This window comes from Thalia democratica, chromosome 5 (assembly GCF_965202585.1).
Source record: "Thalia democratica chromosome 5, ktThaDemo2.hap1.1, whole genome shotgun sequence".
Lineage (NCBI taxonomy): Eukaryota > Metazoa > Chordata > Thaliacea > Salpida > Salpidae > Thalia > Thalia democratica.
The window spans coordinates 42,395,406-42,460,731 of NC_139169.1; the positions used below are offsets into that span (position 1 = coordinate 42,395,406).

The 65,326-nt window shown below is 25.6% G+C and overlaps 1 protein-coding gene across 2 annotated transcripts; it reads right to left on the minus strand.

Annotated features, from left to right (window-relative positions):
• Window positions 1–24,817: 24,817 nt before the first annotated feature.
• LOC145835601 (protein N-lysine methyltransferase METTL21A-like) lies at window positions 24,818–27,009 on the minus strand. Of its 2 annotated transcripts, XM_082943270.1 has the most exons (3): window positions 26,928–27,009; window positions 26,612–26,817; window positions 24,818–26,361 (listed from the first exon to the last, which is right to left on the minus strand). In XM_082943270.1, the coding sequence occupies exons 2-3, from the start codon at window positions 26,801–26,803 to the stop codon at window positions 25,858–25,860; spliced, it is 696 nt and encodes a 231-aa protein (XP_082799396.1). In that variant the 5' UTR covers window positions 26,804–26,817; window positions 26,928–27,009; the 3' UTR covers window positions 24,818–25,857. The 2 variants fall into 2 exon arrangements, with proteins under 2 accessions (XP_082799396.1, XP_082799395.1); XM_082943269.1 differs by lacking the exon at window positions 26,928–27,009 and having other exon boundaries at window positions 26,612–26,851.
• Between the last annotated feature and the right edge of the window lie 38,317 nt (window positions 27,010–65,326).

Below are 65,326 nucleotides of genomic sequence, written 5' to 3' on the forward strand. Positions count from 1 at the left end.
CTTTATATATTCTCAGACTAAAAAAGTTCTATAAAACAAAACAAAAGTAATAAACAGAATTGGTTTCATACAAAAATAAATCTTCTAATAAGGGTAAAATTGTTTAAACAAACCTGAAAACGCAGTATCTTGACTATTCTAGCCGCTGTTATTAGATTGCTGCACTGTTTTTAGTAAGTTATATTATTTAAACAATAGTTGCAACAAATAAAAATGCTTTTATTGTTCAAATTATCAATACAACTTTATTCAAATATATTTGATATAGTTAACAATGTTTAACTATGTAATATTTTAGTTGTTGAAAGCTTTACAAGCAAAAAAATACATGATTAACTTTACAGATACAAACTACAAACGAATTATCAAAAGAGCTCAAAATAATAAAAATTTGTATTAATTTGATTTAAGTTAATTTGCTTTATATTAATTTTTATTTTTACTTGGCAAAATGTCCCCAATAGGTATCCTTGAAATTTCAAAAACATTATTACACAAAACCAAACTGAAACTTTTAAGCTGCTATACAAGTAATTGGTTTAAGACCTACAAAAAACTTACCTAACCTTAATATAATGATGTTGACTGTGATATTTAAGATAAATAAAGCAAAATAGTTTCTGACAATCATTCGTACTTTTGAACATTTTAATACCGTTGCCATCATCTGTTTTCGCAACAACTTCTGAATAAACATCTTCAAAAGGAATTAAAAACTGTTTTTCTAAACGGTCAGAATCCTGCAACAAGTTTTTATTAGATGATAGAAAACTTCAACTTTTAATTAGTGACCTACCGGATCCGTAGATCGAAATTTGTTTGCATTAGATTCAAGCCAGATCTTAATTTAAAAAAGATTCAGACCTTAATTTTTAGGATACGGTAGATCACTTTTTTTAAATATTTTTTAATAACAAATGTTATATAAGTTCAAATTGATAAATTTAAGCACTTTATTCTACTGGGATAATGCAAGTCATACAAAAATAAAGAAGCTACTATGACATTTAACTGCACAGATTCAAAGTAGAAACATACTTCAAAAATATTTTTTTACAATATCAAACTTAAAAGGAATATAAAATATATTAAAATTTTATGTACCTAAAAAACATTATGATAAATACTAAAAAGTTATATACTGTTTGTTATACTTAATTTAAGAAAAACAAAATACTGAGCTTACTTTTTGTACGAAAACAGCTAAACCACTTTGAGTGATTTGGTAGCATAAGTTGTTGTTCAATACAGAATAAAACTCGTGCTTTTGAAGCTTCGCCGAGCTTAGTTGCTTCTTCGCTTGAAACCCGTGCATCATCGGTTGACACTTCAACTTGTTAGTTTTTCTGTCTATGACGTCACAGGTATCAAATTTGGCCTCCATCAGATTTTTCATGCATACTTCTCGAGAAGAGTCATCTTTTTTAAGGGAAAGTTTACGGAAACTCTTGCGCAAGCTGCTTTTGCGAAACATGATAATTCTAACTATAAAGCTTAACAAGTTATTATAAATCAAATTTTTTTACAAGAATCATTCTTTATTCATGAGACCTATTTCGAACAAAATATTAATATTAAACATGCTACATTATTTAACTGATTATAAGCTTAAAAGCGTTTATAGATTAAAATGTATCAATTCACTTTTCTAAAAAAAGTTTATGTTTATACTTTTTCTTTAAGATTTATACTATATAAAAACTATAAATTAACTTTATCAAGTACTTTTTACTGTTTTACATCATTATAATGTCATAAAACTCTTGCTAGTTTATGTACTAATACTAGATTATAAAATTCAATAACAAAACAATAAGCTATTTAAATAATAGAAAATATTTATCTGATAGAAGCAAGTTTAAAAATAACTTAGAAATACTGCAAACGCTTTATAGCTGAAATACAACATTGCGAAACTATTTTTATTCATATGACTTTCATCATCAAAATTGTTTTAGAAACAAAAACAAGGGTTTAAAGTTCTTTAACTAAGATAACAAGCAAACAAAAACAAATAGGCAAAAACCAACTGCACACTTAATTTCTTTTTGTTAAGTTATATGAAAGTTAAAGTTAAATTAATTGAAAACTACAGATTTTCTTTTGTTGAAAAGCTCTGAATAATAATTAACTATACAGGTAAAAGTTTCGTTTTAAAATTTATCAATTAACTAAAAAAACATATTGGTATTAAGATAACATCTACAACTAATCACACAAGACTTATTTAAACATATTTAAACTCGTAAGTTTCTTATACTACAATTCTTATGTGTACAAAAAAACTTAATTTACTGAAGTTATGATCACAATAGTATTTAAAAAAAATAAAAATAAAGTTTTTTTTTTTGCTTAACGCACAGTAAAGTTTAAAAAAGTTCCAACTGCACAAGTAAAAAATACTTTTTAGTTAGTGTTTAAAATTTAAATATATGTTGAACGTTTGTATCTTTTAATAGTATTTTTGGCTATAAAATGTACACAAAAGTTTTGGATAAACATACCAAAAAAGAATATTTAAAAATAAGTTGGAAACAATTTATTAGAAATTAAAAGTTTTAGAGTAGTCACTTAAAATATAGTAAAACGGTCATTTCAGTGTTGTTGTTGTTATTATTATTGTCTAGTGAACAAATTTAATATTGTATAAATTGTAGAAAAAATAAAGAAAACTTAAACTTTTGTTATGAAAAATAATTAGTAAAGTAACTAAAAGGAAACACAGGTCTATTTGAATAGTATATGCTTATTAACAATATATTTACGCAAAAGGAAGGATATGAGTCTGTTGTATGTTAATGATATTTTTAATTTTGACTGTTTCTCATTTGAAAATTTTAGTATAAATAGTCTCAAACTTTTAGTTGCTTAATATTTAGCGATTTTAAATCTTTAAGTTATTTAGTTTTGAAAAGTAGAGTTGTCACTTTCACTCTAAGTAATTGCACATGATCATAATATAAAAAAGTATGAATATTTATAATATTTGTAAACGTAAATTTTGTAAAAATTAAAAAGTAACTACAAAGTAGTAAAAGGTATTTAATTTTTAGTAATAGTATTGAGTATTAACTGTTGAACCTTGAAGCATATAAGATATTTATGATATAATATCCTTAAATTATTTAACTAACGACGTTTCTTTGTCTATTTAGAATAAAAAAACATAAAAAATTTAAAGAGGCTAATATTGGAAATTTATATAACTCCGTAGAAGAGCCTTCATAATTCATATATATGTTTTTTTTTACCATTTAAAACAGTTAAAATTTAAGATTTCGTAATTAATTTGTTTATAAAAAGTCTTTAAAAGATTTCTATATCAAATTTAAACTTTTTGTTTATTGAGTTTTTATGTTTTTTTTACAATGATCTTAAATAAAAACAAATCACTACAATAGTTAATAAATCTTCATACTTCAGTATCTAAAAGGTAGAAGTAATAAGACTTAATACTAAACTTAAAGCAGCTAGGTAAAAATACTTATATTATCAGTTTTCCGGATATATTGGAAATGCTCTTAATAAAACATTAATTTACATATAGTTTATGGCTAAAAAACAAAAACTATTAAATAAAATTTACCATTTCGAATTATTTTTAATATTAATTATTGATATATATATATATATATATATATATCTATATATATATATATATAATGTATGTTTCAAAATTATATTAATTTCATTAGTGTAAAAACTTTGATATGACATACAAATGATCTTAGCTAAGTTTTTATTTATTAATTTTTTATTTTACTTATGAGTTTTTTTTTAACTTACTCATGAAGTTAAGGATTTTAGCCTATTTTTTACCATGTTTTTAATTTAAATATCTTGCAGTTAATTGTTTAGCTTGCATTTTTTAGAATTGAATTAAAACTTAACAGCCCTACAGTGCGAATAATTATTATATATTTAAAGTCCGTTAATTAAATATTAATAACTACTGATACAATAAAGTAAAATGTTATTTTTTTGATGGTAATTGTGTTAAATAGGAAAAGTACAATGAAAGCATTAAAATTTTATTAGCTATTTTACTTTACTTATTTATTTGTTTAAATTTGTTATGTTTTGTATTTTTCACATATATATAAAATCTACAAGTTAACTTAGTGTTTTTAAAAGTAATTTACGAATAGAATGTAATCTTAACTTGAAATACTATTTACTGACGTTTTTAATTATAATAAGCTTTTAAAATCAGATGTATTAAAGTAGTACTCTTTTGGATTTTATCAAAAATTTTAAAAAATGAGTTCTCGCAATAGAAGAGGTGGTAGGAATACACCAAATCGGCCAGATTGTGGACCAACTAACCGACCAACTTATCCAATAATTAGACCAGGTATACCAGGTTGCGGACCGACTAACCCACCACCTCGACCAGTTATACCAGAATGTGAACCAACTAACCCACCAATTAGACCAGTTATACCAGAATGTGAACCGAATAATCCACCAATTAGACCAGTTATACCAGAATTTGAACCAACTAATCTACCGATTAGACCAGTTGTACCAGAATGTGAACCAATTAACCCACCAATTAGACCAATTATACCAGATTGTGGACCAACTAACCCACCAATTAGACCAGTTATACCAGATTGTGGACCAACTAACCCACCAATTAGACCAGTTATACCAGATTGTGAGCCAACTAATCCACCAATTAGACCAGTTGTACCAGAATGTGAACCAACTAATCCACCAATTAGACCAGTTATACCAGAATGTGAACCAACTAATCTACCAATTAGACCAGTAATACCAGAATGTGAACCAACTAATCCACCAATTAGACCAGTTATACCAGAATGTGAACCAACTAATCCACTAACTAGACCAGTAATACCAGAATTTGAACCAACTAATCCACCAATTAGACCAATTATACCAGATTGTGGACCAACTAACCCACCAATTAGACCATTTGTACCAGAATGTGAGCCAAATAGCTCATCAAATAAGCCAGAAAAACTGTCAATAGCTCCTCCATTTTGTGGTCAAGTAGTTGCTCCTTGCAATCCAAACATCGCGATCGCAGTTGGAAGCTCTTCTGTTGACCCATGTGTTACAATTAGTTGCGGACCAGCTAGCAACAAAAACAATCTTATTTGCAATACAAGCCCATGCATTGAAATAAACTTTGCTGAATGCCAACCACAATATGTTATTACTCCTTACAACTATGACAACTGTAACTCGAAATTTTCAGTTTCAGTAAACGGAAAAACGCATGAGCTAGATGGGTTTAGCGGCCAGAGAAAAGAAACAATAATGACTAATGATTTAAAAGACAAACCGGAGTTTATTGCATGCGATATCTATGGTCCAATTAAGCCTGAAAATGAGCCAGAAGTTATTGAATGCGATTTTGGTACTTCGGACGATAAAGATAGCAACGATAAACCACCTGCTCCAGAGGTTATTGCTAGCGATTTTGGTACAACTAATCCAGAAAACAATGGCATAAAAAGAAATGAATTGAGCGAAACGAAAGTGTTTAACAACCGGTTGTGTACTACACCTCAGATAAAAATATCTGGAATCACGGATTGTAATGTTGCCATTGCTATCAGTGGTGCTTTTTCCTCATTTAACTGCAATGATTTTTCACCAAACATTTCTCAAAGAAAGTTGAAGTAAAACGAAATTAAGTAACTTATCGCCCATTTTTATTTGTACCAGAATGTGTTACGAAAAAGTTTTAAATTATGGTTATAAAGAACTTAACACACTTTTAAAAATATTGTTTCACAAGTTAAATATTTGTTTTTAAATGTCATGAAAATAGTTTGAAATACTTTTATTTTAATTTTCACAATCTCAGATAACGCAGGTTTCATCATTTGTCTCAATCAATTTGTTATGTAAAACTATGTAAACTAAAAATAGTTTTTTGCCTAATTGTAATATTTACAAAAGTTTATCTAAAAACAATTACTTGTATAGACTTATTTTTAAAACACTACTATTGTTTGCAATTTTTTAAGAACAAATTATTTTACTCAGATATTTTAATAAAACAAAACTTAAAAAACAATTTCTATCATATAAAACTTTTATAATGACTTAATCGTAAATTTTATTTTTAAATTTGAAAGAAGCTATAGATTTAGTGTTGTTTTAGATGGAAAGTTTCTGTGAGTTACAAACTATAAAATTACTTGGGTCTGGATCTAAATAAATCAGAACGAGTAAAAAATAAACTAATTATGCACATAAAATAAACAAGCAAACTAGGTTAACAAAATTTAAGACTTTATAATAAAAACACTTAGAAAAGTTTATGATAGTTAAATGAAAGTAAATAAATTATTATTGCAAACAAATAATGTAGAGGAATTTTCCCTTTCTATCACAAAAAATTTATGCTTAAAGCAAATTTCTAGATAAAAAGTAATTTACTTAAAGTTAAGAGTCTAAGACAAACTAGTTTATTTACGTGTGTAAAAAACTTCTTTTCAGAGTTCAAAATAAATAAGTTCTTTAATAAAGTTTATAAAATATTTTTTTTTCAGTATTTATGAGAAATAAATACTTAAATATCAAATCCTTTACAATATTCAAACGTTAGTAACTGTATAGATTTAACTGTTTTAATAAATAAGAGTAACTAAAAGAAATGTATATGTATATTTATATTTATTCAATTAAAGTTTTTATAAAGTGAGTAAAATGTATTGTTAAATTAGTAAGTACCAAGAAATGAGATATTATGAGTGACAACAACTATTACGAGACGAAAATAAAAATAAATTAAATTATACAGTTTGTTCAGCCTAAATAAGTTATATTGTATTTGCTTTAAACTTTTTTTGTCTTAAGAATGATAACAGCACCTAAACAGGTAATAATAAAAATAAATAATTTTCAAAACGGTATATTATAAACAATCGAACCAACGAATATATAAAGATAGTTTGTTGCCATCAAAAATTAGCCAAAAATTTCTCAAACTTACAAAGTTAAAAATAATCAAAAAACACAAAAACTTTACATGAAGATTTTTTTTTGATAAGGTAGACAAAGTTTTATTAACTAAACCTACTTTAATTAAAAACTCTTTTTTTACTTGTTTTTTTTACAGAAATTTTATATTACTTTATGCTAATTAGACTTAACATAATATGTTTTTTACTCAATCAGTAGTATGAAACCAAAAACATGTCTAAAAGTTAACTGAAAATTATTCTAATTATTTTTTCAAAGCAACTAGGTAGCTTTGAATTTTATATTAAGTGTTTTCAAAAACAATTAATTAAAGTGCTATATTGTATTAAAATACTTGTTTTGTATGTTTATTACTTTATCTAAAATGATACAATTGTTTATTATCAGATGAAACTAATCGGATGTGTTATACAATTGAAAAAGCATATCATTACTACAACTATGTTTGTCTGTCAAATTCTATTTATTCTTACTTAATGTACAAAAACAATAAATTCCTTTACGTAATAATTTATTTTAATTTAGACAATTTCTATGTGTCATAACACTTAAAGGTGATTAGAATATATTTATAAAGTATCTTAAATTAAAAACAATAAGTATGAAATACTAATTGCTGATTTTTTCTAGTCAGAAAGTAAACGTAATAAAGTTTGTTTGGTTTTAAAACTTTTTTCTTAAAAAGTTATGATGTTAAGTTCGTAAAACAAATAAAAAACTGAAGACGTGTTTTTTATACTCGAATTTCATTGATCAATGCTAAGTCAAAAGTTTTAAAGTTTTTAAAGAAGTAAAGTTACACATAATTTTATTAATTTCAAAGGAATTCTATAACATAATAATTTTTATTATTGTTCAACAAAAGCAAAACACAATTGAAATAAAAATAAAACCAATAAAACCTTTATGACCAAAAATACAATTTATAAAAAAAAAAGTAAACAATTTTAAAAAGTTTTTCTCATATACGAAAGTTGCTTGTTATAGATAATGTGGAAAACTTAGTAATTTATATAAATGAACAAAAAGGTTGTACTAGAAAAGTATAACTTGATCACGGTAAAAAGCTGTTTACTTTTATGTCATAATTATAAAAGTTAAATATTAAATAGGTTGTGCACTGCAATTATTGTTGGTATTGGTGTGCGGCATGTAGTTGTGAATATACTTTTAATTGCTTTTAAGTGTGCTTAAAAACTATTTAAACTTAACATTCGTTTAATCGTTAAAGATCAGAATGTTTAATACTAATATGTCGTTTAACTTTGCAGCTTTAGATGAATTTTATCTTTAGTTAATTTTTAAACTAATTTAAACAAATCTATGTTATTACTTATTGAATATCTGTGTTAACGTTTTGTTTCATATAACTAAACAGAAAGTTAAAGTTAACAAACGACTGATTTACAATAAAAAAATTTAATTTTTTTTTAATTGCTTTTTTTATGTCTTTATGTTTTTTTTTGCCTATGTGTTTAATTTTTGTTTCTGACCAAAATTTAACCAAAAGATTTAATCTGAACCTTTAATTTAAAGCAGTTCAGATTTCGTTTAACTGCTAAACTCTTTAAAAACGATAATGTTAACGAGAATATATAAAACTTTATAATAGTATGACGAAATTCAAAGTTAATTTACTTTTAAAGCTGTATCTTATTTAGTTGTTATACTAGTAACTAGTCGGAGTGATTTGAAAATTATATATTAGAGTCTAACAATTTAGTCAAAATATTTTGTTAAATTTAGTTTAGTCATTAAAAAGTCTAAGTACTTCCCAAAAGCAAGTTGTTTATACTTATTCTTAAAATCAAAAGTTTTTGAATTTTTTTTTTAAGTAAAGTTAGTTTAATGTTAAAATTGAATAATTGTTAAAATAAAAAATTATTGAAGTATCTTTAGAAAAAAAAAAAGCTAGTTTAACTTTTTAGAACTAAAAAAAAAGATTATCAACTAAAATGTTCTCAAAAGTCTCATCATTTTCAAGATTGAGCAGGAAGCTAACAAACTATTCACCGCGGATCTACCAGCAAACCAGAAACGAAGCTACCTTGGTGGGCGAGATCAGCAAGGAAGAACCCCGGCTGACGCAGTACAAAAAGTCCAAGTTCGTCAAGGCGCGCCACCCCGACCCGTACCAGATCGAGGTGAACATGACGGCGGAGGCGAAGGAGAGGAGCAAGAGGACGGCCGTCGTCGAAGTCAACCTGCCCGGCTTCAGCTCCTGGACGCTCTTCTGCGACGAAAACAAGCCGGTTGGCGACGACACCGCGCCCCCGCCCCTCGCCTACCTGTCCGCCGGCGTCGGCCTCTGCCTCATGACCCACCTCAGCGACATCCTCAACGCGAGGAAGATCGACGTGAAGTCGCTTAAGCTGGAGCAGAGGATCCTGTTCAGCACCAACCTGGGCCACATGCGCGACCACGGGTGCGAGACGAGGGGGAAGTGCGACGTGGTGGAGTCGCACGTCATCGTGGAAAGTCCCGAAAGCGAGAGCAGGATAAGGGGGTTGCTGGAGGAGGCGGAGGGCGCGTGCATGGCGCACTGGGCGTTCAGGAACCCGGTTCCGTGGTCCACGAGGTTGGTACACAACGGGAAGGAGACCGCGAACCGGTCATCGACCGAATAGGTTTTTAATTTTGAATTTTTTTGTTTTTTTGTGATGATTAGTTAAATTTTTTTTTTAGTGAAAAATCGTTTTTATAAACATATGACCTTAAGTTTTTAAAAGTACAAAAGTAAAAGAATATTTGTTTTTTATTTCGAAAAAAATAATTATTGATGTTTTGTAATAAATGTACTTTTTGGGATGGTAATGATTAAAACAAAAATAATAAAACTGACTTGCTTTATAAGACTTATATAAAACAGATACTATCAGTTAAGCAATATATCATGTATCACTTAAGTGTGTTTCTTAAAATGGTTGTGTGTTGTGTTTGTTTAAGCTATACGCAGCTACAACTTTTCTTTTATCTGTTACAATTAAAGTCTTTAAGAGAATTTCATTCTAAAAAAATTCGTTAATAAAACACTTTAAATACTTATAACCCGTACATTAAAATTTTAATGTTTTATTTAATAAACACCATTTTGATCACTGCTCAAAAGTATAAGGCTTTGGCAAAGAAAAATTGTTAATTGTTTGTATTTACAGTTTTCGTAAAAACACTTTATGAAAAACTATTTAAAAACATATGTTAGAAAAATGACTAGTATAACAAAAGTGTATAAAAAAGGCAAACAAACAACTTGCTACTTATATTTATATTACATAAAATCTTGGATCTAATATACTCAACCTTTTTTCTTATAAATAATTCAAAATCACCACATCTAAATTAGCAAATACAGTTTTAGGAACGGCAGTGTTTGCTAAATTCTAACTTATACTTATATTTATTTATGTTTTTATTTTAAGCAAACATTTAAAGTTTTTTGTAGTATAAACCCATTTCTGTTTGCTAATAAGATAAATTGTTTTATTACCCTCAACTTAAGATGATTTTAATATAAACCGTATGTACTTAAGGTGAGATATAAGTAACAAAATTGTGTTTATTAAACTTCTCTAAACTTTATCTTATTTATTAATCTAAATTACAAGCTAGTTTCTAGCTAGTTTCAAGTTGTTTTGTTGTTAAAGTCAATTATATTTTTATTAAAGTTTTTATGTTCTGATTCATCGATGCAGGATTTTTTTTCTTTTTATGCATCATTAGTGTTTTATCTTGTTTATAAATGAGATTGATTACATACTATCATTAATTACAAAAGTGAGGGTTAGTCTTTAATATTTTAAAATTAACTCATTCAATGTTAGTAACTTGAAACAAGTGTAGTAACCTGCCACCTAGGTACGAACTGCTGGTATGGTACGCACCTTTCAGCCGAAAACGCTGTGTTCAATATGTTTTTTTACATTGAAAGTAAAAAAAAAATCTAAAATTGGTAATACAAAAATATTATATTTAAAAATAAGCTATTTCGTATTCATTTTAAATAAATTAAAGCTAAATAAACCAGATAATTTTTTTATAAAAAATTGTATATAAAACTCAATATTTAAAACAAGTAGATTAATATTAACTTATTTAACGAAAATAACGAATAATGCAATTTAACTTTGCATACCCCATGATTAAAACATCGAAATTAAAAATACTTAAAAATTCATAAAAACTTTAAATTAATCAAAATAATGAACAGTGCAATTAATATTTACATACCAAATGATTGCAACATTAATGTAATCAGTGTATAAAAAGGGATACTAAGGAAAATAAAGAATGCTGCCATCGACACTTACATACTTCATAGTTGAAATATAAATTATAAAAGCAAAGTTTATGAAAATAAAGAACATTTCAACAGAAATTTATTTAGAACTAGATGCTTTTGAAAACATGTCTGTTAGTGGAGCTTGTCGTTTGGATTTAGCAGACATTTTTTGTTGATCGCTAATTTTTTTCCAAATGTTTAGAAAGTTTTTAAAAGCTTCTGTAGCTTTACCTATAACTTACTTATAATGCATATTAAAGTTACCTATGGATGTTACCTTGTCTTCTGCCGAAGACAGCTCTTCTTATAGAATTGCTGACTTTGTGTAAATTTTATTAAGACTCAAACTAGTCTGTAAGCTTAAGCTATCTTAAATTATATTGATTGGATCATCCTCATCTGACGTAATGTTCTCTTCATCATTTAATAACGCTCATTTTTGCACGAGAGTAGAAATTAAATCAAATAAAAGTAAATAAAAACATAAAAACAAACAAGAAAAGAAGAAGTAAAAAGATAAATTTATGAAAAAAAATCGACTGTGGGTATGGGTTAGAGGTAATAGTGTTAGAAAAAAAATCAACAAAAATTAAAGTAAAAAGAAAATCAACCTAGGCAAAAATGTTTTTTGAGAAAAATTGACCCTTTGTGCAAAAGTGACCCCTTGAGCAAAATTGACGAGTTGCAAAAGTTTCTTCGTGCAAAAATGTCCCTTCGTGCAAAAGCGTCTTCCTGCATATTTGGCATATAGTGCAAAAGTGTCCCTTCGTGCATATTAGACTCCTACCCCAATGTACTTCTTAGATTGAAACAACTACTATACTCTCTTATATTAAATAAAATGTTTTATATGCAGTTGAACTTGAAAAATAGCAAGTTTTAAGCTTCGTTTGAATAACTAAGTATAAAAGTTATGTAACTACAATTACTGTACTTTATGTCTACTAGAATTTCGTATAATTAATCAAAAATCTTTACAACATGCGTAGGCCTTACACATATACTAGTCTTACAATAAGTTTTATGTTTTATAACTGATACTAAAACAACGTGACGGCAAAAAAGCAGACTTAAAAACTTCAAAACCATTTTATAAAAGTACTATTAAGTAGGATTTTTTCTTTTAAGTGCTAAATAAAGTTTTTTATTTTTAGGAAAGAGTTCTTTATTAAAAACAAAGCCTCTGTGGTTTATAAATGCAATTTTTTTTTGATAAGCGTATAAAGGATAGGAAGTCTACATGAAAATTTTTATAAAAGAAACTAAAGATCCAAACGTTCGGTAAAACTAATTAAAATTTATTTAAAAAAAATACAATTCGATAGGTTAAAAACTATAAACTCGTAACTTTAGAGTTATATATTTTTTTTGTATTAAGTTTTTTTAATATTCATGTACTTTTTGAGGTATTAAAAGAAGAAATAGTATTTAAAAGTCTTATCTAAATATTTCAAAGTTTGGTTGTAAATATGTTTCAGTATCACTACAAAAAGAAACTTTTAGAACTATGTGAATAAAAACAAAGGTTGTATTGGAATTATTTATTAACAATAAAGTTGGTATCTCTAATTCTGGAACTCTTAATTTGTAAAAAGTTATACATATTTGTTTTGAAAATGGTTTGTGCAAAATAAACGGAGTTTAAATACATGAAAATTACAGTTTTTTCATCAAATTACTGTTTGTAAACAAGATAGCACAAGCTGTTATATCTTATGTTACTTATCAAGTATAAAAGAATAAACAAGCATAGTACAGAAGTATTTTCACCATACGATGTACTTGCACAGTAATTTTTTACCTAATGCTTTTTCAATAAGTAATACATTTAACAACGCTTTAAACTAAATAAACTAAATCTATTTATAGTCGTAAGTTATAACTTCTTAGACTAGAATCGAAAGTAATAAGTTTACAGTAAATACATACTAGCAAGATATTAAATACAAAGATTCTAAATACTTATACTTATGTAAATGAGGTTGGACTTTTTGGTCATTATTTTTCAAACTTGACAATTTCATTATGTATTTACTGCATATTAAACAAAACAAGTGAGGTTTCTCAAAATAAACTAGACAAAGTTTTTAATAATTTAGTTTAAATGTACACATTTTATAAAGCTTAGTTAAATTTTTGACGGATGTGTTGGTAAAAAATGAAGAAGCTTTAATAAATTACATAAATAAATCAGGTTTATTGAGCTAAACTTTATTATAAGAAAAAATTATTTGAAATTGAACAAGAACAAAATGTAGAAAATTTTAACATAAACATTGAAAATGAAACTAAAGCAAATAAAAGTAACAAAAATAAGAAAGAGGTCAACAAAATACACTCTATTTAAATTTCTTTAGTATCTTTGTAACATCTCCGAGGAGCTTCAAATTAGCATTCCCTTTAGGGAGGTTTACTGGAGTAATTTTCAAAAGTTTTTGCTTTCCCTCTTCATCTTTGCTAACATCAATTACATCGCGATTCGGAATGATCATGGGTTTTTGCTTGCCCTCTTCATCTTTGCTAACATCAATTACATTGCGATTCGGAATGATCAAGGGTTTTTGCTTGCCCTCTTCATCTTTGCTAACATCAAATACATCGCGATTCGGAATAATCAAGGGTTTTAATTGCCCTCTTCATCTTTGCTAATATCAATTACATCGCGATTCGGAATGATCAAGGGTTTTTGCTTGCCCTCTTCATCTTAGCTAATATCAATTACATCGCGATTCGGAATAATCAAGGGTTTTTGCTTGCCCTTTTCATCTTTGCTAACATCAATAACATCGCGATTAGGAATAATCAAGGGTTTTTGCTTGCCCTCTTCATCTTTGCTAATATCAATTACATCGCGATTCGGAATGATCAAGGGTTTTTGCTTGCCCTCTTCATCTTTGCTAATATCAATAACATCGCGATTCGGAATAATCAAGGGTTTTTGCTTGTCTACTACATCCGCCGACTTAGTTCGTTTTTCCTCAGGATCTTCAAAACTTGTTATTTTGTAGTAAAACTTTAAGAAAATTCAGACTGCAGAAATTATTTTATTATTTTTATTATTATTTTTATTTTAAATTTAATTCATTCGAAAACTGGTAGCCAGCATTTACAAATATATTTTACTTAAGTAGTGTTTTATTGCTTTAAAAATATTTTCTAAATAATGATTCTTTAGTCTTAAACTTAGTTTTACAAAATGTTATGAAACAACAAACATAGTACATTTCTTTTTTTAAAGTTTGAACTTTAAAGTATATAAAATAATTTTATCTTTTTAAACCTTTTGATCTAGTTTGTTACATGACCATACTTTATTAAAGCTAATCTTAAAAGTATAGAAAATGCATTACTCTTTTTCAGGAGTATTGTTTTCTAAAACTCAAAATTTTGCTACTTTTTAGAATCAAATCAAAGTGTTACTGCATTTAGCTGGTTACATTAAGCACTTATCATAACTTTTGAGATATTTATTGAAGAAGTCTGCAACTTCTATATGCAGTTCTAATCAATAAAACTTAACATTACAAATTTGTCTTTTTATTATTAACTTAACGAATTCCTAACTTACAATTATCATTAGTAAAAGCTTCAATGTCTAACTAAAATTTGCTTGACTTTAAGAAGTTTTATTGCAGTTTTTACTATTGAACTTTTTTTAAGCTTATTAAAAACTGATATTAGTTTATATATTAATGAATGTTATAAAATTACGTCAAGTTTGCAGCCTTGATATCTTTTTAAACTTACTATATAAAAATAAATATATATGTACGTAATTTTAACGCTTAAAAGCCAATAGAATGTATAACAAAACTTACCGAGTCACGGTTTATAAAAATAAACTTCTAATCCAAGGTTTCCCAAACTCATTTACTAAATCGCCCCCTTTTCAGAAATTTGAAAAATAATCGCCCCCCAACCCTACGATTTTACAAATTAGTTTTTCTCCTGAGTACAAACTTTTGAGCCAAAAAAGTTGTGTTTGAAATGTAATTTAGTCTAGTGTTTCTTATGCAAGCATTTTTGTGGCTGTTTTCAAAGTAGTTTACAGGGCTTGAGAAAATAAGTTACAGTTGTTTTCTTATACGCCCAGTAAAGTGTATTAAAATACTTGATTATTAAAAAGCCTTATGTAATCTGTAATCAATCCTATTTAAATATGAATTGTTTTTAAACTAATTAAACTTTTAGGGTAGTGGTGGACAACTTTTGTAACCAGCAATTCATATTTACTTAAAAATCTTTTCTAGTTTCAACTCGTTAAAAAAATGTTATTGCGGGCTGAATAATTTAATAAAATAACATATAAGAAAATCAAAAAATTCGATCAAAATTGTAATAAAATGATTTAGTATTATTGTGATCTAGGAAATACTATAATGATCTGAAAACCAAGTTGAAAGTGTATTTCAAAATATTAAGTATCAAAAAAATTTTTTTTTTGCACAAGTAGTTTTCAAGTTATTTAGGGGTACGAAATTTGACTTGATCTTAACCGTACGTTACCGATCTGAAATCTTAACTGAAACTTGAAATTTTCATAATCTCTCATATAAAGAATTTCGGACATTTAAAAGTTAATACTAAGTAACTTAATTAAGCCGTTAGTTATAAGCCTATAATAATTTACCAGAAGTAGTGAAAAACCAAAAGCTAGTGTTGAACTATTATAATAAACAACACATTCTAATTGTTAATATATTAAAATTTAAGATAAAACAAAAAACAGTTTTATTAACAGTTTAAAATTCCTTAATATATTGATTTTTTAACAATAATAAATCAAGTTAGAAAATAAAATTGAGTTTAAGAATCTTTTAAATGAAAAATTTGAAGTCATTTCAAATAGAGACTTCAAATCTATACTCTATTAAAACCAAAAAAAAATTTTTGAAATAAAAATTTAATGATTATCAAGATTTTTTTATTTGTACAGATTAAACAAGTGGTAACAAAAATATGTCAAATAAATTTCTTTCAAACAAATACTTTTATCACTACGCTATAAAACCTTTTAGTGTAATATAAAACGACAAATATAAACTACAAAATTAACCAGGTCAAAATAAAACTATTAACAGATTTAAAACATATGCCGTTTAATAAATACAGTAGACTTCCGCTTGAAATCGAACTTTGAACAAAATAAAAAAGTGCAAACTCAAAAATTATAACATTTTTATTTACAAAATGATAAAATTAAATATGTTATATGCAATAGCGTTATGAATAAACATGAAATCAACTAAAACCTAAAAAGAACATTCATTAAAAAAAAAATCTATATAAGATATCAAATATTATGTATTTTTTGTTTTATCAATACTTAGTTAGTAAAAGACTTTATTTAAATTAAATTTAAGTAAATATAATTTTGCAATTTTTTTTTGGGTAAAAAGTGCGAACTCAAGACGAAGTCTACCGTAATTAACATTTATTAGGCATTATTCAAACCTGTTGTAGAATACTTAACTTAATAAATTTTTTATTATAAAAAGACTTTTAATATCCGAACTCCTTTACAAATATCTAGATTAGACCTTTTGCTTAAGATGTTGATAATGAACTGAAAGTTTTTCAACAACATAGTTAGAAGGAATAACTATAAACAACAATCTAAATTCCTCTCAAATGATTGGATACTTTTGCCTTGTTTTTTGGTTATTCCAAAAGCTTTCATATCGTTCTTTGGAAAAATTTACTTTAAGTTCAAGGTTAGTTTGTAAGTCTGAGAAGGTTTCCTGTAAGTCGTTTACTTCAAAAAGATCTGCCTCAAAGGGATCCATATTTTTATCTATATGATAGCTTTTTGTGTCAAATCAGAATTTTACTATATAATATGTTGAAATTGTTAATAATTCCAGATTTTTTACGGTTTTTTTTTTGCCTAAATAGTCAAATTCCAGGTTTTTCCAGGTTTCTAGGTAAATTGGTAACCCTGTATAGTTTTATTTCTCAGTCTAACTTAGTGACTTTTCAAAAAACAATTGAAAATATCATGAGGTGATAGTTGATAATAGATAACATAGATTTTTACAAACCATTTATGATCCCAAATAGCATATATGTCAGGTTATAAAGTGGTGAGAGGGATTCCGATCGTCTATGATCTATGTAACTGTCAAATAAGAAAACATATAAAAGAAAATATGTAATTTACTTGAAAGTAGGAGTCATAAGTACTTGATTTTTTTTTCTATATTTTACATAAAAAAAAAATTTTTTTTGTTTAAGTTATATTTCAGGGTCAAATATTTGATAGCAAGCTAAAACTAGTAACATAGCAAGAAAAAAAGTAAAAATTTTATGACAGCCCAAAATTTTAAAATCGCCCCCTTTTCGCCCCCTTACTAGTTATCGCCCACCCTTTCGCCCCCTTACTAATTATCGCCCCCCGACTTACTAAAATCGCCCCCAGGGGGGCGATATCGCCCACTTTGGGAAACCCTGTTCTAATCACTGCAAGTTTAATAGACTTTTTAATAAATACTTTAGAAAAGAAGTTAAGTTATTTTTTTATATATAATTAAAAATTTTTTTTTGCTATATACGTCTAAAAGTAAACACGTTAGAAAAACTAGAAGCTTAAAATAAGATTAGCTAATCGGCAAGTAAAAACCTCCTACAAAAAAAAACTAAGTACAAAAACTTAAAACTATTCAAGCTTGTAAACATAAGTCAAAGGTTTGCAGATTTTTGTTCCTTATACTTTTAAAAAGACTATTTACATTTTAATTCAGTCTCTGAAATTTAATTATTTTATTGAGTATAAATATATGTCTTCATTTTTTTTACAACATAAAAATGCGTATTTATTCTTACTCACTTTTTTCTAAAAGCTTTTTTTTCTGTTTTTTAAAAACTAAAACGTTTTGTTTTGGAATGTGTTTACTTCATACTATAAAATTCGTTTTACTTATTATTATTTAAAACTATTTTTGTCATGTAGCCTTATTTTATTTATATGGTTGTTTTAATAGGACTTAACAAACAAAACCTTAATTATTCAAAACACAAATGAAACCTAGATATAAATTTCTTACAAACCAAGTAAAGGTGTTGCTTCCTTAAAATATTGCAGTAAGGTTATAAAAAAATTTAGTCTTTAGTGAAACGTATAAGGAGTTAATCTTTAAATCTATTACTTAGAAATTTTAGTTTGTTTAGGCTATTCGTTCATCTTCAGCAAAGCTAAGATGTTTTTAATGTCAAAATTCAATAAGAGTGTCACATGAACTGGAGTTGTGCTTAATTTTTTAAATTAAACTGCTGCATACAGAAAAACTAAGACATTTTTTGACGATATTGTTTAATCACCAAAAAATAGTTCAAAGAGTTTAAAACATGTTAGACTAAAATTATTTTTTTTAAGTTTTAATGTTTATTAGTAAGGATTTTTGATTTATTTATTTAAAAAAATGCTTGCGTTTTCTAAACAACTTATTAAAACTGCTTAATTAAAAAGTAATCAAACTAAATGACTTTGTTTAATTTTTAACTTTAATACAGGTGTAAACATTGGTATACAAGCATAGTTGAAATAAGCAAAATTGAATAGTTTTTTTTTATAAATAAAATTTAAAGTTTTTTTAATATTTTAAAGTTTTTTTTTTATGAAGAAGCATTTCTATTGTTTTACATTACATATTTTATAACATTCATGTTACATATCGAACTTAAAAAAATAAAGACTTGTGTAATAAGGAAAAAATATTACATACTACGACACGTATACAATAAAATTATAATTTTTTATGTATTTATTTATTTAAGCACTATTTCTTTGTTAAATAAGAGAATTTACAATTATCTAAAATAGTTTTATAAATAGAAAGTTAATAGATTTAGTTTATCAACATTTCTGGTTATTGTAGTAAACATTTATGATTTAGACACTGGGTGTTTCTAATCTTCTTAATAGAATTCAAAAAATTTTTTTTCATTTTTGAAAAGAGCAACAAATATTTGGAACAAGCAATTTAATGAATCACTTTTTTTCAAATCAAGTTATTTTTTGGACTCTGACTACTATAAATCTATGAACATTAAAGCTAAATCACAACCAAAAACAATTTTTTTAACCTTTATTTTTGTTTTATAGAAAATTTTAACAAATTTAAATTATTTTTTTATTTTGTTTTAACTTAATCGACTTCGTTATAAAACAGGGGGCGACAAAATGTAGTTCTAAAGTTAAAATCAGTATTAGAAACTTGTGGCCAATAACGAATTTTAAAATAAAAATAAATTTTAAAATAATTAAAGTATAGATTTGATACAAACAGTATTAAAAAGTTCTCTTAATAAGATTTTTAGTAAACACTAAATTTATCTGATGATATTATACAAAAGTTTTATTTTTAACGATTTTCTAATTTATTTCGTTGATTTTACGAGTGGATTGGAAAGATTTTTCGGTCCTTTACTAGTTTAAGGCTGTTAAAAACTGTTATAAGTCATTGAAAAAAGTAAAAAATAAATAGTTGATTACAAAATCATCAGTTTTCAGTGAACTTTAAACCAATAGAAAAAATATATTAAGAAGGAGGAAGGAAGCAAAATTACCACGAATCAATTTATCAGCATGCTGCTTTTATTAATCAAAATTTTTAAGCTAGCAATTGCTTTTCACAAAAAGCAATTAATGCAGTAAAAGAAGTTTTTAAGTGGTTTCTAATATAAACTTACAGATATGCTTTTTTTGTGTGTAAACAAACTGTTGCCTATGTTATTTTATTTCGTTTAGTGTGTTTAACATATTTAAAATGCTTTTATTAAACATTATTGTAGTTCTTAATGAACTTTCGACTTTTATTATTTTAAATGATCCGCAGAGACCTGTTTTCAGTAAACGTGTTTCGTTAATCTTTATAAGCTGCAATTCTCTTTACGAGATTAGTTACGCTCCTCACTTAACTAAGTATGCTTAAGATCTGTCACTCCGGACTTGGTAAAAAGAACTGTGTTTGGTGTTAAAAACTTTTAGGGTTTGGGGTTAAAACTAATTAGAACAGCACTTTAAATCTTACTATCGAGGATATTTTAATACTAAAAACAATAAAACTGTGCTTTTTATTAAGTCTGGTCCACTCTTTACAACTTTTCTTTCTAGATTAGTTAAGTTATTAAAGTCGAACAAAGCTTTAGAATATTAAAACATGAAAAGTTTCATTTTTAAACTTTTTATAGATAATAGTTTTACTAAGCTAATCTCTTCATAAAAATGTGTATAATTACTTAGGACAATATTTTACATGATTACTGCTAATTGAGTTAGTATATATAAAAAGTTTTGTTAAGTTAAATAACCACAAACAAATTATAAGTAAATTATATCTATTTCCTTTATTATAAATATCGAAACTTTTTTGTCTAGCATGCTTTAAAAAAACAACAAGAAAAGACTGTTTCTTATAAAATTTGACTACGTATTGTTACAGCTAAACTTGTTACTACTAAAGATCTTTAGAATATCTTAAGAAGTCTTAGTATTCTCAATTAGCTTTATGTTAGCGTTTACTAACTAAAGTTGCATTTCGACGTACATCCAATTTTAAGAAAGAAATCGTCTAGTTTGTCTTCTAAGTCTTCGTCTGATAGCTGGAAAGTAAAAACAAACTCGTAATTGTTTGGACTTAGTTCAAACTCCTGAAAAGTGCTGGATTTTTCAAGTCCAATGTCTTTATCTTTATGATGCATACAATTCAAACCGTTCTTCGAATATAAATCCTGCTCCTGTTTATCAGAATCATCGGTAAAAACCCTCAGACAGACGGCTTTCAAAAAGTGTGAAAAAGTAAAGAAGTTAATAAGAAATGTCGATGGCTCTTTTATAGAAACCTTCCAAGCTGCTTTTCTAGTAGTTTTATCGACAAAACAAAAGTCTGATTGTTCATTTAAATGGAAGATTGTTTTGTACATGTCTTTAGGAAGCAAGCACGCAATAGCTACGTAGCGTTTTTCCAACTGATCAAGTGAGACCCAAAGCTCCCCTTTAGCTGCATAGGCGTTAATTGTGAGTGAATCAGGCAGCTTTTCATCTGACACACACATGTTTGGACTGCAATTAGGCTCATATAACTTCACAGCTTTGTAATGACAGTCATAATCAATAACAGTATAAGCATGTGGAGAGAGTATTTGTTTCTCTGGCGCGTAACTTAGATCTGGGTTTATTGTTAATACGAGTGAACTGTTATTGTTAACTTCAGACTCTATAAAGTCAAACAAGCTTTGTTTTGAATGATCTTCACTCCAAACGCGTCTTACACACATACAGTTGCTAAATGATGTAAGCGCATATATAGGATCTGTTTTACAGCTATTTTTGTAGGAGTTGAAGCATGCTTTTTTGACAAAAGCCTTTTCAAAATACGATGCCAAACGAAACTTGCTGCTTCTTGCGGATCCTGCATAAATTAACGATTTAGCATCATCCAACGGAAGATTTTCGTCGACAGAAACTTTTATCGGATTTCCTCGACTGAAAATTCTGAATTGAAACTTTTTATCGTTTCTCGCGTTGATAATTTGCGGAGCTATTTCTTTCAAAAACTCGGGTCGACGTGAAAGTGCTGCCAGAGACGCGATGAGTCCACAGTTTCCGACATGTCCCTGCTTGAAGTCATGTATCTTCAAATTTTTTCTTACAATTTGTGCTAATCTTTTCATTAAAAAAGTTACCTGTAACTTATGTTTTTAAAAGATAAAAGTATAACTCACTGTTTAAAATTAGACTAGCCTAACAATACTGTAAGAAACATACTTTAGCATAAACAAGTTACCTTGGAAATTTACTACTGACCAAATTGGATTAATTGTTTTATAGAATTTTTATAAACGGTAGTATCTGTTATTTAATATCAAAATATACATTTTTGTTTACTGTTTGTAAGAACGAAAACTAATAACTAGAAAACGATAAAAACACAAAGTTTACTTTAAGCTTTACATAAACTTCGTTAATAGTTATGATAAATTTAGTTTAGCTATCGTAGTACATAATCTTTTTTTTTTTGAAAAAAAAGTATAATTAATTTAATTAGGTTTAAAACGATATTATAACAGACAATAACTAACTATGTTTAAAGGACAATTAAAAAAAAATAATATGTAAGCATCAAGAAAACATTAGGTTATTTAAAAATAGCGGACAGTCATAATTTAATTGTAATACTAGAATTGATACTTCTAAAAATACATTATGTTATGAAATCTTCTTTAGTTTAAATTTAGTATTTTACAAGCTATATTATCATTTAAAGCAATAACTTATCCAAGCTAATAATATTAAGCTTTAATCAATACTTAAAACTACTACAATGTTAAAACAGACTGGGGTAACGTTTTTCGTTATAAGTTTTATTATTCTCCGCTTTTTCAGTTGTAAATTAAAAGCTAACGAGTATATGGAAGCATTTTTATTTCTTCTAATCTAGTATATAAACAGATAAGTTGGATATAACTTTTTGAATGTGATCCTTACTTAAAATATGGAAACAGTTGTGTATAAAATAAGTTTTAAATTTTCAATTACTAACTTTTGGTAACAACAGCAAAAGTAACTTTAAAGTAACGTGGTTCAAAAAAAATTATATATCAAGTATAATTTCAGTTTAAATATTTAGTTTGTCACATTTTAAAAACTAATAAGTGGACAATTTTAAGTCTTGTTTTGTGATGTTTACAATTTTTTAACTTCCTATCTATGCTTTAGCAGATTAACTTATGCTAATTATATTATTTGTACAACTGTGTAAACTGTAATATATGTTTGTAGAATGGTGTTATGTTGTCGTTTAAATATTGTTTTATTATGATTATCCGCAACTTAAAAAATATATTTAGCTATTTCCGTTCTAAAAACTCAAATTATATAAAATTGAATTATAACTTTGTATTTTAGGTCAATAATTCTAAAAACTATTTATAAATACTACAATTCAGTCAATCAATAAATGTTTAGTAATTTAGTAGCATTGATTTTTACCTATTACAAATACTTCTTTGTTTTTTAAGTACTTTTATTAAAATATCATTTTTATATACTAATCCATAAGTTTATAATACTACTTAACATGTAAAATTTGTTTAAAATTAGAGGTTTTTAGTGGTTTTTGTTCAAAACTCAGGTTTTTTTCAAATAACAGGTTTTCCAGTTATTTTTAGCCTAAATTGTTAAATTACAGGTTTTACCAGGATTCCAGGTTTTTTGGAAACCTTGAATAAATATATAGCAATAAACATGCAGGTAATATCTCAAACTTTAAAAGGTTAATCCTAATACTAAAGTATTTTTGTATTACTTCAGTTATATTATAAGTGGTAAATACGTCAAATTAATGATTAAAATGAACCCTACTTTAAAAACCAATTAAGATTCCGATTTTTCTAGGCTAGTAATATATTTTCACAAAAACTTTAGTGGTACAACTGGATTGTAATGACAAAACGAAAAATTAAACCACAACACATTTCAAAAAACTTAAGCTAAAAAGCAAATACTAAGCATACTTTAACTTTACAACATTTAAAATTAAAAGGTAACATGCATAAAGTACACTGATTATTAAAAGGATTTAGGAAATTAAAAGAAAAAACAGTAAGGTTTTTTATCTGAAATTATATTTATTGCTTTTTTTTCAACCTAGGTATGTATTACTATAAGGCCTAGTTACTAACTACAAGGTTGTCAAATTTTTGTGAGAAGTTTTCTCAAGTTTTCTGAATTTCTTCCATCTTTTCAAAAGTACACGTTTTTGGATTTATTTTTTGTTCAAAGCAAAGTTTATGACTGAAAACTGCGTCAAGTAGTATAACAACATTAAAAATATACCTTAAACCTTCTTTAAGTAAGTTTTATAATAAAAAAATATTTGATGATGACAAATTTTTTTTTATCTATATGGTAGATTTTTTGTGTCAAAATTAAAAGGTTAATTCTTAACTTAACATGTAAAAGTAATTTAAAATTTAAGGTATTTTCAAGTTTTTTCAAAATTTCTCAAATTCTAGGTTTTTTAGTCAAAATTATCAAATTTCAGCCTTTTTAGCAACATTGTAACTATTTAAAATATAAAAAAAAAAGTTTTTAACATACTAAAATAAACTAATCCAGTTATAACAACTCTAATTAAAAAAATCTGCAATTCTTAGAAAAAAAATCAACTTGATTTTTTGTTTTTATATTATAAAATGTTATTAAAAATCAAAAATATTTGAAATTCTAATCAAGTTTTAATACTTAATTAAGATATAGTATATAAGGTCTTTTTAATACTCTTTTGTAAATACTAAGCTAAGTTTGATAATTTTTCCTCATATTTTAAAAATAATAAAATTTAAAAAAATTTAAATCATATTCTAAAACAAAAATTCTAGCTAATAATTACTCGAGTGAATGGTTATGGTTTCATATATATACTAAAATTTATACTATAAATGCAATTTTTTGGATGATTTTTGTTGACTTATTTTACTTTTATCAAAAGATCAGATTCAGTTATTTATGTTAATTTAAAAATCAAATACATAAAATGTTTTATAAAACAAATACGACTCTTAAATCTGTTCTTTTAATATATATTATGCAAAAGTATTGTACTTATGAATTAGCACTTCCACTGAAAAATAAAATTTTAGTTGGCTTAAGCAGAATTAAAGTTTTTAAAAACTAACAAAATGGGTTTTTAAAGGTCTTAATTTGTTAGCAGCGATATAAGAATCAACTAAAAAGATAAAATATGCGTAGTTATTAATACAAACTTTACAACACAAAAAACCATGAGAATTTAAATCGTTGCTAAGTAATTTTACAGTTCAGGAAGCGTCACTAGTTTTGAACTTTTTTATTTATCACCTCTAATAGAAAAGTAAACACAGTTTTATAATTGATCCAAATTGTTATAGGCTTAAAATTTTAAGAATACAAATTATTCTAAAAATGAAGATAGAGTTTTAGTTTTTTACTTTAAAATTCTGGAATCTTTTGCATAATGTACTTAAATATGAAATCACTTTACAATTACTAAAACTTAATTTTGTATAGCAACTTGTTTTTATGTTATACAGCATAGTCAACATAATTCAATAAAAAAAAGAGTTCTAAATACTGAATAAAAAAGTGTCTTATTTAAATCATAGTAATAGATTATTCCACAAAGTGCTTATAGGATGTTATTAGATATATACTTATAGAAAGCTAAACATTATGTTTTAACTTTATTTGGAATGTTTATTTTGAAAATGTGTCTGACTAAGCTTTTATAACTACAAACTGAAAACAAAAAAGTCATTGCATTTTATATACTATTTAGTGTTCTTATTAGCACTTTTCTTTTTAAATTGTACATTTTCATTACTCATTTTAGTCATGATCACAATCTAAAAAAAATACTGTACTCCGTAATACCATGGCAACTTTAAAAATTCATTAATTAAAATTTTAGGAAAAACCTTTAATCAGAAATTCCTTAAAATTAAAAAAGTTTCATTTTTCAATATTAATAAAAGTACAAAAACTAAATAGAACACAGCAAATTAAATTTTAGTTTAATTTTTAAACATTTTTCTTAAGTAAAAGCTTGTGAAAATTTTGTCAAAAAACTACAATTTTATAAAGAAATTTCATAAATTTTCACTTGAGAAATAGGTTCAAAAAACAACAGTTTAGACTTTAAGTTGTATAGTTTTTCAGCCATTCTATTAAATGTTTCAACTCTGTCATACCGAAGTTTTGATGACAAAACTATTTTAGGAGGATTGTCAGTTTTATTACCAGAAAGAAAATAGTAAATTGTTTTTAATAAGCTTCGAAACGTATCCACACTATATATTATGTCTGCTCCTATTATAAGATTATAAGTGTGGTGAGAAAAATTTTCCAAGTTAATATTCCATTCAAGCTCCTTCACCAACAGCATTGGTTTAGTTGAGTTAAAGTTTACATCAATGTTTCTTTTCAAAATGCCCAAGTTTTTCTTTAAATCAGTAAGTGTAACTTCAGCACCTAGTTTAGAGGCCACAATGCCTGCAAGGCCAGTTCCAGCTCCCAACTCTAACACCTTTGAGCCTTTAAGACTACCTTTTTTTGCCAGATATTCTCCTAAAACAGTTGCCTGTGGGATATATTTTTTAACAACTGAGTTGCTATCGAAAGTTTTTTTATTAATTTTTTTTTTTCCTAACCATGAGTATCTTTTAAATACACATAACATTTATAAAAAAAAAAATTTTTTATAAATTTAATATTTTAATGTATTTAGTTTTTGAGTAATTTGTATTACAAATACTAAATTTTATCTTTTAAAACAAACATTATTTCTTTAACTTTTTTTGTATGCTAAAACTTATACTTATAAAACTAACTCCTTCCCAAACAACGCCAGCCACACCATGATTGTCATATTCCTGAAGTATTTTTATTTCTCCTACACTGGTAAAACTAAACTTTTTCACTTTTTTGTAGAACTCTGCCAATGGCTTGTTTTCTTCATACAATACCAAAGCATTGCAGCTACCTGATAAATTTGAGCAAACTTCTTCACAATTGACACCCATCACTAGTGTAGTTACTAAAAGCAATACGAACATAGGTATATTATGAAAACATTCTGTAAAAAGAAAGGTAACAACTGTATTAAAATATTGACTGATTAAATAGTTATGAATAAGAAATACGAACCTAAACTTTTTTTGATTGACCTCAAGCTGTTGCCATTAAAACTGAAACTGTACAAGACAATTTGTATTTATTCTGTTTTTTTTATATCTAAATTACTTTTTGTTTAATTTTTTATTTTATATATATTCATAAAACAAATACTTAAGTAATTGAAAAGGAATATAATGTAGATAAACTTCAAAAAAAAATGTTGGTACATATTTAAACCTTGAACTTTTATAACTCATGAGCTCATTAAATGAAACTTTGTACTATATTCAACTGCAGAATTAAAAAAAATATTTTACATTTTTTTTATGTTATCAATTTTGAACACTTATTGCTTTGATTATAAACTCATAATCTTCATGGCTTGTATACTATTCACAAAATAAATTAAATTCAAAAACATACCAATTATTTGATTAAAAATTTGTTCAACACTAAGCAAAAACAGTAAAATCAAGTGATTTTTTTTTTAATGTTTCAATTTTTTTTGTAAATTTGCAAAACCCAAGTAAAACCAAAAGAAGTTAAGGCGAGTGGGAACTCTGAAATAGTTAAAACTACTGCAATCTGTTGTACTGCACCCAAAAAACTTACAATAAAAACTCAAATAAAAAAAATCAGTTTATTCAGAAAATAATTTTTCAACGAGTATATTTCTGTTTGAATATTACTATCTCCTTAAATTTTAACCAAAAATAAAATTTATAAAAACTCTTGTTAGGCTTTTATACTCACAACTTTAATGATAGCATAATTTAAAAATAACCTTTATCATAAACAATAAGTAATAAAAAATTGGTCCTGCACTAGGTAAACATTTGTGAAATTCTTCTTTTATTTTGTAATTTTTAAATTTTATCCAAATAGAGTCAGTTCAGTTAGAACTCTGTATCAAGTGATTTATACACTAAGGTGGACATATCTTACTTGTAAACTTTTAAATTAATTGTTGAAGGTTTTTTACAGCTAAACAATGTTCAAAAGCATTTTTTTTAAATATGTGAAATTGATAGGTACTTTAATGAAATTGCAAATCAAAATGATAAACAAGTCTCCTTCACCAAAAATGTATCTTCTCCTCCAATTTTAATCTTACTTTCTTTACTTTTTTAAGCTAGTTTGCTAATAATACTTAAATGGTTTACTTTTAAAAAAGATTACCAACTTTTTTATGTTAAGCTATCCATTTTAAATTTTTAATAACTCAATCTTATCAGGCTTTTAAAACTATTCAAGGAATAATTTCTTAAAACTTAAGTTTCTTTACTTAAAAAACAAAATTTAAGATACATGGTTGCCACTGATCAAGCAGAGAAAAATTTCCTGACTTTTCCTGACTTTTTACCAAAATTTTCCTGACTTTTCTAAATCAAACTTTTAAACTAAACTTATTTTAAAATACATAATCTAACTTTTGAAACTATAAAAAGCTGTTCAATATGTTAATAGAAGATTTTTGCAGTTTTATAAAGGATATTTTACTAATTTATACCAGATGAAGGCATTGGAAATAAAATTAAATATTGTTGTAAATTTCTAGGAATATTTTGGAATTTTTTTCTGACTTTAAAGGACTTTTAATTAATTTTTACCATTTGAAGGCTTTGGAAAACAAGGAATTTTGTAAATTTAAACTGACAAAATCTGGCTATTTTTTTTTAATTTTATCAAATTTCCTGACTTTTCCTGACTTTTTTTCAAAACCCCCCATTTTTTCCTGACTTTTCCTGACTTTTGTCATTTTTTTGAATTCTTCCTGACTTTTCCTGATTTCCTGACCAAGTGGCAACCCTGAAGATATATTTTTATTTTTTTAATTTATAATCTTCTAAGAATTTGAGAATTTTCAATAAAACTACTATCTATCTGTTTGTATTGAAAACTGTTTACAAAATTGACTATAACTAAAACCTTAAATTTGATTTTGTTATTTTATTTTGACTTTAAATTTATACTTTAAACTTTCATATTTAAAACTATGTTATTTTTGTATAAAAAATTTTAACTCTCAATTATCTTAAAAATTGTGATTATATGCCAATACTTCAATTTAACAAAAAAATAAGTTGTTACTGATTTTCATTTCTGCAAACAATTAGAGAAGAGGGAATGGCTTTTAAGTTTGTATGTTTTGATACTTAATACATTGTAGAATTTTTTTCAAGAAGTTATATGTCTACTGATAAGGAAATCTACTATTATCTTAAATTTAGTATTAACTTACTAGTAGATACTTCTTTTACAAAATTTCTAGGTAAATATTTAAAAATTTATTAGAAAGATAATATAATATTCTAACACCAACAATAGTAGGTTTTCTTACATTTTTGTTTAATTAAAATGTTTTACCATTACAAAACATGTACTAAAACTATTTATTTTAATTAACTGAAACTTTTGTAAAAGTTGCCACGCTTAAATTTACTACAATAACAGTTTCATATCTGGGTAATAAAGACTGTTTTTTGTTATTATTGTCTGACATTTAAATTAGTTTTTTAATATTTTGTGTATTACCTTAATAATAAAAGATATAATGGTTTATAACAGTATCAAATTCAATATGGCAATATAAATGAAGTAAGCTTCTGTAGAAGTTTAAAAACAAAACCAAAAAAAGTGTCTGGTAGAATTTAAAATATTCTTATTAAAAATGTATAAGGTTGTTTTAAGTTAGGTGTTTATTCATTAAAATATAAAGATAAATAACATTGCAACATTGTTAGACATAAAAAAGTAAGTCAAATGTAGGGGTAGGGAGTACAGCACATTTTTTTTTGGTCATAAGTAAAATTCATATGAGGAGATATGATTTGGATGTATTTTTGCTTCAATAAGAAGAATCTATAAAATAAAAAATATTCAAAAAAAAAAGTTTCTGCCCAAAAAACTAACTTCAACCCCAAAAATCGCATATTTATTTGATTTTTTGACAACAGATATAAAATCACTTATACATGTCCTAGAATTATAGTTTATATCTTAAATGAAAGCTTATAATTACAGGCATAAATTTAAGACATTTCAACTGCTTTTGATGTATTGTGTCGTCATTGTTGCACAAAATATGCAAATCTTGTCTGTAAATCCTACTTTTTTTTCTAGTAAAAAAAGCAAATTCTTCTGTTGTTTTTACTTTACTTTTTTTTTTTTGAATGTAAAATGTATGGAGTCAGCTAGCCAAAAAGAAATTACTGATGTAATGTCATTTCAATTGCATGTTGATATAGGTATAAAATACATTTTAAATCACTTTCCCTTATAGAAATTAAAGTAAAAGATCTAGACCTATATATCATAAAAACTGCATGTAAGTTTATTAAATTAGTGTAACTTTATTGTTTAAATATAAAGAGTTTTTATTTAATTAAACAATAACTATTTATCTGTATTTAAATTTATTTTAGCTTCAAGTATGTTATTGTTTTCACATTACTATTGGTTTAAGTTTATAAAAAATTAAATATTTGAATTAATTACAATTTAATTTGTTAGTTTGTTCAAACATTTTAATTCTCTAATTTAATAGCTTTGTATCAAATAATTTCTAGTTTTAAACTCATAGCAGTTTATTATTATTGTATACACTTATATAAAAGTTATTGACAAGACTGAGCTCTTAGCAAGCTATATAACATATGAAAGCTTATACCTTGCTAAGAGCTATATTATACACATAGTAAAATTCCATTTTACTAGGTATTGAATGGTATTAACTATTATTTAATCTACTGTTAATTTATAAAAAAATTATCCAAAAGCATATTCATATTAGAAAAATATTATAAGAAATCTGAGTTGATATCAGTTTATAAACAGTATTTGTTTTGATCTGTTTTCTATTAATATCTTTAGCATTTGTTGTACGTACGCCAACATTATAAAAGATGGAAGACTGTGTTTCTGCATATTCAAAAGCCCTCAATTTACATTGGACCAATGCATTTAGTGAAGGAAATGTTATATTTAAAACCTAAATAAAACAAAACTAGTTTGTAGTATTAATTAATTACTTTAAAAAAGTGCATTTGGAGCAATTCTGAGAGAAATATAGAAAAACAGGTGTGCTAAAATACAATTTGATATTATTTTAACAAAAGAGTAAATCAGATCTATGATCACCACAGATTTCTTATAATATTTATCTACTATGATTGTGCTTTAGGTTAATATTTTTTTTTAATTAACAATAGATTAAACAATAGTTAATATCAACTCAATATGTGTATAATATAGCTCTTAGCAAGGTATAAGCTTTTATATGTTATATAGATAAAAGTTATACCTCGCTAAGTGATCAGTCTTGTAAATAGCAGCTATATAAGTTAATACAATAATGATAAACTGCTATGAGTTTTAAACTAGAAATTATTTGATACAAAGTTTTTAAATAAGAGAATTAAACCATTTAAACAAACTACCAAATTAAGTTTTAATTAATGTATAAAAATTTGTAAACTTAAACTAATAATAATGTGAAAACAACAACATACTTAAAGCTAAAAAAAAACTAATACAGATAAATAATTATTTTTTTATTAAATAAAAACTAATTATATTTAAAGAATAAAATTATACTAATTTTAATAAATATACATGCAGTTTTTATGATATATAGGTCTAGATCTTTTGTTCTTAAATATGTGCTTGCAATAATCATAACTTCTAATAGCGGAAAGTGATTTAAAAGTACTTTATATATATATCAACATGCAATTGAAATGAAATTACATCAGTATTATCATTCTGGCTAGCTGACTCCACTTATTTTACACTGGAAATAATAAAAATCAAAGTATAAACCTCAGAAAAATTTGCTTTTTATATTAGATAAAAAGTAGGATGGCATAGACAAGATTTGCATATTTTGTGTAATAATGATATCATAGTACATCCAAAGCAGTTGAAATGTCTTTAATTTATGGCTATAATTATAAGCTTTCATTTAAGATATAAACTATAAGTCTAGGACATGTATAAGCTATTTTATTACTGTTTAAGTCAAAAAAATTGAAAAATATGTGATTTTTAGGGTTGAAATTAGTTTTTTTAGGCAGCAAGTTTTTTTTTCAAATTGTTTTTTAAGATTCTTTTTAATAAACCGAAAACACATCTAAATCATATCTCCTCATAAGTCTAGCAAACATCACCCAAATACTCCCTACCCCTATAAAATGTTCCAGTATTTCCAACAAATTTTAGAAAAAAAATTCAAGGGTTTCTGGTTAAATTTCCCACCTGTAAATGAAAATGATAGTAAAACTGTGCTGTATAGTAGAGCTTCTTATGACAGAAAGAATAATATATAATTTGTAGGTTGTGAGATTTTAACCTGTACCCACAAATTTACAAAGAAAACGTTCAAAATCTAAGAGAGAAAGTAATTTTGTAAATGTAAAACTGTGGCTTTTATTGTCTATACTGACAGCAACAAATTAAAACAAAAAAACATTATGTTAAAATACTAAAATCAATTACAATTGAAGTAGATTGATGCACACTTATTAAGATCACAATATTATTTTTAACCTTTTCAAGGGCATGGGGGGTCCAACATATTTTTTACTAAAAATAACATTGTATCTTATATAAAAGCTTAAAGTACAAGCTACAAGCCAGTTTTTATAGAATTGAAAAATCTCATTTTACTTTTGAGATATTGTAATTTTTATTAAAAGTTTCTAATACAAACGTATGGACTGCAAGTTTTTTGCAGTCAATTTTCTCGGAAATTTAAAAAATTACTAAAAACATATCTTCTTCTTCATTTAATTGAGATAGAAACCTCAAATTTTTAGGAAACGTTCCTTTTGTAGTTTAAAAGACTTTGTATGTTGAAATTTTAATAATAATAAAAAATAAAAATTTTAGATAAACAAAATTAAAGAAATAGATTTTTTACACTTTCTGTGAAAATTTGAAGAAGATTGCTTAAAAAAATGAAGGAGGAGATAGATTTTTAGTGAAATGGTCTTTTTTTGCGTTTTTAGTTTGCCCCTTTCATTAGGAACCTATTGAGGTCACCAACTTTGACTGCTCTTATCTCAAAAAATACTTTTTTTAAGCAGTTAAAAATGTCGGATAGCTCAGATTAAACTCTATAAAATAAGATCAACTTGTAAAAATCAAGGTGGACCTCCCTATGCCCTTAACATCTTATTATTTCCATGTCAATTAGATACTGTTGACTTTTATTTCAACTTTTACTTTGGAATTTATGTTAAAAAGAATGAAACTTTTTTCTTCCTTTAAAGATACTTAAGATGTTTTGCAATTGATCCAACACTAAAGAACTTTTGAAATTTAAAAGAATTGGTCTGTTATTATTGATTTAAATCAATTTTTTAAGTTACACTAACTCCTTGAGCAAAATTTACTTAATATATGATTCTCTGAATATAATATTCTAAGATTAAAAGTCAGTAGTCATCACATAAAAAAAAAACTAAGTTTTAATTTATAAAGGTGCAGAACTTACATTTGATAAAACTTGTTCGACTGGCTTTTCTAACTTTTGTTCTTTTAAGAGAGAAGAACAAGTGATGTTTATTTCAACAACTACCAAAAGTAAAAATTACTTAATTTATCATAGTAACATTTCAAATTTTTGGCAATTTTTTTAATTTTGATTTAAATATATTTTTTGTAATTATATTTAGTTGGAAAAACAAAAACAGACACTCAAAATACTTGGTCCTAGGAACAGGTGCACAAAAAAAAACTTTTGGTTATCGAGTCGCACACCACGTTTACCTTTTAATGTCATAGAAAAAAACAAATAACCCAAATATTAAAATGAACTATAAAAAACATCAAAATGAAAAGCAGAGCATAAAAGTTATAGGAATCTGCTTTAGTACAACAATTATTTTTGTTAATCTTTTTTTTTGTTTTTGTGGGCAAAGTCCTAATGACAGATTTTTTACTGTTCTAAGATCTGAAACCTTGCAAGATCTAACCCTAGTGGTGCATAGAAAAAGAAAATTTATAGATTTTAATTAAACTGTGAATTGCTCAACCTACAGTTTATGTTTATTTTCATGTATATGTTATACTTATAAAAGATAAGAAATATGTTAATTACAATAGTTTTACTACTTCTCCTTTTTGTTTATTATTGACCGGATTGCTGCGTTTTTGTGGTTGCTCTTGCAGAAAAAGCAGCAGGAAAAATGTAACTTACACGATCAAAAAATTTAGTTCTAAGGGAGGAGACAATGTGGTATTTATGGTAGACTAAGGTTTCTATTGGGTAATATTGACAGAAATGGGTTTATAAAAGAGTGCATATTATTTTTTTTAAATTCATTTTGTTATTTAGTTAAAAAAAAAACATAATGATAAATAAAACATCTTTTTCAGTCATAAAGTTTCTTTTTTTATTACCTTTTATTTTAAAAGCTCAAAAATTTTTACAAAATTTATCATGCGAGGCTCAATGACTGAATGGTCTTTCTCCACACCAAACCATTGACCATAGTTGTAAGCTTAACATTTTTCTTCCTTTCATATACTAAAAAAAACCTTTGATGAGTTTTAGAACTTTATTTGTTAACTTTTTTTTATAAAAGGTCAAACACTTAAAGTAAATAAATGAATTGTAGTTTGATGACTAAACGGTCTTTATTCTAATAGGTCTGTTGACCAGACCATTGTTTTGATATGTGTTCTGAGTTTTATTTTTTTCTATCTTAAATAATGCTATCTTAAATTGTCATGTCTATAATTATGAGTATAAAAAAAGGTTTGATCATACCAATTCGATCATCAAATCACAAGCCTTTGGTAAACTGAGACTGGTTTTGTCCTTGTTAGGGTTAATCAGTCAGTCACAACCAAAAAACTTACAGTGGCCAATCTACAAATGGATGTCACTAATAAATACCAACAAACGGTTGCTTCATTCAGGGTTGCCACTCTTTGAGTCAAAAAATATTCCCTGAGTAACCTTAAACTTCCCTGAGTTTCCCTGAGTTTTTTTTTTGAATCCTTAAAAATGTTATTACTTATTAAAAAATTACCAAGTTAATTTTAAGAATATTGAAAACTAGCCACAAGGCTATCAAAATTTCTATCTAAGCACTTAAAAAAAAAAGCTTTTTTGAATAAAATATGAAAACTGGACTAACTAAATCTTATTCTAGATATAGAAAAAAGTTCCCTGAGATTTAAAAAAAAAATTTAAATTTCCCTGAAATTTTTAGAACAAACAATAATTGCCCTGTGTTAAAAAAATAAATCAAAATTCCCTGAGTCTCCCTGAGATTTTCTATAACTTGAAAATTCCTTAAGTTTTCCTGAATTCCCTGAGTGTGTGGCAACCCTGTTCATTTGAAAGCATGATAAACCATTTGTAGATTGATGAATACAAGTTTTTGGTTGTGACTGACTTGTAAGTCCTAAAAGAGACGAAATCAGTCTCAGTCTACTGAAGGCTTGTGGTCTGATGATCGAATTGGTGAGATCAACCCTTTTGTTAAATTTTAGCTTGTCTCAGGCATAGAGAGACCAGGTTTCTGCTCAACAGATTTTTGCCTATGTTTTTGTTGATTATAATAAGAGTCACATGAATTTAAAGTATATTTCTTCAGGTTTTCAACCGTTGTAGGGGATTTTAAAATATATTACCAAAGCTAAAGTTTGAAATTTAACAGAAAATTAGGGCAACTAAAGGGTACCCGCAGTCTGTTTTTAGTTTTAGTCAGCAATACACTGCGCTTTCAGTTGAAAAAATGCAAGCTAGAGAAAGGTGCTCGAAATTCAAATAATTAGAAGTTAACAAGAAAACAGAAATAAGAAACAAATAGCTATACACAAGAGTTTTAAATATTGTGTTTAGTTTTTACTAATTTTTTATCTGTTATGGTGATGTTTACTATTACTAATATTATAGTAATATTACTATAAGCCATATGTAAGTGTTCTAAATTATCACTTACATACACAAAATTGTTTCAAATTCGAAATAAGATACGATTAAATAATTTTTTGTATATGTGTCAACCACTAGGTTTTAATTTGCAGTTTGGTAGTTACCAAGAATGATGCTTCACCAATATCAATCTGAAATTGTATTATATTCAATGTGTTTTTTAAGCATGATTTTATGCAAAGTAATAAACAAAATTAAACATATTCATCTTAAACCAATAAAACTTAAATGTTTAATCGCTTTTAATTTACAGTATTAAATGATTATTTCATTACAAGAATTTATGTAGACTATCAATATCAAGCTGAAATTATAATAAATTTGATGTCTTATATAATCATATTTTTTGGATAAAAATTTATCTTTTGTAAATACATGAATAAAATTAATCTATATATCATAAACTAATAAACTAAAGTATTTAACTGTTATTTTTTTACAACTTATTATAATTAATTATTACAATTAATTTATATCAATTCAATAATTTATATTGAATATGATACTGTAAAATAAAATTGATTGAATATTTTAGTTTATAATATATTAGTCTAGTTCTTTCTATTTATTTATATAGCTTGTTTAAAACAAATTATTGTTTTTTTAGCCTAAAAACTATGGTTAAATAACACATCAAATGTATTGTATTTTCAGTTTGATATTGGTGCTGACCTGAAGACCATAACCAAATGTTATATACATTTTTATTGATATTAGTTGAAAATCACTTTAATTCTTCTGAATAGATTAGATACTACAAATTTTTTATTGTATATGTGTCAACCACTAGGTTTCAATTTTCCACTTCAACTCAAAGAGTTTTTAAGTTGTCATTAGAGCCCCTATGCCGTCAGACCACACATTAATAATAATTTTCACAGAAACTTTTGTAACACTGTTGCAGGTCAGAGTAACTATTTTCAAAGTGTTTTGTTACAGATCAATTTTTTAGGAAATTTTCCAGTATTTACCTAGCCTAGAAATATGTTGCACCAACATTAAACTGAAATTCAATAATTGTCAATATCTTTTTTTACCATAATTTCAGGCTAAAAAATAAAAATTTTAGACTTAGATGTTTAATTTTAAAAGGTACTTTGTTTTAAACAAGCTATATAAATACATAGGAAGAATTAAGGTTATGGATAACTTTAGATGAGCACCAATATCAAGCTGAAGTTATTATACATTTGATGTCTTATTTAGTCACAATTTTAGGCTAAAAATTAATCTATTATAAATACATTAATAAAACTAAACGGTTTTCTACAAAATAATCGACGCACATTATTCGACAATATTTACAGGAACTTTTAGTCAATTTTACATTGATATTCTACTTATATTTGCAACAAGGTCCAAATTTCAAGGAGATACTTTTTAAAAAGTCAAGACATCGATAAGGTACGCCTATAAGAAGTACGCAACCGCATAAAGCACGCTCTAAATTTTTATTTATTACCAGGTACAAAACAGTGCACCCAATTTATCTTTGATAACTAATGTGTTTTTAGAAACTTTATTAGATATTTATAACTATAAATATTTACAGATCACGGAAAGAAATCAAAGTTTACAAAGCAAAAGAAAATGTTGTAATTTCTGGTGACATTCCAACTTCGATTGACATTTCAAAAGTTTATTGTGACATAAATAAAAATAATACGATCACTTGTTTTTATTTTAAATTAAACTTTAGATATATAATATTATTTATTTTTATAACTTAAAAAGTATTAACAATAACTACTCTTTATAAATAAATATAACTAAAAAAATAAACTCATGCTCTGTTAAAAATTAGTCTGTTCTCCTTTTCAAATTCAATCTAATGGTTTTTATGTCTAAAAGTAGATGCAAGCACAGTACTTGGGTTTAGTAAAAACAAATAATATATAATTAAGTTGATTTTTTATTTCTACAAACACACTGATGCACAGTATTTACGCATTATAAAAAAGTAAAACTATAAGTAACTTGTATTTTTACTGCTACAAATACCCTGACGCACAGTATTTATCCCTTTTAAAACTATGGTTAAGTTGTTTTTTTATTCTACAAACACACTGACGCACAGTATTTATGACAAATAAAACAGTAAAACTTTATTTAAGTTGTTTTTTTATTCTTCAAACACACTGACGCACAGTACTCATCCCTTATAAAGGAGTGAAACTATGATTAAGTTGTTTTCTTTTTTCTACAAATACACTGACGCACAGTATTTACGCCTTATAAAAGATTAAAACTATGATTAACTTGTATTTTTATTGCTATAAATACACTGACGCACAGTATTCATCCCTTATAAAAGAGTGAAACTATGGTTAAGTTGTTTTTTTTTATTCTACAAACACACTGACGCACAGTATTTACGCCTTATAAAAGAGTAAAACTATGATTAACTTGTATTTTTATTGCTATAAATACACTGACGCACAGTATTCATCCCTTATAAAGGAGTGAAACTATGGTTAAGTTGTTTTTTTTATTCTACAAACACACTGACGCACAGTATTCATCCCTTATAAAGGAGTGTATTGTTACCCAGACTAGGAACCTCACTGATTTCCTTCGAAATTTCCTCGGTCTCAGGCTCGACAATCTCATCAGATTCCAGGTTAGCAGTAGTCTCGGAACAACTCATTTCGGTGCACGAATGTGTGCGTGGCACTTTCAAGACTAATGCCTTTTTTAGGGGTTTTATGGACATAACTATATAATTTATATAACTAAATATAATAAAACTAAGTACTGTTGTTTTATTATGTACAAATAAACGCAATGACAGCTCACAATAAGTCTAAACACTTAAAGTTAACAATTAGAAGGAAAACGTGCTCTGGATTCCCTCCTTGACGTGTCACTGGTCTCCGGTCGCTCAGTTTCTGGCACTCGACGTTGGTCCGTCTCGTTTACAGAATCTTGATGAACGTGGCTTGATCTTCTTTCGTTTCCTTTCCGTAATCGGAGCGTGGCGATAAAATACAATATAAATAGGCACGATGATATAAATATGTATAAATATTACAATACAAGTACAATAATAAGTAGATACGGTAATATAAATATGTATAAATATTACGACAGAATTATTTAAAAGTATGAAAACAACTTGTTCGTAGAAGTGTAGCTAAGGTTGACGCCACAGTCTGTGTGGGCTTGCTCGATAAGATGAATGTTCAAGTTTGTTTCCTTGAACGCTGTGGACTCAATCGTGGAATTCAATGTTCAAATTGATCCAAAGAAGTTGTCTGCTACAGTATGCGTAGGCTTATGAGTATGGCACGTTAACAACTCAAATCGAGTTGTTCGCCCCGTCGACGTTGTCGAATAAGAAGGTTTTCTCGGGTGTCATCTAGCTTTTCCAAGATGGCGACTTATGTTCAGAGCGCCAAGAGAAGGTTTTTTCAAAGATTAGCTAGTTTTTCCAAGATGGCGGCTAACGCTCAAATTTGCGAGCAGCAGAGTGTCGCTTCGTGCTTGTTTCGAGGTAAATGACCTGCTTCACGCTCTGATTGGGCGTTTTTATAGTTTTTCGATTCTTTTTCTAGAATTTCCAGTAATCACGCGATCTCTCATTTGATTCTCTCATTTTCCTGGACTTTGGACTGTAGATCACTTGATCTATCATATGATTCTCTCATTTTCCCTTAGCCACACCCATAAACAAGCTATTTCCAGTTCAATCAAGAAATCAAAGACAAAAATCATTTTAACTAGCACTTAATTTGTTTGTGAAAATAGATTTTTTGGGAATTAGTTTTACTATATTTATTTGTTGTTTTTTTAAAGGAAAAATATAATATCAAGTGATTAACATTAATTTCTTTAAGTTATCAAAATTTGGACACAAGGCAAAATAAGATTTTGCATAAGTGTCCTACAAGTGAAACTATGGTTAAGTTGTTTTTTTTATTCTACAAACACACTGACGCACAGTATTCATCCCTTATAAAAAAGTAAAACTATGAGTAACTTGTATTTTTACTGCTACAAATACCTTGACGCACAGTATTTATCCCTTTTAAAACTATAGTTAAGTTGTTTTTTATTCTACAAACACACTGATGCACAGTATTTATGACAAATAAAACTGTAAAACTTTATTGAAGTTGTTTTTTTATTCTACAAACACACTGATGCACAGTATTTATGCCTTATAAAACAGTAAAACTATGATTAAGTTGTTTTTTTTTATTCTACAAATACACTGACGCACAGTATTTATCCCTTCTAAAACAGTAAAACTATGATTAACTTGTATTTTTATTGCTACAAATACCTTGACACACAGTATTCATCCCTTTTAAAACTATAGTTAAGTTGTTTTTTATTCTACAAACACACTGACGCACAGTATTTATCCCTTTTAAAACTATAATTAAGTTGTTTTTTATTCTACAAACACACTGACGCACAGTATTTATCCCTTTTAAAACTATGGTTAAGTTGTTTTTTTATTCTACAAACACACTGACGCACAGTATTTATCCCTTCTAAAACAGTAAAACTATGATTAACTTGTATTTTTATTGCTACAAATACCTTGACGCACAGTATTTATCCCTTTTAAAACTATGGTTAAGTTGTTTTTTTATTCTACAAACACACTGACGCACAGTATTTATGACTTATAAAACAGTAAAACTATGATTAACTTGAATTTTTATTGCTACAAATACCTTGACGCACAGTATTTATCCCTTTTAAAACTATGGTTAAGTTGTTTTTTATTCTACAAACACATTGACGCACAGTATTTATGACTTATAAAACAGTGAAACTATGGTTAAGTTGTTTTATGTTGTTTTTAATAGACGATTGCATGTTTTTATACTATTTAAAAAAGTGAACCTTTAGTACATATAGAGGCAAAAAATACATTAGTCTGTTATTAAACAGTAAATTTTTAATTATTCTGTATTATGTGCATGTACAGATACGGATGTATATAGTTGCATATACACTATTCGTTCTTTATTTGATATGGAAACTTTTATCGCTTTGTTTTTATGTTTACCTTAATTAAAAATGCTTGTCGGAAACATTAATACAACACAAATAACATTATTATAAACAAAAATTTTCTTTTTCTAAACTGTGTAATTTTATTTTATTAACAATCTTCAATAAAAAATGGATAACTGTATTTGTACCCCTGGCCAAAATTTGTATAGAAGACATCTTGTTGACGGAGTAAGTTAAACAATTCATTAGATTTTTTGATTTAGCGTAATTGAGTCTTGCTTCTATTCTCAAAAAAAGTTGTAAAATGTTATGAAATAAAAAGAAGTTATAAAATATTACTGATAAAAAAATAAAATGTCTGGTGTGAGGCTCGATGACCAAAAGATCTTTCTCCATACCAATCCATTGACCATAGTTGTTATTCATCACATTTTCTTTCTTTCTAATCTCAGTTTAATTACAGTGAAATTAAATAAACTTTGATCTTGGCTGGCTACATAACCTCGAAAATTTTGCAAAGCTAAACAGTTTTTATAGTATATTAATTAAGTTTAGATTAAATAATTTTACAATGTTAAAAACGTGAAGTAGTGCTATTTATATAAGATTTTCGTTTTTTTTTGAACAGAATTTTTGTATATATGTAACCTTTTTTTTAAACCAAAACAGTGCGATTAAAATTAATGGTCCTAGGATCTAATAATATTTATATATAAACACTTTTATACAAGCTTTATATATATTTTTATTTAAAAATCATCCAACTGGATCTTCGGAGGCATAGAGCGGCAAAGCAAAAAGTTTTTTGCTGTCGCTCTAGGCCTCGAAGGAAACAGAAGAATGACTACTCTTGAGCCCCTCATAATTCAGCACATAAGACCGGGGAGCATTATAATGTCCGACGAATGGTCGTCTTACAACGACATAGAAAGATTGGTAGACAGCAATGGTGAACTGATAAACTATGAACATCACACAGTTAACCATAAAATAGGGTTTGTTAACTTCGACAACCCGTGGGTACACACCCAAACCATTGAACGGCACTGGGGTGACAAGAAGGAAGTAATCAAGAGGAGAGGGGTTAGTAAGAAGGTTGAGCAGCATCTATACAGATATAGATTCTTAAAAAAATATCCAGTTAACACGCTTCACCATTTAATGGTTGAAGCTGGAAAATCATTCCCTTATTCTAGGTATATGAACACCCCATAATACTTTTATAACATTTTCGTTATTTAGTTAGTCTGTAAAACTTGTATTGTTTTGGTGTATTTTGTAAACTAATGTGAAGTATTTAATAGTTTTGAAATTATAGCTAAAATAAGTTGCATCTAGAATTGAAATCTTTTATTTAAAAGTTCAAATGTTCATAATTTCGTTAATTCAAGTTGTAAATGTAAGTAAAGTAATTAAAGTTCTTCATTGCTAACCTCCATTAATGTTGTTACAAATTTTTCGTTTTTTTTAGTCAAGTGTTTTTAAAAACTTCTTTAGTCTGTAAAGTTTTGATGGTTTTAAATCTCTTGGTTAACTGTTTTATAAGGCATAAATACTGTGCGTCAGTGTGTTTGTAGAATAAAAAAACAACTTCAAAAAAGTTTTACAGTTTTATTTGTCATAAATACTGTGCGTCAGTGTGTTTGTAGAATAAAAAAACAACTTCAAAAAAGTTTTACAGTTTTAAAAGTCATAAATACTGTGCGTCAGTGTGTTTGTAGAATAAAAAACAACTTAACCATAGTTTTAAAAGGGATAAATACTGTGCGTCAAGGTATTTGTAGCAATAAAAATTCAAGTTAATCATAGTTTTACTGTTTTATAAGTCATAAATACTGTGCGTCAGTGTGTTTGTAGAATAAAAAAACAACTTAACCATAGTTTTATAAGGGATGAATACTGTGCGTCAGTGTATTTATAGCAATAAAAATACAAGTTAATCATAGTTTTACTCTTTTATAAGGCGTAAATACTGTGCGTCAGTGTATTTGTAGAAAAAAGAAAACAACTTAATCATAGTTTCACTCCTTTATAAGGGATGAGTACTGTGCGTCAGTGTGTTTGAAGAATAAAAAAACAACTTAAATAAAGTTTTACTGTTTTATTTGTCATAAATACTGTGCGTCAGTGTGTTTGTAGAATAAAAAAACAACTTAACCATAGTTTTATAAGGGATAAATACTGTGCGTCAGGGTATTTGTAGCAGTAAAAATACAAGTTACTCATAGTTTTACTTTTTTATAATGCGTAAATACTGTGCATCAGTGTGTTTGTAGAAATAAAAAATCAACTTAATTATATATTATTTGTTTTTACTAAACCCAAGTACTGTGCTTGCATCTACTTTTAGACATAAAAACCATTAGATTGAATTTGAAAAGGAGAACAGACTAATTTTTAACAGAGCATGAGTTTATTTTTTTAGTTATATTTATTTATAAAGAGTAGTTATTGTTAATACTTTTTAAGTTATAAAAATAAATAATATTATATATCTAAAGTTTAGTTTAAAATAAAAACAAGTGATCGTATTATTTTTATTTATGTCACAATAAACTTTTGAAATGTCAATCGAAGTTGGAATGTCACCAGAAATTACAACATTTTCTTTTGCTTTGTAAACTTTGATTTCTTTCCGTGATCTGTAAATATTTATAGTTAAAAATATCTAATAAAGTTTCTAAAAACACATTAGTTATCAAAGATAAATTGGGTGCACTGTTTTGTACCTGGTAGTAAATCAAAATTTAGAGCATGCTTTATGCGGTTGCGTACTTCTTATAGGCGTACCTTATCGATGTCTTGACTTTTTAAAAAGTATCTCCTTGAAATTTGGACCTTGTTGCAAATATAAGTAGAATATCAATGTAAAATTGACTAAAAGTTCCTGTAAATATTGTTGAATAATGTGCGTCGATTATTTTGTAGAAAACCAATATGGTTTAATTAGACATTGAAGTATTATATTTTCAATTTTGTATTGGTGCTCACCTAAAGTTAACCATAACCAGAATTAATTATATTGGTTATAAACTATAATATTAGTAATTACCTAGGATGATCTTGAACAAACATCAAGCTGAAATTATATTTGATTTATTTTCAAACACAATTATAGTGTTTATAAATTTATATTTTTTAAGTACAAAAATAAAATTAATCCTAAGGAATTTTTAGTTTGATTACCATTACACTATTACATGATAATTCAGGCTGCATTGTGTTCTTAACTTATTTTTTGTGTAAAATATTTTTTGAATACAAGCACTCTGTTTTGTCACATCATCACATGTGGGAAGTAAACTATTAATTTAGCGTATTAAAAAAAATTTGTTACATTAAATATAAAATATTGGTAATATTTCCTGAATTATAAATGATTTTGACCAATATCAAGCTGAAATTAGCCTTCTCCCCAATCCTATCTTATGGCCATCTTAAGAGAAAAACGCTTTTCAATATCAAATCTTTTTCAAAGGAAAATTTTTAATGACATATTATATTTTGATATTGATATTCAATTTTTCAAATTTATATTCAAATTATTTATAAACCAATCATAAATTTAAAATTAAAGTTTACATATAAGTTTTGTTGTTGTTATTTTTAATTTTGTTGACTAGATATTTTAGCATATGTTTTATGATATATTGCAATTAAAAAATATTTATACAGGGTTGCCACTTTACCTGGAAAAACCTAGAATTCGACAATTTAGGCAAAAATAATTTGGAAAAACCTGGAATTTTTATCAAAAAACCTAAATTTTTTAATAATTTCAGTAGCAAAATTTCGGTTTGACACGAAAAATCTATCATATAAATATTATTTTTGTCATAATCAAAAAAATTTATTAAAAAACATATTTAAAGTAACTTAACAATATGTTTTCAATATTTTGTACTATTTAACACAGTTTCTTACATAGAAATTGACTTAAAACTATTTATAGACCCAACAATGTGTACTTTTAAAAACCTGGAAGAAATTTGAAAAATCTGGAAATTTTTTTTTCAAACGAGTGGCAACCCTGTTTATATAAAGCAGTTTAAATGAGTATATTTTATTAAATATACAAATAATATAAGTTAGTTTATATTTATTATCCTTTTGTGAACAACTTTTAAAATCAATAATGCCTTATTTTAATTAATAATTATAAATTCGGTTTAAAACATGACATTTAAATAAAACTTTAAAAGATAAAATTTTTATAAAAAATTTGAAATCTTTTTGTTTTACTTAGTTTATAAGTAGTGATCACATTAAAAAACACTTGAAATTATCTGAAACATCAACAATAAAATTTTTGATAATATTAACTGTTTTTATAAATGTGGTCATGTTTAAAGAACTTGAACAAAATATAGTTTGGTTAAAACATAGTGTACTCAAAGTTAAAGATTTATGTGAATTAAATTGTATAATACGTAAATATATATTCACCGTAAATGTACCAGATTGAATCATACATTAAATAATGTTGTTTAAGTTTCATTCAAGTAATCTTTTTACATGTGAAGAATTTTATGAACTTAATTTTAAAAAACATAATTTGAGCTTTATTTTTTAGATAGTATTAATTGTACTTTGTATATGTTATCCCCTTTAATATACTTCAATAAAATATAGTTTGTTAAAGTATATTGTATCAAAGGTTGACAATTTATATTTTATATGAATAGTTTAGCCTAATGCTTTCTTGCATGTTTATAATAAAAAAATTACAGAACTTTTTTAATTGATGATTTCGTTTCATTGAGTTCAAACGTGAAAAACTTTGTTTTCTTAATAAAATTAGAAAAGTTGTACTGAGTTTTTAATTGGAAGTTGTTTTTAATTTTTGATTTGTTATTTTCATGGTAAGTTGTTCATTACCCTAGGTAAAATTTAAATTAATATCTATCTTTTATACATATTAATATTATATTATAAGTAAATTAAATTTGAACTGAAATATTTTAATTTAATCAAATATATAATGTATTATGCAGCTAAAGTTTTATTATATTTCTCTAAAACTATAAATTTAATTCGCATTATATAAAAATGGTAAAATTTTTATAATTAAAAAAAAGGTCAATTAAATATTTTCTAAAGATACTTCAATTTGTATATTTCTTTTATATATATTAATATTATATTATAAGTAAATTAAATTTGAACTGAAATATTTCAATTCAATCAAATATATAATGTATTATGCAGCTAAAGTTTTAATATATTTCTCTAAATTGATAAATTTAAATCGTATTATATAAAAATGGTAAAATTTTTATAATTAAAAAAAAGATCAATTAAATATTTTTTAAAGATACTTCAATTTGTATATTTCTTTTTATATATTAATATTATATTATAAGCAAATTAATTTTAAACTGGATAATATAAATTGCAATATTTTAATTTAATTTTACGTTTTAATGTTGCATGCCGCTAAAGTTTTAATAGAATAAATTAAACTGAGATATTTAATTTTCTTTATATTATAGTTATTAAAATGCAATATTTTAAAAACTATTAATGCAATTAAATGTTTAATATATCAATTTATTTTTTTTAATTTATTTTGCATATTATTATAATATATAATAATTACAGTTATATAATACTTATTATATATTTTATTTATTATAATAATTTTTATAATTTATATATAATTTATTATTAATTATATACTACTATATAATTTATAATAATAATTGTTATAATAATTACAGTTATATAATAGTTATTATATATTACAAAAGATATCCGTCGTGTAAGGCTCAATAATCGAAAGGTTCTTTGTATCGTATAACATGTCTTAGGACCAAAAGTTTTGTCTTTTTTTTTTGTCGTTTGATAAACTACATTATCAAGTTTTCATCTTCAAATTAAGCCCTGGTAAAGATACAATTTGAATATAAGTTTGTAAACATCGATGATATAAATATCAAAATTATGTAAACAATATAAAAAGGGAATTTTACCTAACCTGAAACCCACTGCGCTTCTACTTTACTTTCCGAAAATTAGCCAATGCATTCCAATTATGTGGGATGGATATATAAATATTAATTATAATGTTAAGTGGGTATAATTTAGGTTTTTTTTATATCTATTCAAACCAGAAACATCACTAATAAATCACTACGATTGCACTAATCACACAAAACCATATACTGACCCGAACTCTTTAACCTAAGCGTTTGTAAAATGTAAGTTTTGACTAACTAAACTGTATCGGTATTTAGTCAAAAATATTTAATTTGCACATTTCTATGACTAACTAAACTGAAAAATTGTATAATTTTATTCTTATTTAATTAAGTGAACGGTATTTATAAATCCATTAATTAAACTGTTTATTTATTGTCATTATTAGTTCAATAAATCTTTAATACTGAGAACATGTTTTTTGCTGTTAATAACAATCGTTGTGATATTGCGATAGTCTATACCACGGTTTCTTATACTTGGCAAAGTGGCCCCCTTAGGAACCATGAGGTCATAATTTGAAGCTTACGCTATAGAGGTGATGATTAAGAGCAAAAAAAATAAAAACGTCTCAGGGGTTTTTAATGGTAGTTTTGAATCGTATACTATATATAATGGAAAAGTTTAGAAAATTTAGGGGGCCACACGGCCAAAATTCAAAACTTATACGAGATATGTCCTAGACAAGACTTTAAAAGGTATCCGTGGTGTGCGATTCGATAGCTGAAAGGTTTTTTCGTGCACCAGGTCTAAGGACTAAATACTTTGAGCGTCTTTTTTTGTCGTACAATAAACTGTATATATGCATTTTTTAAGTTGATAACAAGCAAAAAAAAGGTCTTTGGAGGCTTTAATGATAGTTTAGTGAGAAATATTTTGGAGGGGGCTATAGCTTTTTTAATTTCTTTAAAGGGAAATTTTGAAAAAGTTTGGGAAACCCTGGTCTATATTTACAAAAGTTAAATACTTAGGGTGAGTTTAAAGTTTAGTACAACGAAACGATATACCATTTAAAAAGTTCTTTTTAATAATAGATCATTGTTTTTGATAGTTTAGTTTTACACATTTATTTTTGTTTTATTTAATAAAAATTACTTTATATTTTAAAATCTAAATACTTTAACTATTTTTTTACAATTTTTATAGTAAAAATTATGCTTTTTTTAATCAAAAAGTATGAAAAAATAATGATTAGTACTTAATTAAACTTATTTACAATATTGGTTATAAGTTGTTTATTAATTTGTCGTAATAAATATAACTAACTTTATTAAACCACCTAATTTCATAATGGTTTTCAAACAAATATCCTGTATAATGTTTTTCTTAAATACAAGCTAATGTTATGCAGAACAACAGTAGTTAAAGGGTTTAAGTTTCGCAGAAAACACATTTATATATAAAGCGTTTAAACAGCATACTATAATTTATTAAACGATAGAAATAACGCTCAAAATATTTGGTCATAAACCTGGTGCACGAAGAACCTTACGGTTATGGAGTCGCACACCATGGATACCTTTTAATGTCTTGTCTAGGACATACATATCTACAAGAAAATGTCAAATTAATCTAAAAAAAGCTAGTCTGAAATTAGTTGAAGTTTCAAAAGTTAGTTTTGTCCATTACGACAAAAAAGTATAAAACTTATTAATATGTAGATAATAAATCAAAACTCAAAATAATGTTTAGTGTGTTGAAGATGCTAACTTTAAGTTAAATTACAGGATTGTTATCAAATTTTATATACTCAATATAAATCAAGCTTACACATATTTAACTTATTTATTATCATAGTTTACTGAGCACGATAAAAAATCAATGCTAAAATATTTTTGTCAAAAGACAAACTGTATTACAGGACCTTTTGGTCATCCAACAATACACAAACTAGTCAAGTAATACACAGTTAGCCTCTTTTTTAATAAAGAATATATGCTAATAAAATTTTGTAAAAGTAGTAAATTACTTGCTTATATTATCTTTATTGTGAAAGGTAAAATGAAAATGATTTAGGATAAAGTATTATAATTACTTACCTTTTTGTTTTTCATTTCATACTTTATCAAATAAAAATGATCTTTTTTTTTTCTTCTAAAGTGTTCATATTTATTTGAAGTGTAATAAATCATTTTTTTTACTATTATAAAAACATAATTTAACTTAATATTTACTTTTACATCATACAACCTAATAGAATAACTCTCAGAGTATTAAAATAGAAATCTGTTACATACAAAGTTTTATTAAAAAAGTAAATCGAAAATTTTTTTTTTAAATTAATAATTTAAAATAAAAATACTACCTAAAAAAACCAGTATATTTTTGCTTGTAAGTATTTTCTTTTAATTTGCTTTTGTTTTGTTGTAGTTTTAAGCACGCTTGAAGGTTTAAAATATAAAAGTTTTAAGGTTGTCAAAAAACTGATTAACAAAAATAATTATTACGAAATTTTGTCAAAAAGTTATTAGAAACTTAAGCTAGTTTTCCAATGTATATAATTAACAATTTTGTATCAATGTTAGTTATTTGACAGTATTATGTAAGTTTATTAGAAAATAAATTAATTTAGAAAACTCTTAACTTTCAACTTCGTAAAATATGTTTTTTTACAAAAACAATAATAAAAACTGTATACAATCTGAGTTTAAAAGTACTGTTGATTAATATTTAACATAAGCATACTTGATTTGTCTTAAAACTATTTATTTGTTTATTTTGCTAAATTTGTAGTATGATTTTCGTTTAATGTATCAAAAACTTTAAATATCTAGCAATAATCATCACAAAAAAAAATTAAGACTAATACTAATTTTAAGGTTGCTAGAACATAAATTACAAAAAGTGATAAACTTTAAATTGATGCGATAAACAAACGCACATGCTTTAGCATTAATGAAACAATTTTTTCTTACTACTGGTTTGTCAATTCTAATTAACTTAATTGGTTATAAACTGTTCTTTCAAACAGCTTAACAGGATTACAAACAATAGTCTTTCGCTTGAGTACGGAATTCTTGAAATGCCCTTCCTTTTGAGTGCGCTTTTTTGAACAAACAAACTTTGTGTTTAAAATATGTTTTAGTTCAAAGTGCGTAATAGAGGTGAAAGTTACTGTATTTGTTTCATGCTTCACTAATGTTAAACTTGTAGTTTTAAAGTAAAGTTAAGAGTTCATTTAAAGAAGTTATTATCGTATTTTAAATTTTGTAGTCCAAGTCCCTAGACATGACTTTAAAACGTATCCGTAGTCTGCGACTTGATAACTGAAAGGTTTTTTGTACACCAGGTCTTCGAATCAAACATTTTGAGCGTTTTTTTGTATTGTATTAACATTTATTATTTCATAACTCTGTTAAATTTAAAATAATTACTATTTAACTCTGAAATAAATATCAATAATTTTGATGGTTTTATTTTTATGTCAAGTAATTCACGATAATCTTTGAAACTATTATTAATAAACTTTATTTTTACTTGTTTTGTAACTGTAACGTGATTTACTGAATTTCTCAATACGAGCTTTGTTGTGGCAAATGCTGACTCGTATCATATATTTATTTTTAAATCTCTATTCCTCAAAAGTTATAGTAAAGCTTAATTGTACGTTAAAATATATTTGTATATTGTTTTAACTTCATAAAGCACTTATTACAGCTAAATAAAGTTGTTTTTAAACCTTGAAAAATGTGATACGTCAACTAATAATAAAAAAAGTAGAATTATGTCATTATCAGTTTTCCTAAATCAACGAGCATAAAAATGTGTGTGTGAACATTTCTTGTTTTATTGTCACTGTTCAATAGTTTTCTAAAAACATTGCTATCAAAACCTTTATACTTTACAGCTATTAAGCAGCTTTGAATAAACACCCTCACGCAGTTTCAATAAGGATTTAAATTATGAAAATTACTATCAGTCAACTTGTTTTACAAATCTCACTCAATCTTACTCAACAAAATTCTACAAATAACTTAGTAAACAGTATATAGCTTTTATAAAAACATAAAGATAGTTGTAAAGTTGGTCAAATTTTGTTTTATATGCAAAAATTTGTTTAATTAATTTCACTAAATAATCTTAAGGCTTTTTTTTAAGAAACTGGGCAGCTAAAAGACAAAAATTACCTTAAATTTTTTGATAAAAATATAAAAATAACTTTAGAACAGGGTTTCCCAAACTCATTTTCATAATCACCCCCTTAAAATAAATAAAGAAATTATTGCCCCCCTTTCGTAAATATTGGCATTTTTCTAGTTAAACAACCATTGATTTATTTTGCCTATTACTAGTTATTGCCCTATAATATACAAAATCTCTCCCAAAGAGGTAATATCTATGATATTAGAAATCATTGTTTACAACTAGTGTCGATATATAGACTTATAGTTAGATTTTCAAATGGTTATTTTAAGCGGATAATTGACAATTCAAATTCTTATGAAACTCATATTAGCAATATCTCAATAAATAACTTCAAATCCAAAAAAAAACTGAAATGTACCATAAGGTCTAAATAGTAAAAACAATTGTAGTAATAATTAAAACCTAAAATATGTTTTAATAGACATAATTAACAATAACTTAGAAAAAAAGAGTTTAAAAAAAAAGAGAAGTATCAGTACCGTCGTCTTATTAATTTTAGTTTAGCAAACTTATAACTTAAATTAGTCAATATATTTAGAAACAGACGTTACTAAAAGTTAAAATATCAAGTTTGTTAACATACTAAAAGAAATAAGTTGCTTAAATTCCAATAAAATAAAGTTATGTAATTCTTACATTAAATAAAGAATAAGAAAAAGTGTTACACAACAAAATTGAAAATATCGTAGAAAGTATTGTTCGAGATGCAACGTTTAAGAATAACTAGGTGGATAAATGTTGTTAAACCGAATTAACCTTTATTGACAATTAAAGTAAATTAATCTTATATTTTTATTATAATTGATTTTAGTATTCTGAATAAATAAAATATAATTGGTCTCGTTATAGCTACGTAAGTTAAGAACTTTTTATTGTTTAATTTAGATCAACTTACAGTTTCATATTACGTATACAGAAATTTAAAACAAGTATAGCTCAAACTATAACTTTCAATATAATTATTTGTAGTTTAAATTACGTCATTAAAAACTTTACAACATAAAGTGATGAAAACTATTTTTTTTAAACAAATTGTATAAAAGTAATGTTTTAACTTTATTTTAAGATCATTAATTTTGTAAAGTTCATGAAAACCTAACAAAGAAAGTTACATAACAAAAAAATCATACTACAAATAACTCCAAAATATCTAGAGTTTTAATAAAAGTTCGAAAAGTGCATAAAATGTAACAAACATAGTTAAAACACTAAGAGTTGCTAAGATGATAGTTAACATTGTTAACGTAAGCATACAGTTTTTACAGTAAAACTTTAGTTATACTTTTTTTAATTTTGTTAGTCAGTAAAAACACAGTTTTACTTTTTTTTTAATTAGGTCAAAGTATAAGTTTAAAAGAAACTAACAGTTTTATAGTAGACTTAATAATTAAACTAAAAATATGAATTTTAGTTATATAATGTTTTTTTTACATTTAAAACTAAAAGAAAGTATTTCACAATACCAAACATGCTGAGAGTACTTATATTTTTTTTTTAAGAAAAACAACGTTATACAACTTTTGGTAAGACCTTTATTCAATTTGTTTCAGACTATTAAAACAGTTTACTTAAACTAAAAATAAAGATACTTAAAATTTTACAAATTCTAAAGTAATTGTTTGAACTAAAATTTACTAATTGTCTTTATTCACTTAAAAAACTCTGAAGATCCTTTTAGGAGAAACAGTGTCAAATATAGTAACAATCGTTGAATAAAACTTTGATAATTAAAATTTTATGAATTGAGCAATATAATTCACACAGTTTATAACTTATGTACTTATCTTTTTCAAATAAATAGTTGCTAAAAATTAATAAGATGATAAAATTAAAGTTTTAAACATTTGTTTTACAATAAAATACTTTAATTTTTTTTTAAACAAAAATTGTTAAAAAGAAAGCGAACAATGATTGTTTCCGGTAAAGAATTTGTCAAAAAGTAGGCAATAAAAAAGCGCTATTGTAAATTAATTCACAAAAGGGAAACATAAGTTAAAGAGAAAATGAAGTCAGCTCCATTAACTCACAAGACCAGCTTTTTAAATCGTAAAAAAAATTTCTGATTATTGTACAACATGATTTCTGAAATCAAGTCAAACAAAGTTTCTTTGAGAAGAAAAGCAAACAGTTTTATTTTTAGTCTAAAATTAAAATTTTTACATTAAAGAGTAATGGCTTTTACAGGAAAGAAAACTTCAAAAGTAAGACAAAGCTGTTTAATATATTTTTTTTGTAGAAAACGTTAAATTGTGTATAAACTTTTGAGTTTGGTATTTTCCACAGTATTAAGAATGTAATTTCATTTAGTCATTTATTATTTAGACTTATAGGGTTAGGAAAAAATCATTGAAAAAATATTATTTTTGTATTTAACATGTGTCTTCAAACTGCTTCAAATACTAAAAATACATGTATAAAAATAAATTTGAAAACGAACAAAACAATTAATAGTAACAATAAATATAATGTATACTAATAGTTTGTGAGATAATATTGATTTTTCATTGTATGTACGCGTTGAAAATTAAAAGACTAGAAGAGCCTCTTCTTCGGTCACAAATAAAAAAATCATGTGTTTTTTGTATAAAACCGCGATAGAAGTTGAATGTTAACAGCATAATTTTATAGCAGAAAGTAAAATGATTCTATCAAGAAACCTTTCGTATAGACACCAAAATTCAAGTAAGTATTAATGGATGTTTAGTATTACAATTTTCTACTGTAAAATTATTAGTATATACACGTTGTAAGTAAGTAAAAAGTTTTGGTTCAACTAAATGTTTTTTATTCGTGTTAGCATAGGTGTACTTCGTTCAAATTTAAGACTAAACAAATGACTATGACGATTTTAAAAGAGTTTTTTATGTTACTTTAATATTTTGAAGTTACCTAAAATAAAATTTAAATGTTTTATTTTTTGTAATTTTATTAACTGTTTTATTCTATTTTTAAATGCTCAGAGCCGTTACTAGTTAAAACTTTTAGAGTTGTTCACCAAAAAGTTGTAAAGTTTTGCGACAATAAAAAGTTATGTTTATAGTATACTTAAATAAAAAGTAAAACAGTTCATCATTAAAAACCGTATTTTAAATTCAAGTAAAAATATTTGAAAAAATTTACTTTTTAAGTACAGAAAAATGCAAAAGTACTGAAACGACAAAGTCTTGGAAGTACAGCAGAACTGAAACTGCACTACACTGATGGGTCTTTCAGTGCAAACGCGCGTATAGAGTCTATTAAAAATAATAGTCAAGGGTACCTGGAAGTGAAAACAAAGAAGAACTGGAAAAAGTAAAAAAAATACAGTCTTTAAATTATGCTAAAACATACTTAATCAAAAAGTTTTTTGTTTTGTTTAGTTTTATTGAATGTCAAGTTTTTAATTTCAAATTGAAAACTTAAAATAATCTTTAACTAATTCAAGCAACAAACTAAATGCTTTAATTAATCGATAGAAATAAAAACGCTTAACTTCGACAAAAAAATAATTGATTATGGTAAAAATACAGATTTTATTGCATTTTGAGAAGCAATATGCTGAGATTTTATCCTGAGTTAAACGCGCCGGAGCCTAATGAGACTGTCGATATCACACACTACAACTTTGTTGCTGACGTCAAAACTTCAACTGACAGTCGATTTGCTATTCGAGCTACCCAAAATGTATGTAAAGTAACTTTGAAAAAATATTTCTTAGAAACTAGCCGCACAGTTGTTGAAGTTTTAAGTTGTATCGATAGTTTAATATTTTTTTTTAAAGCTTTGTTTAAAAGTCTTGTTTATTAAAGCAATTTTGTATGTTGATATTTTTACTTTGAAATCAATAACTTGTGCAATATTTTAGGTCGGGAATAAATTCTTTCTGTTAGGTACCTTTAATTTTGAAGAAGCAGTCGAATGGATGAAGCATTTTGATGTCATAATGAAAAATTCTCACAGGTAAGTTACGTAAATTATGTATTTAGTTTTATGAAATAATCAACAAGCAATGTATGTAAGAAGTAATTTTGATAGGTTTAAAATGTAAAGCACGTTCAATTCAAATATTGATTATTTTTTAAGATTAATTTCTATTGAAATACTTTAGTAAGTTGTAAGTTCTAAAATTTAGTTTATACAATATGGTTTTAATTGTCGGATTGTTACACCATTATTCGAAATAGTTCAGTTTGAAAACTTGACTTATTGTCTTAAATTTATAGAAAACGTTCAAGCTCGAAAACTTCTGAAAATCTAAACCATATGATAAAGCAGTGTAACGTGCAAGAAATGAACACGGTTAGTTAAAAACCTACATTTAGGGAGCTAAATTTAGAAAACAAAAACTTATTTATTTTTATTAACAGGTAAATGAATATTCAAATGGTAGGAAAACAAACTCTGAAAAAAGTATTCAGTTTCATAAAAAGAGTCTTCTAAACGATTTAGAAGTATTGAAGGTCAGTTTAAATACGCTGGTAACTTTACCTTTAGTAGTGTTATAATTTTTTCTATATAAACAAAAAAAAATTAAGGTAGATTTTTATTAAAACTGACAGCCATGTAGATAAAATTTGCGATACGTAGTATTAAGCTTATACAAAAATAAAAGAACTAAACTGTGTTGAGCAAACACCACTCACTTAAAAGTATTCTAAGACTTTTAATTTACTTAATAGGTAAACAAGGTATTTACACAAACTTTTAACATTAAAGTTTTTAGTTTTTGTATATATATTACTTTTCTAGTTGATTTTAAGTATAGTTAAAACTAGGATCACGATTTTTTTTGTACTTCAATGCTTCCTTTTTATTATAAGTGTAAATGAAAGCTATTTTAAAGAAAAACTATTTTAGGAATATAAATTTGTTAAAACTTTTAATCTCTTAAAGAATTAACATAGTAACCAGGTCTGTTCACATATTTTTTAATCTTAAATTAGTGTCAAACGAGGTTACTTAGATCAATATACCATTTTTTTCTTTACCTAATAACAGTTAGTTGTACAGAGTTGTCAGAAACATATGTATTAGACTACAAAATAATTCAACCTACTTTTTGTCAAAGTTTTACGCATTAGACATAAATCAAGGTTATAAATACCCAGAGTTTATTTTTTCAAAGTCTAGGCTTAAACTTTTTAGATTGTTAAAAATATTCGGTAAATTAATTTTATAGTTGATTATCAGGAGAATATTGTATACTATTTAGTATTAAGTTTATAATGTGCACTAAAAACAATAACAAAAAAGTTAAATAAACATTACTTAACTTTAGACTATTGAGAGATAAGTAGACGTTTGTGGACTTTTCTAGTAGGCGGGCCACATTTAAAATTCTTCACAAGCCGAGCTTGTTAAAAAAAATTCTGCGGGCCGCGTAATCATGAAAAAGTATACTATAAAAATCTTAATAGTTTTTATAACAAAGTTGCAATAAAGTTACAATAAACAATATTGCACAATATGTTTTTCTTTTGCAGACACGTAACTTTTTTGAGCTAGCTACGTCCCTGCTTCATACTAAAAATCAAGTTAAGAAGCATTATGTAAAGATATTTCTAATAAAAAAACTTTATTTAGCTTAATTTGGCAAAGCCTTATTCACGCTAAGAAGTACGTCGCGAACTAGATATTTCTGCTTGACGAGCCTTTTTTCACCAACCATTAACAAATTTTGTATGAGTAAAAATAACTGCTGTCTATAAATCAATTTTATTTAAAAATCAATGTACATGTTGTTTCTGAAATTTTTACAAATACTGACTACGTTTATCATAGTTTATCCGCTTAGGTATTTATTTTTCAGCACGAATTTGGATCGAAGATCAAAAATAATGAATCAGAAACAAAAGAAAATACAATTCTATTTAAACCGACCGAAGAGCATTTAACAAGAAAAGTAGCTATATTATCACAGAGAAGAAATTCAACCCAATTAAAGATTTCCCAGCTTTCTCGTGAACTTGAAACGTAAATTTTAATATTGATTTTATTATCTATTTACAAATTATGCAGGATGCGTTTTGTTTTTATAGTAAAACTTATAAAAAATGTTTAAAAAACATTTTCAAAATAATTGACATTAGTTTAAGTATTGTTTACTTAATTCTGTACCTTTAAAGTTTAAATTTTCTGTAAGTTTTTTAACGTCAATTGTCTCATGACAGGATATCGACAAGTAAAAAGAAACAAAAAAACCTTAGCAAGTCAGATTCGTCTAAAAACGAAAACTTTTTGAGTTTGTTTCTTTTGTCGAAAGTAGTTAAATTAGAAGAAGAAGTTAAGACAATCAACATTGAAATACAGCAACTGAATTGCAGTAAAAAGGTTAAGATTGAATAAATGTTTAAAAAATTAAAATAAGATTTTATCAATTACTTAAAATATAAAAAACAGTTTTTATTGTTAAAAAACCAAATAACAACATAAAAATCTGTACTATCCACTATTGTTAGTCACTTTTTATAAAAAAAATTATACTAAACTGAATTATGGTAAAAAAGTTCGATTGAAAAAAAAAAAAGAAAAATAAAACGAAGTTTCGAAATATTTATTAAAGTATAGTTATGAAAAATTTTAATCATGAATAGAGTTTTTCTTGTTTACAAAAAATTATTTTCGTTTGGAGTTTAAGAAACTAAAAAACAAAAAAAAATTTTTTACTTTTTGCTTTTGTTGCAAGTATAACTATTTTTGTTACGTACTAATTAAATTTTAGTTTCGTCTTTAAACTACGCTCCAAAATATTTAAAAATAAACTACTTTATGAAAAAAATACACAATTACACGATGAACTTTTATCGAGTAGACTAAACAGTTTTGACTTTTTAAAGATTTTACAATAGAATTTCTTATTGTTAAAAAAGAATATTGTTTTTAAATTAAGCTCAAGCTTTTTTTTAAGTTAAAAGGGTATATTGTAATTAAAAGAACATAAGACTTATTAAATCGCTTTTTTTAACGTAATTTATAACAATTAAAAATACATATGCTTTTAAAACTTTTAATGTTTAAAGTAGCTAAATACATAACACATATGTTACAACAGTTTTACTTTTGTTGTAAAACTATAAAGATTTGAATATAGTAAGTAGTATTGAGTATTTCAAACAAATCAAATTATATGGTGTCTTAGTAAACACTGAGCTTAAAACGTACGAAATCAATATTTTTACACTACAGATGAAACATTGAGATTTTATACCTCTAAATAATTGTACTTAACATTACAGTTCATATTAAAAAAGTAACAATTTAACTAAGTTATTTATCGTTTTGTTTAAACTTTTGCTTAAAGTAAAAAGGTTTTATTTTATTCTTAAAAAACATGATAAGGTGTTTTGGTTTTTACTGCCAGCAAAAAAAAAAAACTTCAGTTTTGATATCTTTTATCATTGTTATTTTTAGAGTTTCGTTGAGAAAGTGGACGAGCAGTTTACGATGAAAAAAGTTAATCCGCCTACGTGCAGTTTCAAAACTTCACCACACGGCCAATTGAAGAAAGTATCTACGTCATCGCTGGATTCCAGTGCAGGTGAAAACTTGAAGAAAAGAGGGGGAAGCTTCACAAAGTTGAGGAAGTGTCTTAAGAAGACCAAGTCTCATGAGTTTAAAGCGTCAAATAGAGTTGAAAAAACTTCGTGTACCAGCGATGACATGAACCTTTCTAAAGATGATTTTATGAAGGAGATTAGTGTTAGTTTAGTGGTAACTTTTCAAATCTCACGAACTACAAAAAACTTATGTATTTATTTTTTTTCTTAAACTTGAAACAACGTTATCAACTAAATTATTATAAAAGTGGTTTAAGTTATATAAAAAAAAAGATTGTAAAAAATTAAATAAAAGTTAATGCTTGCAGGTGTTTGAAAAATTTTCAAGAATGAAGCTTAAGACTTTCAAATGATTTTCAAAAGTTAACTAGTATTATTGAACGATAAAAAAAGCGCTCAAAAAGTTTGGTTCAAGGACCTGGTGTTAGAAAAAACCTTTCAGTTTTCGAGTCGTACACCACGGATACCTTTTAACGTCTTGTCCAGGACTAATAACTTTTATCGACAAATAAAGAAACACTTTAGCTTTTAAATATAAATAATTTGTTGATTTGTAAATAAACATTTAGTTAGTTTAAAAAGTTTTCAATACAAAACTTATTAAAAGACTGCCCATAAAAAAAAACTTTAAAATGTATTTATACAAACTACAAAACATAGTTTAACTTTTTTCTATCTACAACCTTAATAAACAACAATGAAGAATTTAAATTTCCCCTTTATGTTTTATATTTCTTATTTTTTATTATCATTTGATGTAATATGATAGAAATTTTTAGTTGAAACATTCTGCTTAAAGACTTTTATAATAAGTTTTTATTTATTCATAGTATAACGAACACTAAATGAGTATAGCATTAAAAGGTTTTAACTTATTTGTACTTATAATTAAATTTAAGAACAAACTTGTTTGTCAAAAATATTTTTGCAGTGTTTTTAGGTATTATTAAACCAAAATACTTAATACAAATAATAATAAAATTATATTTTTTTTTAATCTGATTACAAAACTTGTCATTATAATTGTAGGCCTTTTTCCTGTATGAATTAAATAAAAACAAAAACATTATTGAATTTATTAAATATTTTAAATTTTAATAAACAAAAAGATGTTTAATAAAATAAAATTTTATTCAGCATCAAACAAAAGAAAAACTAAATTAGATTATAAAAACCGTTAGAATTATAAAAAAAAATGTATTTTTTTAACCTGATTTACAAATCTTGTCATTATAATTGTAGGCCTTTTTCCGGTATCTTATATATTTACCATCTTACATAATACAATTTTATTAAACATCAAACAAATAAAGAACTAAATTAGATTTCAAAATCACTTAGAAAAAAATAAAATAATAAAAATAAAGTTATGTACGTTCTGGTACGCATTTCTTGCATATCTTTATAAATAAAGTACTATAGTGTATGTAATATTAACATACAAGTAGTTATGTATAACTTCTACAAATTAAAAACTCTTAAAAATTTTTTTTTTTTGAATTTTAACAAAAAAACTATGTTAAATTTGATTAAAAACACAAAAAAAAGTTTACTTTTTTTTAATACAATCACAGCGTACTTTAGAAAATAATTTTGATAGCATATTACCAACTAAGGTTAGAAATTAATGTATGGTTAAAAAGGTTTTCTTATTAAGTCAGTGTTTTAAGTAGGGATTGGCAGCCTTTTATGAGTCGCAGGCAGATTCACCTAAAAAAATTACTCATGGGTCGCACTGTACAGAAAAAAAGTTTTCTCCGGGCCGTGTAGTTGTTTTTAAATAAATGAGATTACCAATATAATAAAAAAAACTTATATTTACCAAAAATATTGTAAAATAAGGATAAGCAGTGATAGAGCTCTGGTAAAGAAAAATTATTAAATTAATAGCCTACTTCAATAAATTTAATTATTACAATTAGCGATTGTAAGGTTTTAACAATACTTTTTTAAGTTGTTTTAAAAAAGTATGCTTTTAGTTGAAAAATAACTCACGGGATGCAGATTTAAAATTAAAGGTTTTAATATAAAAAAGGTGCAAAAAAGTATTAAAACAACATCTAAGCAGTTTTATTTTATCAATAGAATTTAAGCAAGTTCTAAAAATTAATTTACTCTATAGTACATAGAGTACGTACTGTTGAGTAAAACAAGAGTGATCAAAAGTAGGGTTAAAGAAATTTTATACGTTTGAATTTAAAAATATATACACTTTTTAGCAAAAAGTTCAAATTTTAAATTTAATTGTTTATTGAACGATAAAAAAACGCTCAACTTTTGATCCTAGGAGCTGGTGAACGAAAAAATTTTTTTTTTATTGAGTCGTACACCTATTTGGATACAGTTTAAAGTTATGTCCAGGACAATTAAATTTTTTTACAAGATTTCTTAAAAAAGACGAGTGACTGACTTTTTGTTCAAGTATAGTATACAATGATTTATTATTCTTTTGGTTTAATCTTTAGCGAATACACTAACGATTATAATTAAATTAATTATTTGTACTTCCTTTTAAATAACTTTTATTTCCATAAAATAATAAAAGAGCTTCCATAACTTTTTTTAAACTTTTTTCAAGGTTTTCTCAATATCTTCCAGGTTTTTAAATAAACATGTTTTTTTGTGCTTTTTTAATGTAAAATTAAATACGAGACAATTTTTTTTGTACACAAAAGTTTAAAAGATACTGTAATGGTACTTTTAATGTGTTATATAATAAATTGGAATTATAAAGTAAAAAACTGTATATGATAGATATTTTGTATTTAATCTAAGTTTTACTATTTAACATTTGAATTTTTTTTTTCATGAAATACAAGTTTTTCTATGTTTTAATAGCCTAACTTTTCAAATTCATGATTTAATGGTAACCCTGTAGTTATACATTGTAAAGTTAAAAATACTACAAAACTGTTACATAACATTCTATGTAATTGAAAAACATGAAAGTATTAACATGCAGAGTTTATTTTTTGCCTATTTTTTGAGTTTTTTTGTATCTATTTTACCTAGATAGCATGGTTATTACAGAATTAGCATAAGAGTCTATGCATTAGTATGAAATAACAATACTGCAAGTATCTTTTTGTTAAACATATACAATATATATTAATTTAAAACATACACATTTGTAATAAGTAGAACATAAAATTTTTTAGATTAGATAAACTTTGTTGTAAGATTGAGTTGTTTTAATTTTTTATCATAGTTTTGATTACTACGTTATTGCATTAACTTCAATTTAAATATTTTTTTATTTAATTCTAAAACATCACATTAATTGAAAATCTTTTAAAACATTTAAATAGTTTAAGAACGTAAGAAACTTTAAGGAGTTTTTGTAGACGTTTATGATCTTTAAATAAAAACTTTGTTAAAAATCTTTAGTTTTTTGTTTATAACTTTTGTTAAAAAGAACAAAATAAAATTTATTAAGTTTAATTTTACAGAAAAAAGGTAACTTAAAACAAGTGATGTTAAAAACTCTAAAACTACAAAATTTATTAAATTTTAGTATCGATATCTTGACTTGTTGGTAAATAAACCATTTTCAGATAGTTTATACACCGATATGTTTTTATACTAATTTTAAAAACTATAAAAATTTAAAAGTATATTTACAACTGTATCAAGTTTAATCGAAATATTTATGTTAAAACTATTGTTTTAACCCCTCTGCAACGATAAACGTTTTCTGAAGGTCAAGCGAGTGAGTTTGAGCTCATCACGTGTTATTCCACCTCCTTATTATTAAATTATCAAAAAAAAAATTAATCTTTTAATTTTAAATAAAACTAAATCTCTCTATATACTAAAAAAAAGTTAACTAACCAAAATAAAAACTAATCCTAACGCTTTATTGAAAAAACTCCTGGTGACACGTCATTTGGCAAACACTCAAAAGGTTGAAATCTCAACACCAAGAACCACAAAAAGTGGAAAAACCATAAAGTTCAAATCCCTAAGTAAGTATGCGCCGACGCTACAACAAAAAACACATCAACAATCCAATCATGTGATCACTGCCACCAGTGTGAACTCACAATCAGCTGTTACAAACTCAAACAGACCAATATATAATTTAAAATATTAAGCTTTATAAAAACAAACTAGAATAAAGGAACTTTTAAGTAGAAAAAAAGAGATACTGTTTGTACTTGAAAAAATATATAGATATATCAACAGTAAAATCAATAAAGTAATAAGTATCTTATAAATATGTTAGTATTGACTTGACTAAAACTCAGAAAATAATAAAAAATTATAAATTTGTATTAACTTTATACGTTTACTTCTAATTTCTAACAAAAAATAAAAATTTTGAATAAATTAATAAAATGAACTATCTTAAATCTAACACAGCTACAAAAAGATAACAAATAAAACAAATTAACAATAAACTAAATTTATTTCAAAAATTTATAACAATCACTCTTTCATTACCAGGACATTCATAAAATAAAAGACCCACACATCACAATCTGATGCCTATTTAACATGATTCAAATTTCAACACAAACAAAACATACATGCAAAAGGACTCTAGATCCACTCCTTGTAGTTATTTAACAAAAAGTTTTTATAAATAAATTTAAAACTATATTTTTTTAAGATTTTAAAAGTTTCAGGGACACTAGACCAAAACTTATGACCCAAGTACCTAAAGCAGTTTAGGCCAAGTCTCGTTCTGGTTCTTTCGGTTATGAAATTATTTTTTTTTGAAAATATTGTGTTGTGTGAGTGAACAGAGCTAGCAAGTGTAAATCTATTGCGCTGTAATTCGAACCCTGTTATAGTATTACCCATAAATTTACGAATTTGGAATTTGTACACATCATCTAATTTTAGCACACCAGTTTTTTTAAACAGAGGGTTTGTTGTGGTCAAGGCAGGCACACGACAAACATACCTGATCACTCTTTTTTGCATACAAACAATTGTTTTTAAGTAACAGTCAGCAGCACTACCCCAAGCAGATATACAATATTGTATGTGCGGATAAAACAAATTATAATATACAATTTTAATTGTAATTGTGTCCAAATAATATCTCAATTTTGACAAAACATAACAAGTCATAGACAATTTCGATTTCAGAGAACTCAAATGTTTCTTCCAATTCAGCTTATCATCCAAAACCCCACCCAAGTATTTTATACTATCACTCTGCTCAATAAGAAAACCATTAATCTTAAAACTAAAATCACAATTTTTTGAAGTTTTATTGAAAATCAAAAATTTTGTTTTTAAATAATTAATAAAAAGTTTATTAGCACACAATAATTTATCAACTTTAACCATCTCCTTATTAATAACTTCATTTAAACAGTCAGGATCACTATGTTGGTAGCTAAAGCAGGCATCATCAGCAAACAATCTGATATTTATCTCGGTAGAGGAAAAAATATCATTAATAAACACAAGAAACAACAAAGGACCCAAACAAGAACCTTGTGGTATTCCAACACTCACAATTTCACGCTCAGACACAACATTATTTATGACAGTTGATTGGCTTCTATCTTTTAAATAGTCTTTTAGTTAATTCATAATACCTTTAACTTATAAATTTTGATACATAAATTTTATGATTAACCGTTTTAAATGCTTTAGCCAAACCCAAAAATAAAAAGCAATTTATTATTTTTTTCTCACCAGCTTCAATTAACTCACCAACAATCTGATTGACAGTCAGTTCAGTCGTACTATTTTTTCTGAACCCACTTTTACATACATGGAGTTTGTAAATAGAAGCCAGTAAATTTTATACAAATTTATTTATACTTTTTGTGCAATCAAATAATATTTAAAGTTCTACTATAATAGTAGAAAAATTCTATTAATATTTCGGTTTGTTGTTTAAACGCAAAGTATGTATTTACAGCTGTTTTCCTTTATTAAGTTATCTAAAAATATTCCGAATAATATAACTACCTTGTTATTTTGTGACAAAAAGTTTTCTTGTACGATTTTCAAACACACTACAATTGTACATAGCAATTTAAAAATACTAGCTACTGCTATGCAGGTCTTGTAAGCTTGTATAAGAAAATATTTTTTTATTTAGTTGAAGTAGAATTTGATTTAAAAATCATTAAATATGCTTTAATTATGGTCCTAATTGATTTATATAAATTTTGTCTCGATAAAGGGGATGTTTAAGGTTAATAAGGTAGATAAAAATATTACAATATCTAGATTAAAAAAATTGAATAATTTTTTTTTTACAAACTAAAACATACAAAGATAAATGATCACTAAAAAAGTACTAAAACTGATAATGGTATAAATAAACACAAATAAACAACTTGATAACTAATAATCACATACATAAAACTTAAGAACAAACAAACTATATCTTACAAATAAACGTTCCAAAGTATTTTTAATTGTTAAGCTTATAAACCCACCACCTGACTGCCGAATGCCAATGCTTTCAAAACGCTGTCTATTTTATATAGAGAGCAAAGAGCATTTCTCTTTTCGTACAAACAGACTTGCTTATTATTTTAATAGTAACTTATATCCGTTTACAAAACTTTAAAGACGCAAATAAAAACGTAAACAAAACACATTATCTTTACTACCGCCAAAAATAAAATGCAAGTTTCTTTTACACATTTCCGCAATTAAATTTGTTTTTTATTTTCAATTTATAGAAATAGCGTCGCTTATTCGCTACAGTTTTAATATTATACTTAATTTTAAAAATGTGTTCGTTTTTTTTTAAATTCCATTATAACAAAAAATTACTAAAATACAATAGTATCAAATCTAAAATAAGTATTTTCTAATGCATTTTTGATACTAATTTGTTTAAAAATGCTTATTTAGACGCTTTCTTATTT

Bases quoted from the DNA above. Each gene is read 5' to 3' on its own strand.
- LOC145835601 (XM_082943269.1), bottom strand. From the start codon at position 26,836: ATGTTCGTATTGCTTTTAGTAACTACACTAGTGATGGGTGTCAATTGT. The intron at 26,362-26,611 runs GTTAGTTTTATA...TATATCCCACAG, and splicing joins CTGGCGTTGTTTGGGAAGGA to GCAACTGTTTTAGGAGAATA.